Consider the following 72089-nt stretch of genomic DNA (forward strand, 5'->3'; position numbering starts at 1 on the left):
ACAGATAAAATAAATTTTAAAAAATAATTAATTACAATTTAATAAAATGTTATTTTATAGCAAAAATTTATTCAAAAATAAAAATAAAAATAAAAAAAATTATTTTTGAAATAATAGAATGATATATTAAATAATAATAATATTTAATTCTTCAAAATAAATCCTATTAGTTTCCACATATTGTTTTCATTTAATTATAAAATATAAATATATTAAATTATTATAATAGAGTAGTTAAAAAATTTAACTATTCAAAAGTATAAATATAGTTATTTCTTCAAAGTAAAAGATATTATTACAAGTATTCAAAAAATTAAATTATAATTAATACTATTTGTTTCCTAAATATTTTATGTTTAGATTTATGATTTTTTTGTTACGTTTTTAAATAAATAATTACACTTAAATAAATATTTATTTTATAGAAAATATTTATTCAATAATAATAATAATTAATTCCTTAAAATAAAGAATATTAATTTCCACATTTTAATTTAATTATAAAATATCAATATATAAAATTATTATAATGAAGTAGTTAAAAATTATAACTATTCAAAAATATAAAGATAAGTATTTCTTCAAAGTAAAGGATATTAATTATAACTATTAAAAAATATATACTATAACTAATATTATTTGTTTCCTAAATATTTTATGTTTAGATTTATGATTTTTTTTGTTACGTTTTTAAATTGAATTTTACAATGTTATATATTTTATGGTTAAATTTTTTTATTTTTAAAATTCAAAATAGATTCAATGATTATATTTTATTAATAATTATTTCTCTATACATAATTATTTACTACAAATTTAAAAAAGGCGTAAAAAATAATTACACTTTATAGAAAATTATAATTAATAATAATTGTTATTCTTATTGCAGTTACTAAACATTAAATAATTAACAATTATTATATTTCATAATGGTTATATTGTATTATACTAAAAATAATTATTAGAATATTTCGGTTACTATTATAACAATAATTACTCTTATTGTAGTTACAAAACGTTATAGTTTTTAATGACTGTTTTTAATTACTAAAATTATGGTTACACTTTCTAATCAGATTTATTATCCTATTAATAGGTAGATTCAAATATATAAATACATAATTTGTTGTATGAATTTTGTAGAGTTATTGTACACAATTTGATTTGATTGTAGGTCTTCATATTTGGCTTGCCTCCTAACATCTCATATATGATACGTATATACTTTTTAATTTTATATTACTCTTCTTATATGCTATATATTTTTTGATTTTGTATTGTAATTTTTATTTCACTTTTTTATTTTATAACGTATGTTTAAAATAATACTTAACTTATTTTTGTTCATTACGACGATGATTAAATTCAGCAGTCCAAGATTAGGTGTTAGTTGGGGTCTTCTTCAACAATCAAATATTTGATTAATCAATATCACGAAGTCTAAATTACTAATTTGTATCAAGAAGTGTCCGGCTAATATTTTACTTTTGCAGTATTAGGGGTTAACACCTCTAAAGTTATTTGTGTTTAATTTTCTCTTTGAGCAGGTATCTATGAATGTTAATTATATTGATTTTCACTGTAACTTATAATTTGTAAAATTTTACAAAAAGTTATTATTAATATTATTATTATTATTATTATTATTATTATTATTATATTATTGGTTGACGTGTCATTTGGAGCCCTCTTTCACGCCACACCTTTATATGTTTCTCTCTCATAGTTTTTTTCTCTCATTCTTATCACTTTATTTTTAGTTGAGTTTATCTCCCTTCACACATCCATATAAAATGAGATGATGAATTATATTAATTTTTCTTATTAACAACATTATTATTATTATTATTGTTATTATTATTATTATTGTTTTAAAAGAAAATATCAATCAATTTATTTACAATAATTAAATATCACACATCTGAATTAAAGGTCACATTCTTTTTATTTTATATTATTGATTTATTTAATAATCATTCTTATCGTTTTGGTTTCCACAATGACATAAAACTATTTTTAAAATTCCTTTTAACCTTTCTATTTCAATAAAATTAATGATCATATATTTTTATTATTATAACACCTTTTGAAAATATAGCTATACATTAGTTGTTGATTTTGCAACAAATATAAAGAAAATTAAAAAAATACATATCTTAATATGTATTTTACAAAATTAAGATTAAAAAATAAGCCATTTTTTTTGTTTATTTTATTTTGGATTAAATTATTGGAACAATGTTTAGAAACAAATTGAATATTACAAAAATTAAACAATACCATAAAAATAAATTTTATTTGCAAGAAAATTAAATATACGTATGATATTTTTTATGCCGTATGTAAAAAATAAAAGGACTTACAAATAAATGGTTTAAAATATGTTTATGATAGTTTTTTTCCTTTTCTTTTATCATTATTTTCTTTTTTTGGTATGGTAATTTTTGACCATTAATAAATCGAAGGTTGGCCACTATTAGCCGAATTACTTAAAATTTAAGGTCAATTCTAATTATTATTTTATTATTATATGAAGGTTTGATCTTATATGATAAGATTATTATGATTTTTTTAACTATCTAAAAATTATTCCATTTGAATTTATTTGGACTTGACATTGATAATTTTAGGTATTTGTTAGGTTCCTTATACAAGTATACATTAATATACATTTATATGTATTATGAATTTCATGATTAATTAAAAATAATATACACAAATGATAAAATTATTCACGTAAATATGATATATTTTTTAAATTTAAAGAATATAACTAAAATAATAAAATAAAATTATAATATAAATTAATAAAGATATTTATATTATAAAATATTTTTTATATTAAATATAATTTTAAAATACATTCAATTATAAGATTATATGTAATTATATTTGCAAAAAAATATTTTTTTAAATAATATTTAAGGCAATGATTATAATCAAACCCATGCAACGCGCGGGTTTTTATATAATTTACATTTAAACAATTAATCTTGAGGGTGACAATGTATCAATCATTAAAGATCCAAAATTTCCATGAAAACTAAAGAATCTGAATGATTCAATGTCTTTTTAATTTAATGTGTTTTACGTTATTTTAATATATGTAATAATAACGCCTAAATATGATAGATTTGTCCATCACATAAGCTTTATTAATTAATAATAAAAATTAGCATGAATTTTTCTTTATTTTAATTTATTTTCAATCATACATTTATAAAATTTTCTTTATTTAAATTTATCACCAATGGTAAAATAAAATTAATCACAATTATTTTGGACTTCTGTATAAATTAATAAAATAGAAACTCAGATAAAATCTTTTAGGTTTTTAAAATGTAAGTAATTTAAATAATAATAATAATTATTATTATTATTATTCATAACTAAGTTAATATAAATTAAATTTATTATTGTTATAATTATTATTATTGTATTTAATAAATAATAATAATTTATTGTATTCAACAAATAATTATTATTGTATTTAACCTAAATATATCTTATATGATAAAAAGATGAAATGACATTAAATATATCTTAGGTTCAAATTTGTGATCAAATGATATTAAAAATATTTATAGAGAGAATTCTTATATATCAGATTCCAAGCTATTTTATTGATAATATTTTGTGAAAAATGAAATTTTATACATCAAATCTCCACAATAATAACTAATTAATTTTTCATAACTATTTAATATATTAAATATATTTATTATTTAATTATTTTTTTCTTAAATTTTAAATAGTAATTTATTTATTACAATCATATCAAAAATAGCTTTAAGCATATTGTTATCTTGAATTTTAAGAATTATAATTGCAATAATGTTAAGTATTACAATTGTGACAAAGAAAATTTAAATTAATATTTTATTAATAATAATATTAAAATGATAAAGCATACTTATTTAATTTTTTTAAAATTTGTTTGTCCCTAAAACTTTTGTAGCTATAGTATTTTTGTTAATATAAATATTTTATTTTATATGAATTACTTATATAGATAAATATGTTTCCTTTAGTGGAAAAGCTATATAACTAACCATTATTTATTAATTTTAGAAATTTTCAATAAGTGGAAAAAATAATATATTTGAGTTTTGAATCTCCGTATTATAAAAACTCAAACGTTGACATCCCAGATGATGTACACACTCCTGAATTTTTAAACACAATTATTAACACAATTATTTCTTCTGGACTTCCAAATCACAAGTTAAGGTTAAAAGTTAGAGTACCAGTAATGTTATAGAAAAATATTGACCTGTCTTTAGGTTTGTGTAATGTAACAAAGTTAATAATTACAAAAAAATGGGAAAATACGTTGATGAACAAATGTTATTTTGGGAAGCAATATTGGTAAAAAAAATTATATCGCAAGTTTATCATTGACACCTTCTGATAAAAGAATCCCTTTCAAATTCTAACGGCACCAATTTCCTTTAGGTGTTTTATTTGCAATGACTATCAATAAAAGTCAAGGGCAGTCACTCAAACATGTTGGAGTATATCTACCACAACCAATGTTCGCTCATGGACAACTATATATTGTCTTATCAAGGGTTACTTCAAAAAAAATTGAAGATATTGGGAACTAATGATGAATATGAAGATATAGATACAACATCAAATGTAGTTTACAAAGAAATATTTAATAATATTCTTTAGTTACTTAATTTTTATTTCTTCAAATTTATACATTTTAAACTATCATAAAATTTTATTTTTTAATTTATTAACTTTCACATTACATAATTAAAAGTATAATTGCAAATATAGTCTATATGACCTACACAATAATTTTATATGCAAATAACAAATAAATATCAATTATTATAAAGAATTATTTCTAACATACCGGTGCGAAGCACGGGTCGGTAATCTAGTTCAAATAAAAAGCATTTAATTATCTTTTTTCATTGTAAACTTATTAATTTTCATATTAAATTTGTATATTATTAATTATAACCTTACTAATATTATAAAGTAATTATTTCCAATAATTACAAATGAATTCACAAATTATTTTACACATTCGTATATTACGTAAACTATTCTGTCAAAAAAAAAATTACGCAAACTATAGATAGACTTTAAAAATATACAATATATTAAATCTAGAGCACCCGCGCGGAGAGGTCACATTCTAGTATTTATAAAATTTGTATCTCCACTTTATTTCAGTTTGACTTACTCTAGTAGTGGCTATTTCCTTCAAAGTAATGGTTGATTGTATTTAACTAAAATTTTGAGAGGATTAAAGTATAGAAAATTTGACAACTATAAATTATAGTAGTATTGGTCAAGGTGGCCTTCATGAAAGTCCATCGAATTAAAGAGACTGAACTGGTTACTATGATGATAGTGAATCAGTAGAAACATTTGTATGGACTATTTCTTTCCTTTATTTCTATTATTTTAAATATCATAGTATAAAGAACCCCTTCTACCACAAGGTGATGATGATCAGGAAGATTGTAAGAGTCGAATTACAAATTCATCAATAATACCAAAATAAAGAACAAATATCTATTCTCATATCACACTTGCTGCCAAACATTTAGATGTGTGTGTGAGATAAGTCATTTTATGAAAATGTATAGAATGGTTCACACAAAAGACATTTTTATTTAATCAAACAAGTACATATACAATACTAATATTTTAGAAGGATATAAGCTGTGAATGAATTAAAACATTGTGGGTATGCAAAACAAGCATACATGATTTGATATTTTGATTCAAGGTTGTAGGTTACTCCAAAATTCATCCTCAAGATTTTCATCATTACCAATTGGCAGTGACATTGTCTCATCACCATTACCATTCGTCAAATCCGTAAACGGCAGTGGTTGTACTTCACTTTGATTTGGATGAATATTATTGTTACTATCAAACCGGCTATCGACATATCGTTCTGCACCACCTCCCCTGCATTGAGACATTGAAACATGAGCATGGTTGTCTCGTTCTCTCTGTTGTCTCTCCGTTGCTTTTGAAGTTGGTTTTCACCCTTGGAAATCCTTTGTTGCAGAAAACTCTCTTGATTCACCATCCTTCTGCTTTGATCAAACTCAGGCGTTGTCTTGAATTTCGAAAGCACCTTTTCCACTCCCGACGGCGATGGCAAGATCTCTGGTTGTGGATCGTAGGGGCCATATATTATCGCACAAGCTTCTATATCGCAAAGGGTTGTTATTTCATCAACCTTCTTCACTAAACTCTTCTTTCTTTTATTGTATGTTAATTTCCTTGCCTTATCGTTCTCAATGAAAGCAAGTTTCATCTTCTTTCTAGTCATGGTTTTGACAAGAAGATGATGAAAATCAATAGAGAAAACAAAGAAAAGTTGAATGCAGTGATTCTTGTTTTCTGAACAATGTGATGTATATATAAGAGTTCAAATTCGATATACTACTGGGCCTGATTTATAAGAAAAATGCTCTTTTTAGGTTCATTGAATAATGAATGTATCTAGTCTACATAAAAGACTGATTTATAAGCAAAAATGCTCTTTTTAGGTTCATTGAATAATGAATGTATCTAGTCTACATAAAAGACAAGATACATTCATTATTTAATTAATCTAAAAAGAGAATATTTGCTTATAAATAAGACCGGAGGAAATAGGGTTTTAAAAACGAAAAAAAGGTGCATGTGCCTTGATTTTCCAACTGGCATTTTCCCTCGACGGTAAAATGAGTTTATTTTCATTCCATCAATGTAGATATATAAAATGGAAGATTTTATGACTAATATTTTCTTCTTGTTTCTAAAAGGATGTATCTAGATGTATTTAGAATAGTAATCTCTAGATACATGCATGTAAGACTTATAATATGTGGCAAATAATTCATAGTAATTGTGTTTGCAGGGACCCATGCGAAATAAGCGTTATGGTGAATTCTTGTAAAAAAATTTGAAAACAACAAATAATTAGACTATTTTATAATTAATTAAAAATGTTAAAATTAAATAGAATCTTGTAATTGATTGAAGGTATATTACCTAAATTTTGGTGATGGGTAGAGAAGATGTCCCAAGCATTTTTTTTTGTAAGCAAGAAATTCATTGATGAAAGAGAACCCAAGTTCTCAGCCGAACTTAAAGAAAAAGGAGAACGAGCGATAAACAAAACACCCCGAGAAGAAATTATCCTCCAATTACAACTTACGAAAAGTAAAGCAAAGGATCGTTGCTAAAGCTATAAAAGTTACAATTGGTAAGGCTAATTTTTCCTATGACTAACCATTTCCAAGCCAAGATCTTAGCATTCCACACAATGTCGTTGACATTCCACGTATCGTTTCTGAACACGATACCATTCCTGACCAACCAAATATTCCAGCAAATAGCCATCCACAAAACTCCTTCTCTTCTTTTTCTCATTTTCCTATGTTTGCAGTAGCCATACCACATCATGAAACTCTCCTTAATGCTAGTAAACTTTTCCACCTTCCAACCAATCCAATCCGCCATATCCTTCCAAACCAGAGAAGCGAAAACACAATCCAGAAAAAGGTGCTCAATTGTTTCAGCAAAAGAACCACAAAAACAGCAGAGGGGCGAAGAAGATAGTCCTCGAAACTCCAAAGCGACACAAGTCGGGATCCTATTAAAAAAACTCCTCCAAGCAAAAGCCTTCACCTTCATTGGAACAAGCATCTTCCAAATAAGCTTTAAAGCTTTATCATATTTTTCCACAGGGCCCAAAGGAATGTGTTTTGCACTAACGAAACGATAGCACCTAGAGACCGTAAACAAACCACTACTGTCCAGCAACCAAGTTACAACATCTCTAACAGCCGCGGACTCAGCCTCTGTACCAGCCTGATTGCTGCAAGGCGGAAAAGCATCCTGAACATCACTTTCATGAAAAACAAGACCTGCTCCCAGCGGACAGTAGCGAGACAGAATGGATAACAGACTACTGAACGGGATTTCCAAATTTTGTTCCTCGATTACGCGTTGCGGGATGCCAAGATCTGACCATCTCCAATCGTTACTCGTCCAACCTCCCATAGAAGCCACGGAAACTTCCTGTAAAACAGAAAAAGAAAACAGCGTTGGGTACAAATCATTTAATATTCCTTCCTTCGTCCACCACGCGTGTCAAAAAGACGTCTCGTATCCATTCCCCACACTAACATGGCAGTTATGAGCAAAGAACTTGTCAGGAGCGACACTGTCTAAAGCCTGAATGTCTTGCCACCACGTCGAAAAAGTCCTCCTCCTACTATACTGCCCCCTCAATTCATCACTTGAATCGACACATCTTCGTAACGAGCCTTCAAAACTTTGTACCATAAAGCTTCCTTCTCCCTCAACAATCTCCACTTCCACTTGCTCATGAGAGCTATATTAAACTCCTCAATTCTTCTAATTCCAAGGCCTCCACGATCAATTGGAAGACAAACCGAATTCCAACTAAACCAATGTATACACCGTTTATCCGCCGTGCCTCCCCACATAAACTTGCTTTGGAAGTTATTTATCTCCTTTACCACTTTCTTGGGGGCTCTATAAAAAGATAAGGTAAAAATAGCTAGACTTCCCAAAACTGCCTTTAAAAGAGTTATCCTACCACCTAAAGTAAGATACCGGTTCTTCAACCCGAGAAGCCTACTTTTGATCTTCCTCACAATATTGCTCCACGTTGAAATCTTTCTAGGATTGTGTCCTACCGGAATTCCCAAGAAATAGAACGCCTTGTTCTCCCTCTTGCAAGATGAGAAAGATTTAGCTATCTCGAGGAAATTCTCGCTTAAGTTTATACCAATTAGTTTGCTCTTGTGAAAATTGATTCCCAGTCCCGAAATAAGTTGAAAACTTGTAAGGACCGATTTAATGGCCCACAAGTGCTTCCACCCTGCTCGTGCTTCTATTACAACTGTCTAAATCATTCTCGTCAGGCCCTTCTACTTCATCCACCCTTTGATATCATTAACATCATTCTCTATGTCCAAATCAATCCTTCCGAAAACGTTACTATTCCACCATCTAAGCCTCGGCTTCAACAAACACATTTTTTCCTTCAGCATAAAATCGCCTCTCCCTGATACATTTAAATCGTTCCATTCCTTTTCCACGAAGATCTGAAACTCCTTATCCCTAAACCATTCATTGTTAAACTTGAATGGTTTAGGCCCCCATTCCTTTTTGTCCGCCATCAACCAAACCGGAAAGTGATCTGAGACATCAGGATCATCAATCCGATGCCCCACCACACCCCATCTATCAATAACAATGTCTGAAACAAGGAAACGGTCTATTCTACTCTTAGAACGACCGTCTCCACTAAACCAATTGAACTTTTTCCTCTTGCACGGAACGTATACTAAATTCATATCATCGAGGAAGGCAGAAAAGTTACTCCATTATGCAGAATTAGCTGAGACCGATCTCCCAACACTTTCTCCTCTGTTTTTCACTGAATTAAAATCGCCCCCGACCACCCATTCGCCATCGTTGAATATAGCTTTCAATTCCAGTAACCGATTCCATAAAATCCTCTTGTCTTCCCCCGCAGATCCAGAGTAAACATTAATAATGTAATACACATGGTTCTGCCAATAGACTTTTATGCCCAAAAACCCCACTCCCCTAAAACTGCATATAACCCCGACTTCATGTATTTTCCATAAAATCAACAATCCCCCCGATAAACCAATAGAGCCAAACGCTGAGAAATCGATATCTTGATTGAACCAGAAGCTATTGGCCATGGACTGGCTCATGTTCACCATTTTAGTCTCTTGAATTTGAAAAATAGAAGCCATACCTTTGTCTATGATATGCGCTATCCTCCTCCTCTTGGCATAGCTGCCACCCCCACGAATGTTGAACGTTCCGATGATCATTTGATAGAATTGGATAACCCCTTCTGAACTATTCTATTAGAACAATCCTGCACCAGGTCTCTGCTCTTCTAAGAAAATTGAGGATAAACTGGAACAACACCAAGTTTGCTGATCTCCCTCCTGAGCCTGCCTCCTTTCTCAATGAAATTTTCCATAATACGATTGTTACAACGAACTACGTCGGAATCCATTGACTGGTCACCGTGGCTTATATCGAACTCATCCATGTTCATCTCCGATGCCGACATTTATGCCGAGAGTAAAGGGGTGAGTAAGGCGTTCGCGAATACACCTTTGGGCTTCCCAGAGCTGTCCGCAGTCCCCTTCTTTCTATTGGGCCTTCTAGATAAATTTCTCCTACACAACCCACATTTGGGCCCAAGCTTCATAAGTTTGATCTTTTTCTTTTTAAAACATCTATCCCTTGCCACGCTGCCAACAACCTCTGTTTCCTCTCTATTAGCACTTGAAACCAGATCCTAATCATAGCTTCCTACCACCTTTTCCGCTGATTTGGTCCCATCACTAAGTTCAGAAAAGACACCCAACCTCTTTTGAGCCTGACCACCTAAATCCTTAGCCGCCATCACAGCAGTATCGAAAACACCCTTAGCCTTAGCAGTCAAGGGACCGTTGGGTAAAGAAGCCAAAAAATCACCTTCATTGGTCCACGGCGACTGAACCTCTTGGAAGTCATTGAAACGAAGCACACTTTCCCTTACTGATGAAGGATCATCACTGCAACCATCGTAAGATTTAGCCCCTGAGAATTGATCCTAGTTGCCCCACGAGTCTTCCGAACTAGAAGATCTGGGATTACTGGGAACCACGTTGGTATGATTCTTCCAAATACGTAGCGGACCTAACGAATCTTCTCTTATCAGAATAATAAACTCATAACCATCTACCGTTACCACCATTTTATCCTTCAAAATGAAGTCCGCCGAAACTCTGACCATGACCCTGGCTATGTCCATGTATGTTCCCTCAGCTGTGTTTTCGTCAAGGCAGATGAAGACACCCAACGAATTTTCCAAAGAGACAAAAAATTCAGAGCAGTGCTCTGAGAGCACCATGCATGACAAGGAATGCCGTAAAATCTGAACCAAGTCACTCTACTATTATCAACATCAAAAGACTTCCAAGGTCGAATTTCAGAGAACCACTGCTTCCACCAAATGTTATCGTCCCCTACCAAGTCTGCCAAGTATCCGTCTTCCGTTTCTTCTAGCAGACAAAGATTAGCTCCAAGAGGGGTAATCTTAACCGTAAAAACACCTTCCACTTCGAAACTTGTTTGCTTGTTGTAAGATGAACCTGGAATAACCACCTTTCCAACAAACGCCTTTTGCATTCTTACTTTGTTATCCTCCAACGAACTGAAGACAAATGCCGGTTTTTCCGCCTTGTGATCCTCAACCTTTCTATTCCCCACAGCATCTGCAAAATAGAAACCTCTCCTAACAATACCTCCTTGCTGAGCTCCCGGATGAAAGAGTCTAGAGACCTTACGACCGCCTCCCTCAACAGAACCCCCACAACCCTTCTTCCTTTCTCCTTTGGTCCCTCCACTCCTGCTAAATCTGGAAGGATTAGCATGAATTTTTTCCCATCAATGATGATGTTGTCCAACCTTAGCGCCAGCATCCTCAAATCTTCTACTTTGTTGAACCTTGCAAATCCAAATCTCTTGCCTATTTTTTTTCTGAAGGGTGCAATGTTTGCTTCGACAAGGTCTCCATGGCAACAGAATAGCTTGAAGATATCGTCTGCCTTGTTTCTGTCTGGTATTGAAGAGAAATAAATGGAATCAAGATCCCCTGTGCCCTCCTTGCCTCCAAGCCTAATCGGAAAGCTGTCCCATTTGGGGGTGAAATGGGGGAAAACCTTTTTCCCCGCCTTACTCCACTCCATCCAATACTTTTTTTGCACTAGTTGTCCCAAGCATTATTATTTCAAAAATTCAGCACGGGGACTATTTCATTGTGGAGAAGAATTAGAGATTGTTGGGCCTAGGGATGTCAACGGGGCGGGTCGGGGACGGTAATTGATTTCCCCAAACCCAAACCCAAATCCCAAAATAATCCCCATTCCCCGCCCCAAACCCAAACGGGGATGGAGAATTAAAACCCAAACCCGACCCAAACGGGTTCGGGTATCCCCGCCCCGCCAGCATCCATTTAGTGAAATCAATTTTTTTAATAGAAATACTTATTTTTTTCAAAATTAAATTACTTTATAAATAATAAAATGAAACAATTCCAAAAAAAAATCATACATACATTTCAAATATTTTAAATAATAAATTTAAATCAAAATATCAAAACTTTGGCCATGTATTTAATATTCTAAATTATCAAAAATATATAATAATATATAGAATGAAATAAACGGGGCGGGTTCGGGGACGGGTTCTAGTGTCCCCATTACCCGACCCGACCCCATATTTTGTAATCGGGGAAAAACCAAACCCGAACCTAAACCCAGTCAAAACGGGTTTTCCCCGTCAAATTCGGGGCGGGTTCGGTTGGGTACCCGCGGGTACCGGTTTTGTTGCCATCCCTAGTTGGGCCGGTCCAAACTACATATAATGGGCAGGCCTCTTTAGATTTTGTTTGGGAAATTCTTTATGCACCCATATGATTTTTCATGAATCTCTAGTGAAAACTGCAAAATACCCCTATATTTCAAATATGAATATGCCAAGACACATTCTTTCAAAGAAAGGTGACTTCACATATGCAATTCCGAAGTCACCATTTTTTAGAAAAAAGGCGCATTCACATATGCATATCCGAAATATATTGAGTTATTTTAGAAAACGCACCAGCCACCACCAACTCTTTCCATTCACTTCAAACATCAAATACGCCCTACAACAACAAAAATCATTTTTATCAAAAGTTGTATTGAACATTCACACTCAACAAGTTCCATTCAAGCATTCATAAAAGCTCAAAGCTCATTCCAACTTCAACACAAAGCTCAACAAATTTGTAAGTTTTCAATACTCTTGACCAAGCTAAAAGTTAGAATTTAGGATTGTTATAATTTAGTACAATGTGTAGGATGATGTTATTGTAGTTCAATGTTAGTGTTTAAATGTTAAAAATTGGATTTTGGATGAGTTAGGGCAAGAAGTAGATGTATCTAAAAAATGGATGTTCCTAGGCTATTTCGCAAGTACATGTCTGAAATCCCCTCTGACCAATTTTAGATATTCACTGAGTTGTTTTTTTTTTTAATTTTAAAATTGTTTCATAAATGTTATTAACCAGTTCTATTTTTTCACGAAAATCGCTGACAACCAGACTCCGACTGATCGACTAAGACAGATGAGGCCAACCCAGACAGCCTCATCTCGGTACGAGAGAGCTGCACATCAAGGAGTAACTCGGGGATGAGGTCAAGTTTGTGTGGAGGAGGTGCCTACAGGATCCTCATCTGCACCTAGGAGTCGCTTGTCTCGGACGTCTACCTCTCATGAGGTTACTCGGGAGGAGGAGGTACCTGAACAGCGTGAGGTACCTGAGGAGGAGGTCCACCAGGAGCACGACGAGGATGCTCAATACGGTTTAGATGATGCACAAAATGGCGGGGCCATTGGCTACCCAAGAAAGCCTTTTGACACGTCCGTCTTGATATGCTATCATGACCATGTTGCTCGACATATTTGGGATGGCGAGGTTTTTTTCTAACTTTACTTTTTAATTTAAACGGTTCATTCATGATCCAACAACAACTAATATTGTTATTTTTTTTCTATCTGACAGGAACGAATGCCCATAAAATTTGCGAACCATTCCCGGGAAATACGTTAGCATTAGCCACGACATGCAGGGGGCATTTGCCGAAAGATGGCACAAGGAGACGTCTCCTGTTAAGGAGTTGACGATCACACTCCATGATGTGGCTTGTCTGCTCCACATGCCTATCAGAGGGAGGTTGCTTGACCAATCCTGGATACAGAGGGTTGAGACCTTCTATTATGCATCCTGAATATGAAACCTTCGAGCCTCATCCAAAAGTGAGTTGTTTTTTTCTGCAGTGATATGGTGAACAAAAATACAAGTTAAAAAATTGGAAAAATAATAAAAATAGGATAATATTTGTTAATTATGCAGAAAATTTTACAAATGTTATATATCATAATCGTTAAAGTATCTCGCGCTATCCAGAAAAATATAAATAACAAAACGACACATGTAGGAATCGAACATAGGACCTTTATTTTTAACACAATCTTCCTTTGGTGCAACCATTATGATAGGGCGCGTGCTTTCCAATTTATTACAATGGTTACTGGGCCAGGATTGTAAGTATCATAGATACAACCATACGCTACATGATAACATCTGGGCTTGCGTGATTATATATCATTCGCAATCGTTGTTGTTTGCCTTTTTCCGCAGTAGTGTATTCTCGGTGAACGGTTAATGAAACAAACAATCTACATAGCATATAATAAACTAAACTTCATCTACTCTCATCCTGTATAAGAATTTAAAGAACAAAACATTGATAAGTCACTTGAAGCCTCTTTCTCGTGACTTAGTAATATTTTATTCTTGTTTTGAGAACATTTGTCAACAACAACAACATACAACAACACAACAAATACATGCAACAAAATAAAAAAAACATACATTTTATCAATAAAACATTGACAATATACAACATCACAAGATATATTAAATTAGTTGAAGAACACACCTTTTATTGAAAATAATCGTGAAACTATAATAAATTATGAAGTTCATGTAGTTTGTGATGCTATGAAATAGAAATACAAGGTGGATGAAGTATCCACAATAACTTCATACTTCTTGTATTTTCCATAGCAACGCAAACCATATGTACCATAGCCAAAGTATGCGCTTTGTTAGGATGGTGAAGGAAAATCTGAAAAAATGGTTTGTAAGCAACAACAAAACATGTGAAACCGAAGTAAATAATAAAATAAATCATGTCAACAAAAATTTATCTACATTTATCAACAACAACATACAACAATAAAAAAAATCTTAAACTATCTAACAAAAAAATAAAATGAAAATCATGTGAAATATAACAACAACATACACAAAAATGAGAGAATAAGGAAGAAGAAGAATACCTTCATGTTTAAAGAACAATATTGACGGCTATACTGTAGAATAAGAAAGCTAAGGACGACGAAGAGAAAAAATGGGTGCAAGGATTTTGCTGTGAAAGATGCGGCGATACTGTCGACAATCGAGAGTTAAATCACTTATATATGGGTAAGTTATTTCACAACAGTTGTTATTACCAACCGTGGTGATATGTGTGTATGTGTGTGTGTCACAACGGTTGAACAAAACATTTGTAGTGATATCACTTTAATTTTTTAAAAAATACAAAAAATAAAAGGCGCATAACGTTATAGAAATAAAATTACGGTGAGCTCAACAATCGTTATTATATCCTAACAATTTTTAACTGAAAAATAAAAAATTAGCGGATGAGTTTAGAGATGTCACCACGGTGTTTGGTAGAACTGTGGTGAATTGGGCGTTGTTGTTTACACGTTTTGTAGTAGTGCCAAGATGTTCAATTTATTGAGGATAGTGAGAGATGGTTTTTGAGGCACTTTTGAGATGGATTTTTCTCGGTAGCGTCGGTCTACTAAGTGCTCGATGATCTTTGTTATGCCTCTGATCCTCCTTTAGTGAGGGAGATTCCATCTCTTCCTCTTATTTGGAATTGTTGGGCTCCTTCTAAAGTTGTGGGATTCTCTTGGAAGCTCTTATGGACATGTTTCCTTCTAGAAAATATTTGTTCAAAAGAAATTTTATTGTTGATCTGGAGGCTAGGTCTTGTTTTCTCTATGGGCATTGGCTTGAATCAAACTCCTATTTGTTCGTTACTTGTAATATTTTCTCTTGTGTTTGGTATAAAATATTTGAGTAGTTAGGATTTCAACTGCTTCTTCCTAGTGATATTAGGACTCCTTTTGAAGTTTTCATCTCTTAAGGGGTTAATTCTAAGTTTAGGAAAGTTTTTGTTGTGATTTGACATACTGTTGTATGGTCCATTTAATTAGAAGGGGATGAGAAACATTTCTCCGATAAGACAACAAACAAACAAAAAGATGGAAGAGAAGAGTATTTTTTTAGGCTTAAAGTTGGTTCTATGGTCGTAGGTATGTGAACTCATTTTCTTTTGCAGTATAGCTTTAGAATCCAATTCAGTTTCTTGGTTAATAGCGGTTCAAGTAATCTGACATTTTCCAAGTGATCTGACCTTTTTGGAAGAGTACTCTTTCGAGGTTGTGTTTGACCCAATTTTTTTTATTATATATTTGCTATTAATAAAATATGAAAGTACAGTGAAGTGGGAGAGAAAAGATTTCAGTATAATAAATATGATGTTTACCGACACCTTAGCAATGGGTGACCAACGATGAGACTGCGGGTAGGGGTGCTAAAATGGGCCCGGCATGCGGAGAAAGTCTGTTTTGCTCGCACTTTTTTGCGGGGCGGGACAAGGTTTTATGCTCGCTCTCTTTAATGTGCCCGCCCCGGTCCGCCCCGCTCCGTCCCGTTTTTTGTTGACATGTGTTTTTCATACAATTTCATTATTTTTAGGCCTAAAAAATTTAATTCCCGCAAGTCTTCTCCGCCCCGCACTTATTTTTTTTAGGGCAGAATAAGATTTTAGACCTGCACTCTTATATATGCATGTTTCGCACCGCCCTATATTTTTGCGGGCTTTTGCGGAGTGGATCCTAACGGAGCCATCATACCTGTTTTCCACCCCTACCCAAGACTAGGCCGTCGATAGCATTTTTAAGAAATCAAAACAACAAAAAAAATTAAGAAATTTACGAATGATTACACACTTCACAAGTTTTAAATATACTATAAAAATCTACATAGATATTTGTGCATGCCTCTATAGATAGTAAGATTTTTAATACATCCATTCCTTCTCAGCTACATCAATTCAATTATTCAGATTTAGTAAATTTTAAAAAGTAAGTGTCATAAAATCATTTGATTTTCTATATCGTGTATAAATGGAAGACGATAAATTACCAGTTGGAAATTATTAAAGCAGTACCTTATAGAAACCAATCCAATTGGTTATACTTTTAAAATAAATAACAACAGATTATACAGAATAAGATACTTTTTTACATTAAATGTTTTCTTACTTATCAAAAGAAATAGTTTTCTTGCTTCTTTTGTGTTCAATATTTTTCTTTTTTTAGGATGAATTTGTTATAATCTAATATATTAATTAAAAACATTTACTTATATGGCCCCTGACAAAAAACTGCTTTTGGTTGACTTTTAAAAGGGACCTGTAATGTTTTGGCTCATATCTCCCAAATGAAGCATTAGAGAGACAAAATTGTATAGAATTTAGTTTCCTTCATAGTTGGCTTTGGTTGGGAAATTTTTGATGTTCCATGTGAAAGTTATGGCTGGTCAAAGTTTAGTTGGCTTTTAACTCAAAAACCCTAATTTAGAGACTTTGAGTTTTATTGATTTCTGAGCTCTCCTTGATGAATCATGATCAACATTTGATCAAATGATGGATGATACTTCAAAATATTTGTGTTGACCAAGAATCAGGAATTTTGACTGTACTTTGACCACAGTTGACTTTTAGGTCAAACTAGTCAACTATTGACTTTCTGAGCGTCTAACTGAGCAATCTTTGGAATTAAAGCTTGAATTTTTCCATGGGGATGGTTTGAAGTCTAATAAGCCATATGAAATCCATTGGAGACCTTGACTCATCAATTTTCTTAAGATAATGCAAAACCGTAGTTTAGGAGGTCCTTGATTAGGAGATTGTGTCTTGAGTTAACCCTTGAGCCTTGAATCATTGTATGAGTTTGAAGGTGAAATGAGATGGGCAAATTTTGGGTATGACAGTAAGCTTGCTATAGAAAGTAATCCCTTTTTACACAGGTAAACTCGCTAGAACCATAGCAGGTAATCCCTTTTACGCAGGTAAGCTTGTTAGAGCCATAACAGGTGACCCCTTCCTCATCCAGGATATATGAAAGGACTTACTAGAACTATAGTAAATCCTTTCCTTTACACAAACTGCAAAAACTTACTAGAACTATAGTAAGTGAATTTTTTACAAACTGCAAAAGCTTGTTAGCACTATAGCAAGTGGACCATTTCTTTTACACAACGGACTGCGAGTCTTCGCTATGTAAGTCTCAAGCTTTAGCAAGACGATCCTCTTTCACCTTCCAGTACAAGGTAAATTAAGGGGTCTTCCATTATTTAATAACTCTTCGATTCGAAAAGCGTGAGATCTGCGTATTCTCACGCCATTCAATCCAAGATAATTAAATAGGGGCAGCTGTCATACCCCAAAATTTACCTGATACAATTCACGTCTATTAATTTATTGAGGGTATCTAAATTGGGAGTTATGAGGTTTAACATTTGCATTGTTAAACCAAATCTCTTATAAAAAAAACCTTCTAACTGAATATGGGGGTGTATCTATAGGATGTCCTTTGAGCCCAATTGAAAATTTAGGCCCATTAACTTGTTCCTAATTTTTAATTTTTAATTTTTTGATTTAAATTATATATTTCGGTTTTTCCCTATTTAAAACATGTTTTGTTTCTAACATAAATTTCTTTTTATACAAACTATATATAAAATATTATCTTTATTTTATTATTTAGTTTGTATTATCATTAAAAACAAATCTATTATATCAACTATATTAATAATACTATTAATCATTATTATTATCAAAATCAAATCTTATGAATCAAATATACAATAAAAGTCCAAATACAAAATCAATCTAATTTACAAATTGAATCAAATCCTAAAAACCTAAATCAAAACCTAAAATCAAATCAAATCTTATTTCATGAATCAATTTACAACAAATCAAATATATTACAATCAATTACAAAGCAGATCTAATTTAAAAAAATCAAATCAAAGATTGAATCACATCAAACAAAATCAAATCCAATTTTATTAACAAGTCAAATATATTACAATCAAATCTAATTTACAACAAATTGAATCATTCCTAATATGAATTAATCCTAAGGCTATAAATAAGAAACCTAAGTCTACAGAAAAGGGGATACAGAAGAAACCCTAATCTAAAAAACAGAGAAAGAGAGATCGGAGAAGGGTGTTGAAGCGCGAAGCCTTCAACCTTGCGCCGACACCTGCAAGCAAAAAAGAAGAGGATTAATAAGGAGATTGGAGCTTACACGATCCAGAATTCAAGATAAAAGGTAACCCGAGACACTCAGCTTAGGTTTTTATGTCGAATGCATGTGTGTTTTGATGTTGGTTTCTGAAACTTTAGGGTTAGGGTTCTTCAACTTAGGGTTAGATTAACACCCTCCTGGATTAATATTAAACAAAAAAATACACCTCATGCGTTCTAGTTTTTTTGTGTAAGCAAGATATTATATAAAAGAGAACTAAGGGTTCTCAAACCTGATTACACGAAGACGGGAAAGAATCCGGAACAAAAGAAAAATTACACGCCAATTACAAAAGCATTACGAGAGAAAAAGAATCGGATCCTTACTAAACTCGTAAAAGGAATAATTGGAATGTGTAATTTTTCCGCAAAAAAGACCACTTCCAAACAAAAAGCTTAATGCTCCAAACAATGTCGTTAACGTTCCAACCCTCCTCCCGGAAACACGCCTCATTCCTTGTAATCCATATAGTCCAAGTTGTAGCCAACCAAACCACATCTACCTTACTATCTACTAACTTTTGTGTACAAAAGAATCTATGCCAATCCATAAAATTAGACAAGCACTCATCCTCCATATAACCCACTTTACCAACCCAAAAAGCTATTTCTTTCCAAATATTCTTCACCACACCACAACCAAAAAAGGAATGGTTTCTATTCTCTACATCCACTCCACAAAAAATGCACTTTAAATTATCTACGGGAAAAGGAATACCTCTCAAAACCAAAAGATTCTTGGTAGGTAATCTATCAAGAAGGAGTATCCAACCGAATGCTTTAATTTTGAAAGGCACCTCAACTTTCCAAACAAGCCGAAAAGCGTCATCAAATTTGTTAGGTGGTCCATGCGGAATAAAGTCGTTACCGTAGAAAGCATAACAAGAAGTCACACAAAAATCCAAACCGTTATTACTCACCCATGAAACCGAGTCCTTTCCCTCCTTAAAACCACCATAATTACCCAACAATAGACAAAAAGAGAGGAAGCGACTCCTCACCTCGGTATCCTCCAAAACCGACACGGAAACACCAAAATCCCCCCGCCTCCAAACACCCTCCAACCATCCACCCATTGCCGCCACCGACACTCCCTTTAAACTAGAGACCAGATACAAATCCGGAAACAAATCCTTCAAAATAACACCGTCCAACCACCTTGCTTCCCAAAAAAGGAGTATTGAAACCATTATGAACATCAAAAGAACAACACTCCTTAATAGGATCTCTAAACGAGCAAGAACCGATCTTCACTAAATCCCTCCACCAAGAAGAAAAAGAAGAAGAAGAAGGGATTTTGTTACCACCACCACCATATAAGATAAAGGAATATAAATCTTCGTACCTTGCTTTCAAGACATTAAACCAAAGCGATTCGTGACCTTTAAGAATCCTCCACCTCCACTTGCAAAGGAGTGCTAAATTGAAAGCCGAAATATTTTTTATTCCTAAACCCCCTTTGTTGAACGGTAACATCAGCCTTTTCCAACTAATCCAATGTATCTTCCTTTTCTCTTCCACTCCACCCCACAAGAAATTACTTTGGATCAAATTGAAATCTCTCACCACTTTCAACGGCATTTTGTAGAAAGACATGGTAAAGATGGAAAGCGGCGTAAGAATCGCTTTCAAAAGAGTGATTCGCCCTCCCAAATTTAGAAAACGATTCTTCCACCCCATTAACTGCTTCTTCACCTTACTCAAAAAAGGAAGCCAAGTCGAAGCCTTCCTAGGATTGCACCCAATCAAAATACCAAGAAAAGAGAATTTATTATCCTCCACTTTGCATGAGAGAAAATAGGACGCGGCATCCAAAAAAGATCTCCTAACATTGATGCCAATCAACTTACTTTTATGGTAATTGATTCCAAGACCCGATACTATTTCAAACGCCTTTAGAACCGTCTTAATGGCCCAAAGATGTTTCCATGTTCCCTCCCCCACAATCATAGTATCATCCGTGAATTGAAGAAGATCCACACAACAAGCACCCTTAATAGAAAAACTCTCAAAGTCTCCTATGTCGATGTATTTCCTAATAAGGCCCGTCAATCCCCCCGCCACCAAAACAAAAAGGAAAGGAGATAACGGGTCTCCTTGTCTCAAACCTCTAGAGACACCAAACTACTTAGTGGGACTTCCATTAACAAGCACCGACATATTACTATTGAAAACCAACAACTCCATCCACCCCATCCATTTCTTCCTGAAACCCATCCTTTTCATCATGTATCGCAAAAAACTCCAACTAACTTTGTCGTAAGCTTTCTCGAAATCAACTTTAAAAAGCATACACTATCTACCTTCCTTCCTAGCATAATCAACCACCTCATTAGCCACTAACACACCATCCAACAATTGTCTACCAGGAACAAAAGCGTTTTGGCAAGGAGAGATGATTGAATCAAGCACCCCTTTAAGTCTTCCCGCCAGAAGTTTGGCAATCGCCTTCTACATACACCCCACCAAACAAATAGGCCTATAATCATCCAAGGTCAAAGGATTTTGCAACTTCGGAATCAAAGTCAAAAAAGAAGATGTGACCGCCTTTGAAATAACGCCTCCATCAAAGAAATGGTTGAAGAAGTTCACAAAATCCTCCTTGATAAACGCCCAACAATTCTTAATAAAAAGAAACGTGTAACCATCCGGACCCGGACTTTTATCTCCCCCACAATCCCAAATAGCCTCCTTGATTTCACTCTCTTGAAAGGGTTTTTCAAGGAGCAACCCTTCTTCAACACTAATACTTCTGATATCTATCCCTTCCAACAAAGGCCTTTCTTCCTCCGGTTCGACAAATTTGTTGCTAAAATGATTGAAAACCTCCTCTCTAATCTCCTCCATCGATTCCACCATACCCCCCTCCGAGAGGAGAGGACCTAAATGATTAAACCTTCTTTTTTCTTTCATCACCTTATGAAAAAAACTACTATTAGCATCTCCCTCTTTCATCCATCTCACCCTTGATTTTTGAATTAGCATGTTCTCTTTAATTCTCAAATTCCTCCATATTCGACTAGACGCTTCTTTCCTCTTTTCCACCAACTCCCGACACAAATCTTCGGAAACATCTTCCAACCTACTATCCACCATGATTAACTCCCTAACTCCCTCTTCGACTTCCAAATCTATCCTTCCAAAAACTTCTATATTCCACCTTCTAAGCTTCTCCTTTAAAAAGTCTAAGTTTTTCCTTTAAAACAAAATCGCCTCTCCCTTGAACATTCAATGATCTCCATTCTTTCTCCACAAAAGGCAAAAAAGAGTCAAAAGAGAACCATTCATTATTAAATTTGAACGGTTTCGGCCCCCAATTGACATTATCCTTCACTAGCCAAACCGGACAATGATCTAAGATATCCCTATCACCGATGAGTTGTCCAACCACCCCCCACATGTTAACAACTTGATTCGAGACAAGAAATCGGTCAATTCTACTCATCGATCTCCCATCTCCGCTATACCAAGAATTTTTTTTCCTTTGCTCGGGACATCCACCAATTCGCTATTAAAAATGAACTCCACAAATAAGTCTATCTCATTATTATTAATAATAACCGCTCTCCCCTTCCTCTCCCTTCTATCCTTTATGGCATTAAAGTCCCCTCCAAAAATCCATTCGCCGTCGGTAAAAGCATTCTTCAACCTCAACAACTCTTGCCACAACAACTTCTTTTTGATCAATTCACACGAAGAATAAACGTTGACCACATAGTAAATATCATTCTTCCATAAGACATTTATTCCTAAAAAACCGTCCTCTCTAAAACTACTTATAACCTCCATATTGTTGGGATTCCACAAGATAATCAAACCTCCCGACCTCCCCACGGAGTTGGAAAAAGAATATCCAACCTCACCACCATACCACAAGCTTTTGGCCGCCTCCTCCTTAAAGTTAGTGATTTTCGATTCTTGAATCAAAAATAACTCCGCTCCTCCTTTCTTAATCAACTCCTCTATTCTCCTTCTTTTAAGTGCATTCGCACACCCTCTAACATTCAAGGATCCTAAAATCATTGAGAATCCTTTTTAGACTCCCTCTTTGACTCCGATTCCTTAACCCCCCTTTCTCTGAACTACCACACATGCTCTCCAAATCTTTTCTACCCTCCACATTCACAACTCCCAACGCCATAATAGCCGATAATAATTTTCCTCCCGTATTATGATCCAATTGCTCCCAAATCCTCCCATTATTCCTGCAAATATCCGACTCTTCTGTTTGGTCTCCTTAGCACATAGAATTACTACAAGATAGAGAAGAGTCCGGTAGCACCAATCCCTTCACACAAAGCGCGCTACCAATCTGCCCAGAACACACAGCCTTTTGACCAAAACTGAATTTCCGCCCCTTTCCCTTGTTCTTGCTTCCTACTCCTCCCTTACCAACCAACTTTCTAAACTTCACCTTTTTGTTCCCCGTGCAAGAATCACAAGGAACCAGACTACATTTAACCACGGAATTTTCAGACCCGGTACAGGGAGCATCACCGGCTGAGTGCAATAGAACTGGCTGCCCTGCGACATCGGCAGCGACAGAAACAGTGTCCAGCAGCCTGTCAAAAAGGCCTTTAGAAGAGGAAACAGTCCCAGCCACTTCAACAAAGCCTTCAAGATTTCGCTTCAAACCATCACAGTAACCTTCACTAATTATTTTTTCCAAAACATCACCTCTGCCCCTACACTTCCCCTCCCCCAACTGTGACTCTGAATTTTTAACAATTGGAACAGCCCCATAACCACTGTCTGAGAATTGTTCTATGATGTTGTCCGAACTCACGTCAACCGAATTGTTATTCTGCTCCTGCAAATCCTTCAACTAGAATTCATCCGAGTCCGAAGACTCGGGGCCAGTAATTTGAGATTTAGAATTACCTGGATTTAATCCTCAAAGAGTCATAGCTTTCCTCCCTCAAAAACAAAGAAAAAGTCTTCTCATCAATCACGACCTCGACGAAATCCGGAACTGAGAACCCAATATTGACTTTCAACTAGATTCTTGTGAAATCATAACAAGATTTTGAAGCTGTGTTCGCGTCGATGCACACGAATGAACCGATACCCTCAGCCAACGCCACAAAGAAATCGAAAACCTTGATCCACACTGACCTGCTCGAATCTATATCAGATTCCTCCCATTTTCTGATTTCACTGAACCATCCTTTCCACCAAGTTTCACCCTCGCCGATTAAGTCCTCAATAAAACCCTCCTCCGATTCTTGAAGCAAACAACGATTACCCCCCAGCGGAGTTACTTTTATAACAAACAGTCCTTCCAATTCAAACTGAGTTTGAATAGAATACGCCAAACCCGGAATCAGAACATTGCCGACATACACTTTAGCCAATCTCGCCTTGGTTTCTGCCTTAGATTTGAAATTCAGAACACACTTCTCCTCCTTCATCTTGGAATTCTCGGTTACCTGTGCATATGACCTGCCATCTCTTCTGAAACCTCCACTGTTCAGATCAGAAGCTTTGAAATGCCTTCCCTGCTGAAGCTTCACTGTCTCTAAACCTGCCCCTGTGTGAGATTTACCACTGAACCCTGTCGTCTCGCCCCGCTGAAACCTCGGAATGTTGGCATGAATTTTCTTCCCTAAAATGACGATATTATCTAGCCTCACGGCCAATATTCTCACATCCTCCTCTTCGAAGAATCTCGCGAACCCAAACCTTTTCCCAACCGAATTCCTCCTTGGAGCTATAGACACTTCTAACACTTTGCCCACACAACCAACCAACTCGAAAAGAGCCTTAGCATTGTAGGAATCAGGAAATTCAGAGAAATAAACCGAAGAAACCACCAAGGACTGAAGCCGAGTGTTTGCGTTTCTCCCCCCAAACGGGAATGTGTCCCATTTGTGTTTCAAAAACCTAAACGCCCCCTTCCTCCTAACCTCCTCCCAACCACCTTGCCGAAAACCACCGCGCCTGTTGAACAAAAGAAAGAAGAAAGAAAGATACGGAAGAAAAGGAACCAAGGAATTCTCACGAGCCTGACAAGGTCCCTGTTTCGAAAAACAGGAATTTAAACCAAAATCCTGACTGTGAATACTGTAACATCCGTAATTTTCCTTAATTTAATTTAATTCGGATTTAAATTATTTTATTGGAATTATTTGGCATTTCTCTAAAAATTATGGAAAATAATAGAGTTGGGCCGATGTAGTGTTAGTAAAAGGAGGGGTGTTAGTCACAAGGCCTTTTTACTAAATTATATTATTTTTCATAAAAGAAGGAAAAGGATGAAATTAGAGAAAGAACGTGAAAAGAGCAGAAGAGGAGAATAGAGGAAGAACGTGAAAGTGCAGAAGCAGAGAAAGAGGAAGAGATCAAGAATTTGGCTAAGGTAAGGGGGGACTTATCTGATTATCATCTATTATCGGGTTAGGGGTTGATAATACTGAATAGATGTAGAATTCGGGTCGATTGAGTCATATGATAGGTTTAGGTATTGAGTCAAATTGTGTGATGTTTGATCCTTATGTTTGAATCCATGATATCTATGTTGTTATGGTCTCAATTGATGTGTGATTGATGTATTATGAGGTGTTTTTCGTGTTGTTTGAGCATTCTATTTCCCTAGGTTCGTACTGGTATGAATTGGGAGAGTTTGGAATGTGTAGAATGCTGTTTTCTGCAGGTTGGGGTTTCTGAAATCGCCGGTTCGCTCCGCGTGCATAGGGTTGGCGCCGCGAACAGGTGGGCAGAATGCCAGGAAGTTGTGATACGCACAGGTCGCGCCGCGTACCCGTGTTGGCGCCGCGAAGGCGTAACTTTTCCTCGCTTCGCGCCGCGTGCAGATGTTTGCGCCGCGAATAGCTTGGCAGAGAGCCAAGGATTCTTGGAACGCTCAATTCGCGCCGCGAAACTGAGATGGCGCCGCGTGCTGTTGATGTTTTGAGATATTTTTAAAAGTTCAAAGATGCATAACTTTTTAACCGTTGGTCCATTTGATGCGCCGTTTCGAGCTCAACGAACCTTATAGAATAATCTATATGATGATGATTGATTGGTTTTTAGAATGATGAAAATACATGTATGCTATTCTTATTTGAGTATGATGATTGGTGCAAATACGTGTATGTTTTGTATATGATGATGATGGAATTGTGATTGAATGATGTTAATATATATGAACATACTTGAATGATGATGATGATGATGATGATGGTATAAGTATGTTGTATATGTTGCATTCATTCATGTTCATTGATGATACTGTATCCATGAGGGTGTGTTGGATCAGTAAAGGGCATGATTCCCATTGTGTGGAATCTGTGCTGGCAGGGCCGTATCTTGGATGATGTTGGATCGGTCATGGGTTATTCCCATTTGATGATGTTGGTACCATATGCATAGTGTCAGTTCATACATATGCATAATTTATAACATGATTGGATGTATTCCAGTGTTGTAAATGTTGATGATGTGTTGATTGTTGTTTGACTTGTTTTGAATGTCTGTTTATGAAACAATTGGGTGAATGTTGCAACTGTGATGTGTTATTGCTTTATAACTTTATAACATTTGTTAATTATGATGAGACTCACCCTTACATGTTGTCATTTTCAGATTGAGGATAGCGGCTGTTCGACTCGGTGAGGATTAGCTCATGAGTCAGTGTTTTAGTAGCGTCAGGTGTCATGCTCTGATAGTTGTAACACTGGGGACGCGATTGTTTAGAGTTTATGATTTTGACTCTAGTTATGTTTGATGTTTTGAAGGATAAGTTTCAAAGATGTTAAACTTAGTCCGTTTTGATAAATTTCCGCTGTGTTAACATGAAACGTTTTAATTTATGATGATTACCTCAGTGAATGCATGACATAACTGAATGATGTTTATTTATTATGAATTGTGGCACCCTTATTTCATGTACTCTGAATAATTGTTTTAAATTTCCGCGGGGGTTAGTAAGGGGTGTTACAAATACCCTAAGAACCAGATCCACCGTAGAAAACCTAGAAACGAGGCCTTCAGAACCCGAAGGGGCTCGCCGGAGCACCCAAGAAACTCATCGCCAAAGTCCTCCTAAGTTTTAAATCAAAAACAAAACTCCCTGCGTTCTAGTTAAAAGAAAGAATAATTAATTGTTTTAAATTACATGATTAATTTTAAATAGTTGTTATTCGGTTCGATTATGTTTAATAGTCGCGCTGATTAATAATATTTCTTCGGATTAAAAATATTCAAATTGATATTAATAATTGGATATAATTTTATATGCACACTTAAGGTTTAATTCGTTAATTGTTTTAATCGAATCAATTGATTACGATGATTAGCGACAAAAATTAATTTTTGTCAAGCTAATTTATATTAGGGTCGATTTATTAATTTTTTTAATAAAATTAATTGATTATGATGATTAATAATCAATTATTCAAATTTCCTTTAATTTATTTAATTTATTTAAACTGGTTCTATTTACTAAAGGTTTTAATCAATTCAATTGGTTACGATATTTAGTAATTCTTTACTAATTTGTTAATTATGTTGATCAAATCAATTGATCAACGCGATTAATAAAATTTCAAAATATTAAAAAGGGTTGTATGCCATATATTAAACTTTTAACATCTTCACAAACTGCGAATTACACAAAACTGCGACAATTACCAAACTGCATACGGTAATTTAAAATACACTTTAACATACTAATTTCAAATGCATACAACCTCTAAAAAACACCAACATATCCCGAACTACGTAAACTCTGATCCTTCATAAGGAGGTATGTAGGCACTTGGAAACAAGGCGAGTCCCCTTCCCCAAAACTTCAATAGGTTTAAGGTTTGCCCTATTTAACTTTCTGTCACCTTTCTTTATTAGCCATAAACCATTACCTTAGACAAAACCTTAGGAAAGGGTTAAGGGTGCCTAACACCTTCCCTTGACCTGATTATAATAACTTATCTAGATCTCTAAACTTCGTAGGGTTTCCTATTCGCCCTGGCAGAATAGGTGGCGACTCTAAAATCTAAATTTTTTGGGTAGATTGCTGCACGTAGTTGACATACCAGCACACAAATATTTTCTTAATAGGGTTGGTTCCCACCTATGATGCTTAATATTCAACCCACCCAACCAATCATTTTCTTGGAGATTAAATTTTTCTATGAATGAACACCATTTTTGTAAAAAACTAGTTATGAATGTACATAGACTGCTGCTTTCATTACATACTTGATCCGTTTGTATTCACTATATCTGCTAAGCTTTTCGGGATTTTTTTTCATTATATGCCATAAACACCACCTCAATAAGTTGTAGGCAAGACTAACTCAATATCATTTTTCATAGCCTTATATTGATCGGTCACAATACCTGAAGGTGTTTTTTCTAGAATGCAACGAAGCCATGACTTGAAAAGCCACACAAAAGAATCTGTATCTTCACCTAATAGCAATCCGCAACCAAGTAATGTTGATTGACCATGGTGATTCACCATACAAATGCAGCAAAAGGCATGTCATACTTGTTAGTCAAGTATGTTGTGTCAAAAGTTACAACATCGCCAAAATATTCGTAAGCGACTATACTTCTTGCATCAGCCCAAAATACATTCCTCACATGAAAATTATCATCCAAATCTATGTTATAGAAGAAATTTGTATTTTGTTCCCTCAGAAGCACTCTAGTGAAGACAAATTTTCCATCGTATCAACTTACCTAGCTAATATGGTTAATTTGATATTCTCATTTGCCACCAGAAGAATGTTGATTCCTCCCCCTCATCTGGAGAAGTTGAACTCCTTCAAAGATCTTGGTTTTCTCTAAATAACTTTTACAAGATAGAATCCTGTTTAGTGTTAAATTATCTTAAAGAGAGGTGATTTCTAATCTTAGTAAAAAATTGTGTCTCTTGTGTGGGTCTTTAGTTGAGAGACTATATCATCTTTTAATCACCTGTGAAAGAGTCGTGTTTGTTTGGTATATAGTTTTTAAGTGGTTGGGATGACAAATTGTTATCCCCATGGACCCAGGTGTCTTTTATGAGTCCTTTCTTTATTTAGGTAGGACTTATTAAATATAGGGGTGCATATCTTTATTTATGGTTTTGCACGTTGTGTCGTGGTATATTTGGAAAGCCCATAATCACTACGCCAAATTTAAGTTTTAGCAGCACACCTACTAAAGCGCTTCTAGTAAAAAGCGCTGTTATAGGTTGCACTAAAAACAAAATAAAGAAACACGCTAAAAAAGCGCTCTTAAAGGGGGGGGGGTAATGAAAGCGCTTTTCAAAAGCGCTCTTATATGGGGGGGGGGCTATGAAAGCGCTTTCTAAAAGCGCTCTTAAAGGGGGGGGGGGGTATGACAGCGCTTTTCAAAAGCGCTCTTATAGGGGTCTTATAGTGGGGGATATGAAAGCGCTTTTGAAAGCGCTCTTAAAGGGGGGGTTACAAAAGCGCTTTCTAAGAGAAAGCGCTGGCATAGGTGGCCCTTCTAAAGCGCTTTTCAGAAGCGCCCTCGTAGGTGTTTTAAAATAAAACAAATTAAACTTGCCCCAATTAATTTCAGAAGCGCTTCTCAGTATCTTTCTCTTCTTCTCCTCGCGAACAAACACCCAGAATCCCTAAATCTCAGATTCTTCCCTAAATCAATTTCAGTTCCTCCGTCCTCCGTCTCCGCCGCCGTTTCCGCCTCCGTCTCCGCCTCCGTTCGCCGTTTCCGCCTCCGTCCGTTCTCCGTTCTCCCTCCGTTCTCCGTTCTCCCTGCATCCCTTTAGGTAATTTCTAAGTTTTTGAATATGCTGTATGTGGGTTGCTATATGTTCTTATTCATACTGCTATATGTTTTTGAATATGCTTATGAGAATTTGTTTGGAATTTTATATGGAACATTTAGAATCTTTAGAACTGACATTTAGAACAACACTGACATTTGGAACAACACTGAGTTTTGGTGGAAAGATTGAGGAAATTCTGAAATTCTGGGGAGTTTCATAGTTATGGTGAATTGATGAAATTGGATGATCATGTTTTGTGTTGTTGTTTGGATAATCATGGTAGAATTATGATTTAGTAAATCTTACATGTATGATTATGAGTTTTGAATCTTCCTTATTAGTTTTATGAGAGTTTAGGTGGTTTGAGTTGTGACATAAAACTAAGATTCAATGATGAATTGGAGTAAAATTAGAAGATGGAAATATGGTGTTTTGATAGTTAAAACATGTGTATAACTTGTTCCATGAATGGTGATAGATCAAAATTAGGAAATAATTAGGGGTCATTCTTATGCCATAATATTGGCGTAGCTTTTTGTTTGTTGGTTGTTGTGGTTTGTTGAATTGGAGTAAAATTAGAAGATGGAAATATGGTTGTTGTATCATTAAAAAAACCACTTTTAATGATACAAAGAAATTTATAAAAAAAACAAAAGCTATAACAAACGGTTGCTATAGTAATAGAAATTAAGAGTTGCATTTTAAACTTTTTGCTTCTTAAGAGAAATAACACCCTCTTATTTTCCAAAAATACTTGAATTCATCCTTTTAAAATGTTAAAACTTGACACTTTTTGTTTTCTTTAAAAATGAATAATTTTATTGCATGCACTTTAGTTCATTTTAATAAAAAATATATATACATGTGTTTCTCTATTTTTTTTTTGGTTACATGTGTTTCTCTATTTTTATTTATAATATAAGGAACATGTGTTTCTCTATTTTTTGGTTCAAATTTGCTTTCATAAAAAATGTTTGAATTTTAATATAAAAAGAAATTTCACTTTTTAAATTTATAGTTTGTTATTTTCTTCTTTTTAAATTTTAATATCAATTTAGTGTCTCTCAACCAATTTTTTGGTTTGTGGACTTATATTACCTTGAAATAAGGTAATGTCTTCTTTAAGAAATCAGGTATTCTGATTAGGTATTCTATTATGATGATAGCTATTTATTATCTTGACAGAATTCCTTAGTACCTGATAGAGAAACCAAGAAGCATTTGTTTAGCTTAATTAAGTCATGGATAAGACATGGATGAGATCAAACCGATTGTCGAAAGAGTACGAGAAAGGGGTATGGAAATTCGTTGAGTTTGCGGTTGCGCACTCCGAAGACCCGCTTCGAATGCCGTGTCCTTGCTTGGGTTGCTGTTATGGGGATAAGGTTGACGGGAAACAGTTGGGATCCCATTTACTACGGTTTGGAATTGATAGAAGTTATACATGTTGGACAATGCATGGTGAGAAAAGTAACGGGAATGCTGGGTCGAGTTGTAATAGGAAGTATGCTTCAAACGACGATTGCACAGACACATACGATTGCGATCGAGTCGAAGAGATTGCAGAAGCGCTTGAAGAAGATCTTGCGGATTGTCCCAAAATGTTTGAGAGGTTGGTAAGCGATGCAGAGAAACCGTTGTATGATGGTTGTTCAAAATTCACAAGATTGTCTGCGGTGTTAAAGTTGTACAACTTAAAGGCGGACAATGGATGGTCGGATAAAAGTTTCACAGAGTTATTAGCCCTTATGAAAGATATGCTACCAGAGGATAATGTTCTTCCCAATCGAACGTATGAAGCCAAAAAGATGTTGTCCTCTATTGGCATGAGCTATGATAAGATACATGCATGTCCAAACGATTGCGTTTTGTTTCGAAACGAGTATGCAGCGTTGAATGAGTGTCCTAAATGTGGTGCCCCTCGATATAAGAAAAAGTTGTCTCCTGCTAAAGTCTTATGGTATTTTCCTATAATTCCGAGATTTAGACGCATGTATCGTAGTGAGACCGATTCAAGACACTTGACTTGGCATGCAGATGAAAGAATTATTGATGGAAAGTTGCGGATACTTTGTATTGAGGTTTATGAAAGAAATCCTTCAGGCAAATCAATTAGAGATTCCGCTCACGGTATGAATTTATAACTTAAGATAATTTCATATAATTTATTACATTTAACTAAATGTATCATTCATATTTTGTTTTTGTTTTGTAGTACCTTGACGAATTCCGTACCGCTGGATACCCGAAACTTAAGTTGGAAGAAATAAAAGAGGATTTGTGTCATTTTTATATTAAGCGCTTTTTCATGTAGGATTTGTGTCGAATTGAAGTACTATAATATTATTGATGTTGTAATGATGTATATATATAATTTTGGATATTATAATGGTATTATATTAGTATATATATATATATTGTCTTACTGATGGCTGAAATAATATCGTCGAAAATAAATTACAGGTCGAAAATATTACAGGCTGAAAACATATTACAGGTCGAAAATATTACAGGTCGACTGGGAGGATTAAATTACAGGCTGCACATTAAAATACCTCATTTAGCTACTAAAGCGCTTTTTAAAAAGCGCTCTTAAAGGCCCACATACTAAAGCGCTTCTTTTTAAAAGAGCTGCCAAACATTAATAAAAAAGCAAAAAAAAAAAAAAAAGCAACATACTAAAGCGCTTTTGTAAAAGCGCTCTTATAGGGGGGGCTATCAGAGCGCTTTTTCTGGAAAAAGTGCTCTTAAAGCCCACCCTATAAGAGCGCTTTTACAAAAGCGCTTTAGTATGTTGCGTTTTTTTTTTTATTTTTTACTCTCACAGGGGGGCCTATCACAGCGCTTTTCTGGAAAAAGCGCACTTAAAGGGGGCCTACCAGAGCGCTTTTTCCTGAAAAGCGCTCTTAAAGGGGGGCCTACAAGAGCGCTTTTTCCAGAAAAGCGCTCTTATAGGGGGGGCCTACCAGAGCGCTTTTAAAAGCGCTTTCGTAGCCTATGCCAGCGCTGGCTTTGGCAGCGCTTTAAAGCGCTGTTAAAGGCCAAAAAAAGCGCTTTTAAAAGCCTTGCGCGTTGTAGTGAATGATGTCATAGTTAAAAGAGTCATTTTTTTTTTTAGTGAAAGATAGGTAGGAGAAAAGTTTCTTTTTGGCATGTAAATGATTTTTGGGTAGGTTTGGGGTGAACTCTTACATCTTCACGAATTGTCTTAGGAATATTATTATCTACTTGCACCTATAAAAAATCGAGTGTTCGTCTTATTTTAAAGTTTAGTGTAATTTTTTTTGTTCTCTTTTAAAGAGACCTGATCTGTCGATGGTAGATTTGGTAGGTTTGAGATCTAACTTGTGAGTAGTGAGGCGATTTTTTTTAATAGATGTGGTCTATTTTCGGATGGTACCTTTCACATTAGTGTGGATTTACTATTTGTTTAATTTATTGTTAAATATTGTATCTCTATGTTTTATCTCACGTTCTGCTGTATCTCTATTTTGTGACTATTCGTTTAATTTACTGTTAAATATTGTATCTCTTTGTGTAATATTTCTCTTTTACTTTGGTGTTTTTCTTTCTTTTTAATATATTCTATTTGCCATTAAAAATAAAATTTTTAAAACAAAATATAAATACCTGTCTTTAATTTTTTATTCAAAATATTCAATAAAAGTATGTCAAGCTATTCTAAAAACCAACTTCTATAATGATATTTGAATAATATTGACAGAATTAAGTAATTTATTAAATGTCATAAACCCTTGTATTTATGTCTTTATTTTATTTCTGGTAAATATCTTTATTATATTATATTACAATTTTTTTTTTAAGTTTTATCAGATAATCATGCACTTGTAAATTTTAACTAATGTACTATAAATTTTTTAACTTATGTAGCCTATTAAAATAAATTGTTATACTAATGTACTATAAAAATCTAAAAAATAAAAATAAATAAATTCCTATTAGATTATCTGTACGTGCATCTAAAGAGAGTAAAAGCACTTGATTTGGTAAGCTTAACATATATTAAATGTCTTATATTTAATTACTTATATTAAATTACTTATATTTGGTAAACTTAACAAATTAAATGTCATAAAAGCAAAAAAGAATTTTTGAATAGGATGTGATAAAAGCACTTGATTTTTTAAATCATGCATAAATGGAATAATGATAAAGTATTTTGGAGCACAAAAATGCCAGTTGTAAATTATTCACAGTACCATCTAGAAACAATACCAAATGATCTATATGTACAAAATAAATTACAACAGATTCATCAGAACAATCTAATATAACTTCTTTTTTTTTCTTTTCATTGTCCTCTTCGTCACAACTATGGGTAGAACAAAGGTGAAACTCGCTTTCATTGAGAATGATGCTGCAAGGAAATCAACATATAAGAAAAGGAAGAATGGTTTATTGAAGAAAGTTGATGAACTAAGCACTCTTTGTGGAATTGAAGCTTGTGCCATAATTTTTAGTCCGTATGATCCTCAACCTGAGATTTGGCCATCCCCATTAGGAGTCCAAAAGGTTCTCTCCAAATTCATGACAGTGCCTGAATTTGAGAAAAGCAAAAAAATGGTGAATCCCGAGATTTTCTTGAAACAAAGGGTTATGAAGGTTAAAGAGAAACTAAACAAGCAAAGGAGAGAGAATTGGGAGAAGGAGATGACTATGCTCATGTTTCAATGTCTCAATGCAGCGAAAATTGTGGACAACAATATCGCAGAGACTGATTTGAAAAATCTATCTTGGATGATTGACAAGAATTTGAAACATATCTGTAGAAGGTTGGAGGGAGAGGATAGTTGCATTATTAATAGTCAAGATCAGCTTGAAATGGCATTGGCAGCACTACCACCACCAACAACATCCCAGAATGAAACACTTGAAATGAATAATGCTGACACTATCACAATGAATGATCATGGGGAGGAAGCAATATTGTTTGGTAATGATGCTCAAATTCAAAATGAATTTTGGAGTAATCTTTTACCTTAGAATGAATTTATCTGTGTTTTGCATGTATTGAGATGAATATGTCCCATATTTTGATTGTAAGATGAGTTGTTTTATTGTTGTTTTATCTTTGGGGTATGTGAAGACACTATCGCAGGTTTTTATGGTGTAATATCTTCACATCTTTTCTCGGAAAATTCTTTTGCACACAACTAATCATAAAATTTTAATTAATTAAAATATAAATTTAACATTTTCTCTATTTTTCATAATCACAACCACCAAATAAATCTAATTAACAAAGAAATTAAAATTTAAATAAATTAATATTATGTAATATTTTTGACAATTATTTCTACAACTAACATATATAAGTTATTAATAGTTAACATTTATCAATATAATAAAGATGATTTATCTCAAAAACTAAGCCACGCTAAAAGATATTTAAACATAATATTTTTTTTCATTTTCACAATATAGTTAAAAACCATTTCCAACATTATGTAATATATCATACTATATTTTTTGTTATCTAATGGGACATATAAAATATAAAATGAAACTAAAACTAACAAAATAAAAAGGAGAGGAAGATAGATCTTTTACTGATACTCAATTTATTCAAAATGTGATATAAATTACATCATAGCTAGATCCATTTATATAGGATACAAAACTTATAAGTTAAGAAAGTAAATGGCGGTGATGTGCGGTGTAAAATTGCTAGCTGTATTCTAAATTCATTTCTTACTAATTAAGAATATGCCACCTCCTTAATTAGTTGTCCAGCACTAATCTTTCTTAATCATGAAGAATATTGTCCTATATTTCCACAACCTTCTTGATTTAATTATTCAAAATTGCCTCCCTTAAATCAAGCTTTAATCATTCCAAGCATTTTCTTCAACTTGTAAAATAACTCAATCTTCAAAGGTTTCGTAAATATATCAGCAATTTGTTCTTCAGTGGGACAGTACTCGATCACCACTTCTTTCTCAGCTATCAACTCTCTTATCTTATGGAACTGAATATCAATATGCTTGGAACGTCCATGAAAAACTGGATTCTTACTCAGTACAATTGCAGACTTATTGTCGCAATATATCTTTGTAGGACTATTCTGTTTCTGATGTATCACTTCTAAAATTCTTCTTATCCATACTGTTTGAGTAGCACAACTGGTTGCTGCAATATATTCAGCTTCAGCAGTAGAAAGTGCAGCAACTGGTTGTTTCTTTGAAGACCATGAAATTGCACCCAAATGAAATGCGTACCCCGACGTGCTTTTTCTTGTTTCTATATCTCCAGCCCAATCACTATCTGTGTATCCAACAAGCTCCACTTCATTATTACTAGCATAAAAAATTCCATCAGTCAGTGTACCTTTGATATATCGCAGAATCCTCTTAGCTCCTTGCAAATGGCTAGCTAACACATGGTTCTTCCATGAATCTGCTTAGCAATCCAACTCCATATACTATATCTGGTCTTGTCGCAGTCAGATATCTTAGGCTTCCGATCAAACTTTTATATTGGGTTGAGTCTACCCTCTTTCCATCATTTTCTGTTGTCAACTTCAACTTTTCTTCAACAGGTGTGTAGACTGGCTTTGAATGCTCCATCTTGAACTTCTTCAGAATATCACTTGCATACTTCTTTTGAGAAATGAAAATTCCTTCATCTTGTTGGACAACCTCAATGCCAAGGAAATAAGACATTAGGCCCAAATCTGTCATTTCAAAATGTCGAATCATAGCCTCCTTGAATTTTGTAATCATCTCTGAATTATTTCCATTGAAAATCAGGTCATCAACATATATGCACACAATAAGGACACCAGGATCAATGTATTTGATATATAGCGTGTGCTCGTGAGGACATCTCTAAAAACCATTCTTCACAAAATAAGAATCAATCCTGTTATACCAAGCTCTTGGCGCCTGCTTCAAGCCACATAATGCTTTCTTCAATCTATAGACTTTTTCTTCCTTTCCTTTTACTACATATCCGGCAGGCTGCTCAACATACACTTCTTCTTCCAGATTTCCATTAAGAAATGCAGACTTAACATCCATTTGATGTATTTTCCAACTATTTTGAGCTGATATCGAATAAGCATTCTAATTGTATCTAACCTTGCAACAGGAGCAAATACCTCAAAGTAATCAATATCTGGTTTTTGTTTGTATCCTTTTGCCACCAACCTTGCTTTATACGGATCAATCTCACCATTGGGTTTGTACTTTGTCTTGTACACCCACTTCACTCCTATAGCTTTCTTGTCTGCTGGTAACTCTGTCAGCTCCCATGTTTGATTCTTCTCAATTGCATTGATTTCTTCATTCATGGCTTTTCTTCAATTTTCATCATCAGCTGCTTCTTCAAAAGTAAATGGCTCACAATCTGCAAATAAAGCAAAGTTGATAATCTCCTCATCAGATGGGTCATTATCATTACCCAAAACACAATCTTGCAATCTGGCTGGTAATCTACGTAGCCTTTGTTGTCTGTTGGATGTTTTTGGCTCATCAGGCATTGTTTGTTGTCTGTTGGATGTCTCTGGCTCATCAGGTGTTAGATTATATTCATTCATCTCTTCGTAATCATTTGAAGTTACTATTGGATCTTTTTGTGACTTTGAGGACCAATCCCACAGTCCTCCTTCATCAAAAGTCACATCTCGACTAATAATCACCTTCTTTATCTCTGGATTGTAAAGCTTATAGGCCTTTGAGTTTGAACTATAACCAACAAAAATACATCTTTCTCCTTTGTCATCTAACTTCTTTCTCAATTGATCTGGTACATGAGCATATGAAATACATCCAAAAACTCTAAGGTGTCGAATTGAAGGTCTTCTTCCACTCCACGCTTCTTCGGGAGTCTTTTGTTGAACACTTTTTGGTGGACACCTGTTTAAAATATAAACTGCAGTAGCAACAGCTTCTGCCCAAAATTCCTTAGGCATTTGTTTATCCTTCAACATGCATCTCACCATATCCATGATCGTTCTATTCTTTCTTTCAGCAACTCCATTCTGTTGAGGTGTGTACCTTGTTGTTAATTGATGCTCAATTCCATGTTGTTCAAAGAAACTTGTACCAGCGAGGTATTCTTGGCCTCTGTCTGTTCTCAATGCTTTGATTCTACAACCACTTTGTTTTTCTACAAATGCCTTGAATGTCTTGAAGGCATCACATGCTTCTGATTTTTGTTTCAAGAAATACATCCAAGTCTTTCCACTAAAATCATTAATAAAAGTAATAAAGTACTTACACCCACCTGGTGTTGGTATTTCCACTGAACACAAATCTGAATGAATTATCTCTAACAGCTTCTTCGCTCGCCAAGACATTCCAGTTGGAAAAAAATCTCTATGCTTTTATTCCAATTTGATAAGTCTCACATACTCCATTTGGAATATTCACAACAGGCAATCCAGAAACACATTCTTTTCTCGATAGGTAATTCAAGCCAGAAAAATGAAAGTGACCAAATCTCATGTGCCATAACCAATCATCATTTGGAATGATAGAACTCAAACAAGGAAATTTTTCATGTTGAATTTTCAAAGGAAATAAGCGGTTTGGTGTCATTCTTACCTTTGTGATGAATCTTCCATTTCTATCGATCAACGTGCAAAAACCATTGTGAATCTGCATGTTGTAACCTTTCTCCGACAGTTGTCCCATACTCAGGAGATTGTGATGAAGGCCAGGAGCATAGAAAACATCACCAATAAAGTTTTGAGTTCCATCTTTCAACCTGATAGCAATTCGGCCTTTTCCCAAAATTGGAATATTTGAATTGTTTCCAAACTTCACGGTAGATTTTACCGTTTCGTTTAGAGAAGAAAATAATTCCTTGTTCCCACACATATGATTACTACAGCCAGTATCCAGATACCAAATATCCTCTTCCTCAGAAAATGTATTACTGGCCAAAAATAAATTTTGTGGATTTTCAAAGTACTCACCTGTATTTTGATACGAACTTTCTGCCACATTTGCCTGATGTTTGTATCTGCAATCACCTGCTTTGTGTCCAAACTTTCCACAGTGATAACAACTATAATTCGTCCTTTCTTGGTTGTAGTTACCTCTTCCTCGACCATGAATTTTGAATCCAAAATTGTTTCCTTGACCACGATTGTTGTACCCAAAATTATTTCCACCTCTTCCTTGATTGGATGGATTGAAATTATTGTCTCTCCAATGGTTAAAGTTGCCACGTCCTCTTCCTCCATAATTTCCTCGGCCTCGGCCTCTGCCTCTATAATTTCCTCTTCCTCTATTGAAAGTATTTTGACCTCTTTCTTCTACAATATAACTTGACTCATAGGTGTTGTTGAAATTTACCTGACTCTTTAGAGCTTCTTATTTTACCACTTTTTCAGTCTTTTCTAATATTCTGTTGACATGACTTTCAATGCTTCCCTGTAATTGTGCTATAGACAGAGTATCTGTATCGCGCATGGGACTCAATTAATGTAGTCACCACATGGTCAAACTTCATCGGCATCGTACGTAGAATTTTTTCTACCACTTTGCTATCTGGAATATCTTCTCCATATACTCGCATCTTGTTGACGAGATTTATAACACGAGAAAAATATTGTTCTACTGTTTCTGAATTTGACATTTCGTACCTTTCATATTCTCTATGCAGCGATTGTAATTTGGACTTCTGAGCTTTCTCTACTTCTTTATGTGACAACTTCAATATGTCCCACGCTTCTTTAGCAGTTTTGGTATATGCTATTTTGCCAAATATTGAGTAATCAATTCCTTGATGAATTTATGATAGTTCCAATTGGTCCCTTCTACGAGCAACTTCATCAGCTCCTTGCTGTAAACCAGAATCCACAAAGCTCCAAACATTGTGAGCTTTTAGATGTGTTGTCATCAACAATTCCCAGTAACTAAAATCCAACTCTGCAGTTAATTTCGGACCGGACCAGACAAAATTATAATTTGCCATATATCTAAAAAAATACTCACAATAATTTTGGACACAATGAGAACTCTTTTGTTCCTCACACACTCAAAAATATTTTTGACACTCACACTAGCAGAACCTAACCTACTCTGATACCAATTTGTTATCTAATGGGACATATAAAATGAAACTAAAACTAACAAAATAAAAAGGAGAGGAAGAGAGATATTTTATTGATACTCAATTTATTCAAAATGTGATATAAATTACACCATAGCTAGATCCATTTATATAGGCTACAAAACTTATAAGCTAAGAAAGTAAATGGCGGTTATGTGCGGTGTAAAATTGCTAGCTGTATTCTAAATTCATTTCTTACTAACTAAGAATATGCCACCTCCTTAATTAGTCGTCCAGCATTAATCTTTCATAATCATGAAGAATAGACCTCGTCAACGGAGTTTGATTATGAGCTTTCTTTCAGAATGGGAAGACTTTCTTTAAGGTTGATGAGGTCCAAAGAGAGTGGAGTCGACGGTGTCTCCCGAGGAGGTTGTATTTTCAAAAATCTCGAGTTAAATGGCTTAAAAAAAAAGGCAAACATACAAGATTATTTTAATCAAGTTTGAAAATGTGGGGTAAAACATAATCACATTGTTGTTCTAAAAATTAAATATCTTTTGACAAAAGAGGTTTTAAAAATGAGATCAGAGGTGATACATTACTTTTCTTGTCGATTTGCATAAACATTTTCAAAGACACTAGGTATAGATCCGAGGTTAAACGAGTTGGAGATTTAGATTTTAAGACCCGTGTTGTGAAAAGGATGCTTTTATGAACAAAAAGATAAATTGTTTATCTGTGATCAAGAAACACACAAGGGGAGAAAAGATAATAAACAATAAGAACAACAAGAATTGGTTATAACTTCTATTCCTTCCTTTCTCTTTCAATCAAGATGACAAATTACAAGAATAACCAATAACCCTCTCACCCTAAATTAGGATTTGCAGTATACAATGATGAGAGACTAGTATGCTATTTATAATAAACCTAACATACTAAACTAATGGGCTTTTTCACAGATACCCATTACAAGCCAACTTAGGGCACAAGCTAACTTAAATAATATGACATAACAAACAGACCCAATTCGAAATACTAACAACCACATCATTTCTACACCTACATACTAGAACACACTTCGACTACAATATGTAAGTCTTCGACCCACATGTGTGGGTGATGCGCGCGGTTCTTCGGGCATTTGAACTTGTGTCGGGCCTTGGTATCAATTATCACAAAAGTAAATTGATCGGTATTAACACTAACCCTCATTTCTTAGAGGCGTCTTCCCATTTTCTTTCTTGTAGGTTGGAAGAGAGCAATTTCCATTTCTTAGGAATTCCAATCGGGTTCAATCCGAGGAAGGAAGCTACTTGGAATCCTCTTTTACAAAAGACATGAAATCGCTTGGAAGGATGGACGAATCGTTTCTTGAATTTGGGAGGTCGTATCACTCTTCTCAAATCCGTCCTTAGTTCGTTGTGCATTTTCACTATGTCCTTCTATAAGATGCCAAAGAAAGTGGTGAAAAAATTTACTAGTGTGCAAAGTAAATTTTTGTGGGGAGGGGTGGAAGATAGAAGGTGCATTCATTGGAAAAAATGGAGCGATGTTACTTTACCCTTATCTAAAGGAGGGTTAGGTATCAAGAATTTGGCAATGTTTAATTTGGCTCTTCTCAATAAATGGAGGTGTCGGATTCTTCAAAGCCAAAATTCTTTGTGGTATAATGTGTTAAAATCGCGTTATGGTGACTTATCTTCCAAAGATTTTGTCATAGATTGTAAGGTAAAAGTTTCTATGTCTTGCTCCGTTTGGTGGAAGGATATCCTTAAGATTAATTCTTCTTCTACTCCTTCTCTTTCTTTATGTGATCCTATTGTTGGGAGTAGTAGATTTATTATTCGCAATGGACTTAATACCCCTTTTTGGTATGCTATTTAGTTGGAAGACAAACCTTTATTCGTGGAATTTCCGAAATTATTTCCTGTTTCCCGTTTAAAGAATGTGTCGGTGGCGGCTACGGGGGGATGGGTGGAAGAGGTGTGGAGGTGGGGTGACTTCGGATTACCCAGTGGTGTAGTGGAGGACCCGGAGTTATCCGCTCAATTATTATCTTTGAAGGAGCGTTTGGAGGCCTTTAAAGGGTGGGCTTTAGGAAAAGATACCGTGGTTTGGTACGGAAATTTGGAGAGGGAATTTTCGGTAGCCTCTTGTTACGATTTTTATGAGAAGTCTAGCTTTCCGTATGGCCCTCCCATTAATTATATGGAAGCGTTTGGATTTTTGTGGAAGACGAAGGTTCCGTCCAAAATAAAGGCTTTTGGTTGGAGACTATTTCATAATAGGCTTCCTATGAAAGATCTTTTGGCGACACGAGATATGTCTTTTCCTTTGGAAGATTTAAAGTGTATTTTTTGTGGTCATTATGAGGAATCAAGGGATCACTTCTTTTTTGGTTGTTTGGTGGTTAGAAATATTTGGAGAGAAATAGCGTTTTGGGTGGGTAAAGGGGCTTTTTTAGAAGAAAGGTGTTTATCAAATTTTATGGATTGGCATCGATTCTTTGATAGTCAAAAGGTGTTGGATAGAAAATTGGATATAGTTTGGTTAGCTTCAACTTGGTGTCTGGTTGGTTAGAAACGGCGTGTGCTTTCGCAAGGAGGCATGGAATGTGAATAACATCGTTTGGAATATCAAGACTTTAGTTTGGAGGTGGTCTTTTTGTGAAAAATTACACACCCCAATTACTCTTATTACGAGTTTTGTATGGATCCGTTGTATTTTCTCTCGTAATGTAATTGGTTGATAATTTTTTCTTTTTGAGGGGCGCCCTATCGCCTTTGTAAATGGGTTGGAGAACCCTTAGTTCTCCTATTAATGATATCTTGCTTTCTAAAAAAAAATAAAACTTACCTCTTTATACAAGAGAGAGGTAAAATGTTCCAGAAATGATAATTACAAATCATAAAATAAAAATAATTTACACCCGCATATCAAGCGGTTCACAAGTTATTCACAAGTTATGTAATCATTTACGCATTCCTATATTACGCAAACTATAGATACATTTTAAAAACATACAATATATTAAGAGAAATGCTATTCTTACACCATATTCATACATCAATATTTACACCAAACACTGTTCACCGTATTTATACGTTGAACAGTATTTTTTAAAATAAAATAATAATATTTATAAAAAATATTTTTTATTTTTAAAATTACGGACATAACTGTTCATGTACGGACGTGCATTAACCAACTTCATTACTGCATTAACCAAATTTTTACACTACATTAACCAAGTTTGATGATTGCTAAAAAATATTTTTAGTACCTGGATGTTGCATTAGCCAACTTCATTACTGCATTATCCAAGTTTTTACACTGCATTAACCAAGTTTGGTGAAAGCTAAAAATTATTTTTAATACCTGAATGTTGCATTAACCAACTTCATTACTGCATTAACTAAGTTTTTACATTGCATTAACCAAATTTGAATAATGTTATTCTTACACCCATGAACAGTACTTTACAGTAGTCACCAAATTTGGTTAATGCAGTGTAAAAACCTGGTCAATGCAGTAATGAAGTTAGTTAATGCAACATCCAGGTATTAAAAATAATTTGTAGCAGTCATCAAACTTGATTAATGCAGTAATGAAATTGGTTAATGCACGTCCGTACATGAACAGTGTTGTCCGTAATTTTAAAAATAAAAAATTTTTTTATAAATATTATTATTTTATTTTAAAAAACACTGTTCACCGTATAAATATGGTGAACAGTGTTTGGTGTAAGTATTGGTGTATGAATATGGTGTAAGAATAGCATTACTCATATATTAAACCTACGGCACCTGTGCGCGGGGTCACATTCTAGTATTTTTAAAAGAGAAAATTTGTATCTCCACTTTATTTCAGTTTGACATACTCTAGTAGTGGCTATTTCCTTCAAAGTCAGGGACGGACCTAACTTGGAGATTACGTAGGCCTATGCCCCCACTTTAACTAAAATAAACATTTTTAATGTACTATAAAGTGCCTTGAACATTATAATAAATATTAGTTTTATTTAGTCTTTGCTTTAAATTCTATTGCAAAATAGTCGATTTCACAATTATAAAGTTACACTGACGAATTAAATGGTTTTTATCTTACTTTTATCAAAATGTATTGGTAGACTATGATAAATGAATGATATACAATCTATCAATATATTTATAGGGTCATGCTAACATGTGCTCTAATGATACTTAGAAAAAGTTAAATATATTTAAATGTTATAAAATCATATTTAAAATTTCAATACATGCACGTATTTTAATAAAATATTTTTATAAATAGCTTATTAACTTGTGTTTTTGGGGGCACATGTTAGCTTTTTTTTCGTATTTATACTTGATGAGACAAAACAATAAACATGTATAGGTCTAATTAACAAATTAATAAGAAATTATTAATATTTTTTAAATATTAAATATTATAAAAAATAAATATGATATTTATTTATAAAATGATATATTATATTTGTGTTACAAATGTATAAATTTTGCCCCCACAATAAAAATTTTCTGGGTCCGTCCCTGTTCAAAGTAATGCTTGATTGTATTTAACTAAAATTTTGAGAAGATTTAAGTAAAGAAAATTTGACAATTATAAATTATGTTAGTTTTGGTCAAGGTGGCCTTCATGAAAGTCCATCGAATTAAAGAGACTGAACTGGTTCCTATGATGATAGTGAATCAGTAGAAACATTTGTATGGACTATTTCTTTCCTTTATTTCTATTATTTTAAATATCATAGTATAAAGAATCCCTTCTACCACGGAATTGGATCCTCTCCAATTTTTTCTCTCATGCTCTCTCTCATGTGCAATTATGGATGGTTGAATTAATCTAACACTTGACAACAAAAAGAAAAGAAAGCATCTTTAATGAAGAAAAGAAAGAAAAATATATATTAGTTTTAATTTTCTTTTTAACTAAATATTTAAGAGACAAATATGAATATATATATATATATATATATATATATATATATATATATATATATATATATATATATATATATATATATATATATATATATATATATGAGAAGTTTTCGCATGTTTGTTTTTATTTTCTTTAACTTTTGTGATATTTTATTTCTACGACAATCAACTTATGGCTAAATCAAAAACATGATTGTGGCTAAATCAAAAACATTTCAAAATTTATTAAAGAAGATTAAAATAATCATTCCTACTGTATATGTTTTTATAATATATTATGATAAATATATTCTAACTATTTTCATTTTTAATTAGAAAATATATAAATTAGTTAATTAATTATAATTTATGGCAAACAAAACTAATGTATAATTTGTATGTTTCAACGATTTCACTTATTTTCAAATAAAAAATCTTTAAAAATTTAAAGTTTGAAAAAATAGTAGTTGATATATTCTAAAAAAAAAATTTAGTTGACAATATGAAAAGCAATACATTAATTTTTTTCTTAGCCACAAATACGTATTTCATATATAATTTTTATAATATTTTAAATTATACTTATTTATAAATATAAGATAGAAAAAAAAGTTAAAAAATAACTAATTAAGTTGGTGATAGATAATTGTCATATATAAATTGTATACTTGACATCTATTTTTAGCAAATCATTTAAAAAAAATAACGTTTAAACAATGAAATATAGCACATTATAATTCATTTATTATAATTATATTTTAAAACTGAAAATATTATAAAATATTAAATTTAAATATTTTTACTTACATAATTTTTCCTAGTATGTATATATAAATAAATATTATTTTGATTATTCTCATTTTTATTAAATATAAAAATTAATTTAATTGATTGATTAAATATGTATAAAAATAATTTAATTATTTTTAAATAAAAATGTATAAAAATATTTATTTGATAATGAATAGTAAAATAATTAATATATGAAAATTAATGCATTATTTGTTTTTCATAATCCAATATTAATAGAGAGAAATTTAATGTCTTGTTTTTCATATTGTCAACTGAAATTTTTTTTATAATATTTCAACTGCTATTTTTTTAAACTTTAAATTTTAAAGCTTTTTTATTTGAAAATGAGTGAAACATACAAATTAAACATTAATTTTTTTGACATAAATTATAATTAATTAGCTAATTTATATATTTTCTAATTAAAAATGAGAAAGTTATAATATATTTATTATAACGTATTATAAAAACATATACGGAACGACTAAATAAATAATTAAAATAATTGTATTTAATAAAATATTAAAAAATATTAAAAAATAGATTTTATGAAACTTTTAATCTTTTTACAATAGGAATGATTATTTTAATCTTCTTTAATAAATTTTGAAACGTTTTTGCTTTAGCCACAATCACGTTTTTCATTTAGCCACATTATATAAGTTGAATTATATAAGTTGATTGTTGTAGAAATAAAATACCACAAAAATCAAAGAAAATAAAAACAAATATAAAAGTTCACACTTTTAAATGTATTCATTTTTGTCTCTTAATATTTGGTTAAAAAGGAAAATTAAAACTAATATATATTTCTCTTTCTTTATTAAATATGCTTTCTTTTCTTTTTGTTTTGTTGTCAACTATTGGATTAATCCAACCATTCATAATTGCACATGAGAGATGGTATGAGAGAGAAAATTGGAGAGATCCAATTCCTTCTACCACAAGGTGATGATGATCAGAAAGATTGTAAGAGTCGAATTACAAATTCATCAATAATACCAAAATAAAGAACAAATATCTATTCTCATATCACACTTGCTGCCAAACATTTAGATGTGTGTGTGTGTGAGATAAGTCATTTTATGAAAATGTATAGAATGATATGTATGTGTGTGTGTGTGTGAGATGTGTGTGTGTGTGCCAAACATTTTTATTTAATCAAACAAGTACATATACAGTACTAATAATTTAAGAAGTACATATACATGATTTGATTCTACTATTGTAGGTTCCTCCAAAATTCATTCTCAAGATTTTCATCATCATTACCAAATGGCAGTGACACTGTCTCATCACCATTACCATTCATCAAATCCGTAAACGGCAGTGGTTGTATTTCGCTTTGATTTGGATGAATATTATTGTTACTATCACTAGATTCCAACCTTCTACCAATCTTTTTCAAATTCTGATCGATCAACCAAGCAAGATCATTCAAACCACCCATCGACACATCGTTCGGCACGACCTTCCCAGCATGGAGACATTGAAACATGAGCATAGTTGTCTCGTTCTCTCTGTTGTCTCTCCGTTGCTTTTGAAGTTGGTTTTCACCCTTGGAAATCCTTTGTTTTAGAAAACTCTCTTGATTCACCATCCTTCTGCTTTGATCAAACTCAGGCGCTGTCTTGAATTTCGAAAGCACCTTTTCCACTCTCGACGGCGATGGCCAGATCTCAGGTCGTGGATCGTACGGGCCATAAATTATGGCGCAAGCGTAGATACCACAAAGTGTTGTTATTTCATCAACCTTCTTCAATAAACTCTTCTTCCTTTTATTGTATGTTAATTTCCTAGCCTTATCGTTCTCAATGAAAGCAAGTTTCAACTTTCTCCTAGTCATGGTTTTGACAAGAAAATAAGATGAAAATCGATAAAGAAAAAGAAGAATGATGGTTGTGATTTTTGTTTTCTGAATAATGTGTTGTATATATAAGAGTTCATGTTCGACATATGTACGTGGTTAGATGCGTGTGTCTTGATTTTCCAACTGGCATTTTCTTTCAACGGTAAAATGAGTTTATTTTCATTCCATCCACATAGATGCATAAAATAGAAGATTTTATGAATTTAATATATTTTCGTTTTTAAAAGGATGTATCTAGAATCGTAATCTCTATATTCATGTACTTCGATTTATAATATGATTGGAATAATTCATAGTATTTATCAGCATTACTATTTCTCAAATTCAGCACGTGGACTATTTCATAGTGGGGAAGGATTACTGTTTGTTGGGCCGCTCCAAGCTACACATAAAGGGTGGGCCTCTTTGAATTTTGCTTTGCTTAAATATTAGAGAATTTTTTTATTGTCCCACTTACCTTCTTGTCACCCGCGGCGAATTTCTCATAATGCCCATATACTTTAGAAATACATTTCCGAAATCATCTTTTTTTAGGTAAAAAAATATTTCAAAAATATATTTTCGAAATCACCACTTCGGAGATGTATTTCCGAAAAAATGTGCGTTTTGCTGTTTAAACAAAACAGCCCCCCATTTTCATTTTTACCCTAAAACTCAAAATTTTCACAAAATCCTTCCATTTCTCCATCCTACTATAGGAATTTGCTTTTCAATGTTGCTCTACAACCTTCAAAGGCCACTCAAACTTCAAGTTTCAAAGCTTCCAATTTGTAAGTTTTAAATCTTTCAACTATAGGATTGAAATGCATTTTTGGATTGTTAGAAATTAGTAAAATGTTATAGGGTTTAGTTATTATAGTTCAATGTGTGTGTTTAGTTAGTAAAAATTTGATTTTGAAGCATTTAGGGAGGAAATGGGTTGCTGCAAAAATGGTGTTCGCAGGGGGGTTTCAGAAGTGCATTTCCGAAAACACCTCTCTGCCCAGTTTCGGAAATGCACTTCCGAAATATACCCAGAGTTGTTTTTTTTTATTTTCTTGAGTGTTTCGCATTCTAATGGCTTTCAATTTTTTTTAGAAAAATGGCAAACAACCCAGCACGTATCAGACAGGGGAGAGACACACAAACAGCGTCGGCTAGACGCGAGCGGGCGGCGCAGCTGGCATCGACGCGGGGACAGGGTAGAGTACGAGCATCCGTCCAGACAGATGGGTCTGGTTCCTTGTCTGGATCGAGGAGTCGGCTGGCTTGGGTATCTTCTTCCCGTCAGGAGGAGGTACGGAGGAGGTGAGATACCAGGAGGCGGAGGAGGAGATACCTGATGTTGATCCTCCACACGGGGAGGAGAAGGAGGAGGATGACTACCCGAGAGGGCCTAGGGACACTTCTGTGCTGATTTCCTACCATGAGCACATCGCTCGACATGTATGGGAGGGAGAGGTATTTTTATAATTTATCCGACTTTATTATTTAACCGCTTTTTATTTAGCTTTTTATTTCACATTTTCTTCACAGTCTAATTAACAATCTTTTTTATTTTTGTTTTTGTTGTAACAGGAAAAACCGACGCTAAAAATGGTGAAACAGGCGCGGAAGATTTTTGTTCTCTTTAAACCAGAGGCGCAATGGTTTAATGATGTGGTGCAGGCTTCCGGTCTAGATGGGTTATGCATGACCGGGTATACCGCCATCAGCCACGGCATGTAGGGGGCTTTCGTGGAGCGGTGGCATCGGGAGACGTCTTCCTTCCACTTACCTGTTGGGGAGTTGACGATCACCTTTCACGATGTGCATTGTCTTCTCCACTTGTCTATCAGAGGGAGACTGCTGCACCATTCCCAGATCCAGAGGGTCGAGGCGATCGAGTGGATGGTAGACTATTTGGGTATGGACCCATACATGGCTGAGTTTGAGTGCAGGACGACGAGTGGGGCCCATATCCGGTTCTCCAGCTTGAAAGAGTTGTATGAGAACCACCTGGTGGCGGCGGCCAAGTCCGAGGAGGCGGGTAACAGTCTATTTACAGAGTATCACCGTGTCTGCGCTCTCCGATGCTAGTTCATGCTCCTGGTAGGAACTGCACTCTTTGTGGACAAGAGTGCAATCTACGTCGACGTGACCTACCTATGCTACTTCATGGACCTCACTACCATTCACCAGTGGAACTGGGGGTCAGCTATTCTGGTATACATTTACCGGAAGCTGAATGAAGCCTCCAACTAGAGGACCAGGCAGTTGACCGGATCTGCCACACTCCTGATGGTACGTTTCATTTTAATTGTTTCACATTTATTTATGGTTCGTATTTATTTTTAATACATTATCATGTTTGTGTTTCAGAGCTGGATCATCTCCTACTTCCCCCGCATCCACGGCTTCGCCATTGATCCTGCGTACGATGATGCCATGCCCAGAGCCGCCCGATACGTTCTCCAAAGGGGGAACAATGCAGTGGGACCATATCGCGGGTACCTCAACCACACAACTCACGATGACATTCGTTGGAGGCCATTCAGTGACTACACTGCTGTTGTCCCCTTTGACCGCATCGCGTTATACTCTGGCTGGTTGGCATGCGGGGTCAACACCATGGTGAGGTATCTCCCTGAGCGGTGCATGCGGCAGTTTGGACATGTGAAGATGATACCGAGGTCACCGTTTGAGGCTGCTCTCGACACAGTTACCTGAGTGGAGCTCACTGCCATATTTGAGGACTGGGAGTATCATTTGGTCCAAGAGGAGTATCGTCGCATGCAGGCCACCCAGGAGTAGCGTTGTGTAGAGGGGTACGTGACATGGTTCTATCGGGTGTCACATCCTCTGAAGACACCCGACCCTCCCGGAGCTCTTAGGCCAGCATACGAGGAGATCCTGAAGAACCAGCAGACCGAGGATGACCATGCCATTGATCTCCTGCCGATATGCCAGCGGATATAGATGCTTGGGCGGGACGCGTTGGAGCGAGGTAACATTGATCAGAGCGGTCCAGCGGCAGCCGCCGTGGTGGAGAGGATGGACGATGATGCGGGCGGTGCGACGACATATAAGAGGCAGAGGAGGTCCCAGGGCGTTAGGGTTAGGCATACTCAGTAGGGGGTTCCGATTTATTTTTATTGGATTTTATTGTATTCTGGTTGTATTTCTTGACATTCACGTACATTTTCACACACTATTAGTATTTTATTCGGCTTGTATACATAATTCGGCTTGTATATATAATATTAGTATTTTATGTTGATATTTCGTTTATTTTATTCGGTGTTTTCGTTTAATTAAAAATACAAGAATAAACCTAGTTTAGAAAAACATAAAAAAAAAAACACAATTTCTTCATATTTCGGAAGTGCACTTCCGAAAACCCCCAAAAATGTGAAAAAGTTGTTTTCAGAATTGCATCTACGAAAACACCCCCCATTTGGGGTTTTTGGAAGTGCACTTCTGAACTCTGAAAAAATCTAGAAAAAAAACACTTCGGAGATACATTTCCGAAGCAGCAACTTGGGAATTTCGCTAGGGGTGACCCCCATAGGGGGGTCAATAAAGAAAATCTCAAATATTATGATTTGAGAATTTTTATTTATATTTCTTATTTCATTCTATGCTTTTATAGTTTATCACGCGAAATTCTAAAAATGCTCCTTAAAACTAAAATTGTATTTCGTTTCGCACTATAATAGACCTGAACGTTTACTAGTTGAGAACTAACCGAAAATATACCTATGATATGGAACCGTAAGTATATTTCTGGTTCGTGGAGCAACTTAAACGTGCGCTGCCTCTTCCTCTCCCATTACAGTTTCAAACTCTAACAAAACCAAAACACTCTCCAAACTCCCTCAATTCCATTTTCATCAAATCAACCACATTTGCAACCGAGGTTGTTCGAAAGTATCAAGCACCAATAGCTCAAGCATTCAACTACAATCAATCAACAAGAAACAACCAAAATAAATCAATTAAGTTGTTTTTAACATTTTTAGAGTTTATATAAAATATACTCCAATGTGTGTTTTAGGTTAGAAATTGGAAATTTGTGGTTTGTTTTCAACATTAGGAATCATTAGTAAAGTGTTGGAAATGTATTTTTCATGACCAATGTCTATTTTGTTGTGCTCATTTATCTGGGTGGGAAGGCATTAACGTAACTCTGAAATCGCAGAAGAAATCAAAAATGCATTTTCGGTTTTCATCAAGAACAAAATTGCAAGTGCATTTCTAGTTTTGTCTGTATCTGTTTTTCAACTTTGCATAGATCCTTCTGTTAACATTTTTTCGTTGCTTCTACAGGAGCAATGATTGGCAGAACATCCCAATTGATACATGGCAAGTTGCACAACATGCTGTTGTGCGGAGAGAAAGAAGTCAGGAAACCCAACCTCTTCCTGCCTCAAGACAGGCCGTACCGGATACACGACCTATAGCATTTTAGGCGCGATAGACCTCTGATTCTCAAGCGACACCATAGCCCTAGTCACAGCCTCCATCACAGTCTCCATCACAACCCCAAACAACACATGAGGCGGCTCCTCGATCATCGCAGACACCTAAGCATGCTCATGAGGTTGCGCCTGAGTGTGCACCTGCATAGGTTGCGCCTGCGGTGCCTCATGCTTTTGGAGGTGGACCGTCTGATTTATCCTATCTTTCTTTTTACGCTGACCAGGTTGCTAGACATATCTTGGACGAACAAGTATAAATTTTTCTATTTGATTTATATTACATTTTGATTATGAATTATATTATTAATTTGGATTGTTGGTTCGTTGATTAATTTCGTCTACATATTTATGCAGGATTGTGATACGCTCAAGGTCATTAACCATAAAGGGAAGATCAATAGACTCGTACCACCTTTTGAGCCATGGTTTTAATGAGCTTTTACTTCTATCAAGGTTGAAAGATTTGTCCCATTGTGGATATAGCATGGTCAACTGGGGTATGATTAAGGCTTTCGTTGAGAGGTGGCTCCATGAGACATCGTCGTTTCACCTACCACATGGTGAGATGACGGTCACACTCAACGATGTCTCGTGTCTACTGCATCTTCTGATCAGAGGGAGGTTCTTGGATCATGATAGGATCGGTAAAAAGGAGGCATTGGATCTTTTGGTTGAGATGTTGGGAGTTACCCTGAGAGTTCCCTATGAGGGATTTGATGTTATAGGTGTTCTGGATGCCATCATGGCAGAGGCTCAGGAGGCTCTGTTTTACAGGAGGCAACGAAAGGACGCCTTGAGGGTGACAAGCCGACTCATCATCCTCCATACCCAGTAGTATTTGTTAATGTTTTTGTATTTTGGTTATAGTTTTTTTGTTATAGTATTTGTTTATGTCTTTCTTCCAATTGTCTTGGATGTATGAATTGTATAGTTATTTGTATTTAGTGCGAAACAACCGTAAATATATTAAAGGTAAAAATGATATATTTCTTTGCCTAAAATGTTTCTGCTACTGGTAACATTAAAACCAGAAATCTATTACCGGATTAAAACCGCAAATATACTTCCAATTTTCAATGAATTTTAACAAAAAAAGGTGTGTACCATAAATATACTTTTCATTTTAGAGGGGCATTTTAGGAATTGCAAAGGGTTTTTTTTTGCATGGGTGGAATAAGAAAATCCCTAAAGATTTTAACCTGCCACCAAACCTTGATTTGGAACTCCCACATATTTCCATAATATCTACGTAATCTTTGTCAAAATTTTATCAAAAAAAGTGAAAAAAATTCGGTAGAACATATAAAATATTAGTAGAAATTAAAATATTTGATAGTGTATATGAGAAATTCAAGGGATCGGATATGTTAACAATTTGGTATGTTATGGAACATAAGGAATTTTTAAAAGTACCTATACTTACAAGATTTTTTGATTAAAGATAAAAAATTCAGTAGTTTAACAAGTATCAGTTTTTTCAAAACAGTCGCCAATCACTACCCAAAAAAAACCTCTAGTTATCAAGTGAATATCACCTCGCAAATGTAAAAAAAACACCATGTAACTAAACTATTGCGAGGAAGACCAAACATCCTGCAAAAATGTTAGTCGCAACTTGTTGAAGGGTGAAATTCACGTTGCAACGTTGCTAAATGAAAATCACGCCGCAACGTTACTAGGTATAATTCACTTCAGAACTCCTTTCCCAAAAATTAGAGAAATGCAAAGCAGCTGGTGTCTGAAGGGCATGCATGATGTAACGTGACATTTATTTTCAAGGTGAAAATCACCTCACAAAATTTGTATTTGCAGGGTGAAAAATACCTTGCAAAATTTAAATTAGCTAAATGATTTACACAACGCAAAATGTAATTGATATAATACAAAATTTATATTTATATAATTACAAATATTAATTTTAATATTTATAATAATCTAAATAAAATAAATAATAAATTTCAGAAATTAATTGAAAAAATTTAAATTTATAAAAAATTAAAATATTTAAATTCATAACTAGTTAAATAAATCCATAATTAATTAAATTCAAAATATGAAAATTATAATGGATATTCATTCTCATTCTCGTCTACCGCTCTCTAGCCACCAAAAGCTTGTTGATGAAGCATATATTCTTGCATTTTTTTTGTTGTGTAGCTTTTATTTGCTCTTGTGAAACTCTCGATGCTTCTTCTAACTGAATTTGTCTTTTTCTCATTTCTTCCATTTCAGCATTTTTTTGCAGCTTTACATGTCGCGGCTCTATGTGCTACTTCACTTTGAACTAACTATCTAACTGTTTTAGCAATTTTAGGGGTTAATATTGGAGGACGTGAAGACCTTCCCCCGTCTGCAATTCTCCTAAATAAAGACCTATTATCCCCTTTTCTATAGTTAGAGGCTAAAGGTTTACTGCCATAATTTTTTCAATTTTTATTCTTTCCACTAGATGATTCTATATAAAGATGAAAATCAATAGCTGGATCTAAAGGATGTTGGCCCCATGGACCACCTAACTCAGGATGTTGAGCTAAAAATGTTCCCTTCCGTCTACAGTACTCCTCCTACACATGCGTAAAATTTTAAATTAAATAATGGAGTTTAGACAATTTATTTAATTAACAGGATTGTAAATGCAATAAAGGTTATCATCGAGCAAGGATTAGTTCAACAAAGAAGTTCCCCCATAGATGCACTCAAGAGGTATCTAGTCATAAAGGGGTTCATCTTAGAACATAGCAAAGCTTACAAGGACATTCTACGATAACTTGAGGGGCAAGGGTCAGTCCAACTGGGGCAATATCCTGAACAAGCGCATAATCGATGTGTCGCATATGAAAACACCTGTTTTATAGCTTCCCTCATCTCCCCATCTCCGTCTGTTACAACTTCTTCTGGGTATTTATCGTCCATGCATTCTAAAAAAACACTCCAACAACCACTTATACATATATGTCGTTTCATCTGACACCAATGTAGCACCAAAAATAACTGTTTGAGAGTGTTGGTTACACCTTGAAAATATAACTAATGGGTAGTTGTATTTGTTCTTCTTGTAAGTCGTGTCGAATGCAACCACATCACTGAAACAAAAAAAGTCAGATCTACTTCTCCCATCATCCCAAAAAGAGACTTCATTTTCCCATCACTGGTGACGGCATATTTAGCATATATCATGGGATCAGCAGATGAATTCACATGTAGATAATTTAAAGCACCGACAACGTCACCATCTTTAATAGTAACACACATTTTTTAATCAAAATAATTGTACAAATCCTTCTTTGTAAATCCAACACAATCGTTTCCACCCTTTTGAGCAACCATGTACCCCATTAGTTGACAAGTTCTAATTCCATGTGACTGAAGACTATCAATCTGAACTCTATCTACTTTAGAAATGTCACGATAAATGGGGTGTAAGTTTATAAACATAGTTGGGGTTAATTCATGGTTGTGAGCCTCTTCAAAAAAAAGACACTACATATTTATCATTGTCGGCTTTGTAATGCACACGAAGCCTAGCGGGACATTTAGTGCGGGTCGTAGGTCTGTTTTCTCTTTTCCTATCAACCCTTCTAAAGTGTTTCATCTCTCTTAGACCGTGTCTATTGCATACAAACTGCCTCATTACTGTTATTTTACCACCCTCAGTCCCTCTTGTCCTAACATCACTTTTCCTATAGGAAAATCCTTTGCATTTACCATACTTAAAATAAAATTCATTAGCTTCATCAATTGTACCGAGTTCCATAACACGAATTTCATCAGCAGTAAGGGCATTAATATTCACCTTTCTATCACCTACAACTGCATCTATTTCGACAAAATCTTTGTTGTGACTATTACCATGGCAATCACCATCATTTGAACTTTGGAACGCACTACACACTGAATTGCTGTCATCCTGAGCGTAGTCTGATTCAACATTAGATTCATCATTGTTGGAATCAAAATGGTCGTAGTTTTCCATAGTAAGCCTAAATTAAAACATTTGTTAATACACCAAAACCCAACATAAATCAGAGTACCTAATTTCCTATTCAAACCAAGCATAGTCCTTAGTTGTTAAAATTTAAATCAAATTTAATACCTAATCTGAATTATCACAATTTTAAACACAACAAAACTCAACATCAACCTCAATTCCTTATTTCTTAATTAAATCAAGGGACCTGATTCAAAGGTAACTACCAAATTTAAAATCATCAAATATTAAATCTGTTGGAAATAAATGTCACTAGAAAGGGGAGGTTTGAATAGTGACCTCTTAAAAATTTAGTTTATGTGTGTGAGTAAGATCTAATGAAATATAAGACTGGTAATAAAGAACACACAAAGGTTTATACCGGTTCATTAAAAGGGTTAGTCCAGTCCTCACACACAATGAGATTTTCTTATATCTTACACATTTATCCTTTAAAGAGGGATAAAAATGTTATGCTTTACACAACCTCAAAAGGCTTTTACACACACTAAAGTATCACTTTAGAACTTTCTTTCTCTCTTTTTACAATCAAGATTTTATATCTCTTGAGGATATACAAAAGTATTTAATGGATGATTTGAAGATGATTCACTATTTGGCAGTGATAAGATTTCTTCTTTTTCTTATGAATAAGATAAGCTTTTTGACTTTGATTCAAAATGAGATTAAGCTTGAATGTCAAAGTAGTTTTGTTCTTTGCAAGAGGTGCTAGTTATATAGGAGCTTGAAGGAACATGTCTGTTTGTACTTGCAAGACAATAAAAAATCTTTCTTAGCTGGATGTGTACTTTAAGGAGACCAGAAGACAGTCCTTTGAGTAGATGAGCAATTTGTCTTAGCTGGATGTGTACTTTGAGGATTAAGAAGATAGTCCTTTGAGTAGATGATCATTATCTTTTAAATAGATGCACGTTGGTTTATTTTGATTGGATGGAATATGCTGTTATTTGAACCAAATGCTTCTGCCAATGTTTTGATAAGATCATGTTAAAGCTAAAACAAAATATATAAGATCTAACAATACGAGGACCTGCAAGAACACTTGTTAGAGGAGATAGGATGATAACATGTTGTCCTCAAAATTCAGAAGTGTTTCAACAAAATCCATGTAAATAAAACAAATTAAGGCATAAACCCTAATTCCCAATTTGAATTCAAATTTAACACTTCCATTTATACTTTATTTGAAATTAGTTAATCTTAATCATTAATTTCAAACAAATATAACATTTTTTTTCAAATTTAGCTTAGCAACCGCATGGTCAATACGAACACAATCAAATTTTTGATCGTGTTATGTTTGGTGTGCGATTTAATGGGACAGCCTCAAAGGAACAGGGACGAACACGATGAATGTTGTGCTGATGTTCGTCTGCAGTGTTGATAAAGAATACAAGTTAAGAGAGAAACAAGAAAAATTGAGGATGAGATATTTTTAATATTTATTGATAACAATACCTCGAAGGAATTTAAACATTTACAGGTTGATTAGGACACAAGTTACAAAATCAAATAATTGAAAAAACTAAATTTTCATACTTGTAACTAGTTACAAAATACATGAAATCGGTTACAGTTGAAACAAAAACAATTTCATAATCGTGGTAACCAGTTATAGTAACCGGTTACTACGAATACGTAATCGGTTACTGCAAATACGTAACCGGTTACACCAACTCCAGTATCACTTTTTCTAAACTTATTTGACTTTTTCCCATACTTGTAACAGGTTACACCCCGTGATAATCGGCTACAACACTTGAATTTACTACAATATGAATTGCTCATGGCAACACTTTTTTAGGCAACATGTGAAAATTGATGCCTAAAAAACGATCAGCCAAGGTTTTTTGTTTTTTGCTGAGACAATTCTTGCAACACCTTACAAATATTCCCTAAAATACTTTTGGAAATGATTTTTAAGTGTTTCTACAATTTATCTTTGACAATAACTGAAAAATGTCCCCTTGAATACTTTTGGAAACAGTTCTATATTGTTGCATTATTCTTAACAAGAGATTACATTTTTTCAGAAGTTGCATAAAAATTTCAACGACCAAAAACTTAGGCAGCATCTTTCCCTCCAGACATCATAAAATTAATGCAAAAGAACAAACAAATCGACTTTTAGGAAAAACCGATAAAACATATCAATTAAAAAAAGCCTCATATAGTAACATATTCTGGGAATTCATATAAAATAACCTACAAGTCGATTTTTGGACATAACTGATGTAATAGATTAGTTAATAATTAAAAAAAAAACCGGATATTTGAAAATGTTGATGCAAAAGATATTACCCCTCAGTTGGACAATATAACATAGAGCAACACAAATAAAATATAAAAAATAGGGAAAGACGCCATGTGACCCTTAACCAATTAAAAATAAAAATAAAAATAAAACATAAAATGCATTAATTGTGATTCGAAACAAGTTTCCATAGCAGTTATATTCCCGCTATTTTTTGTAATAACCGAGGGTATGGGTTATATATATTTTTTAAAAATGATGGTGCTGCCAGGACATATATCTCAATTATTGGTGAGTCGAGGTGAACGCTTTGTCATGAAACATAAATATTGTAGTTGTGCAAAGAAATAGGTTGTCACTTCCAAGTAGCTAGTTTGACTAATATTATATCTTCTATTATATCGAGATGATGAGTTTTAGGCTTAACTTTGAATATAGGAATTCCTAGATAAAATGGTGTCAGTTCAACTTGAATCCAAGTATATCTACAATGTGCCTAACCTAGATCCAGAAGTACCTCCACCATAAAACTTAGTTTAGTTGGAATGATGTGTTGACTTGAATTATGACCATATTCTTGAAGACGATGGTTAATAACTTGAGCATTTTTCTAGGTAGCGTTGCAAAATATCATAAGGTCATCTACAAGTATAGTGTGGCTAGGAAGAGTTATTCTACCAACTGATATGCATATCAAATTACCTTGATCCACCAAAATAGATCATTTTCCACACATGAAATGTTGGGTTATAAACTAATTCGCAAAGTATTTTAAAACCACCTACAAATATAATAAGAGTGTTTTTAATATGCTAATTTGCATGAATTCTTAAAACCACTTGCAAATTAACCTCTTGAATTTACTGATATTTCAATTGTTTTTTTTTTTGTAATATGCAATAATTTAATAAAAGGGTACTCCAACCTATTACAAATAACACAACCCAATCTTCCTAAATCAAAGAAGGGGTAAAATGTTCCAATTAGATTAAGGGTAATTTGGGATAAGTTATTTATGGATTAAATAAATGTTAGCCATAAATAAATTATTATAGTAGTAAGTGGTAACTTTTTTTGCAAATGTATTGACAACTTCAAACAAAAGACTCTTTTTTTATTCAATCAAACCAGTACATAAACAAAATTAATTTTGGAATCATATAAACTGTGACTAAAACACTGGGTATGCAAAACAAACATACATGATTTCACTCAAGGTTGTAGGTTATCCAAAATTCACTCTCAAGATTTTAATCATTATTACCATTCGTCAAATCCAGAAACGATTCCCTTTGAATGTTGTCACAGTTATTCATCTGAATTTCCCCATTATTAATATCATCTGCTTCCAACCTTCTAGCAATGTTCTTCAAGCTATGGTCAATAAATGAAGCAAGAGAATTCAAATCAACCCCTGACATATTGTGGTCCCCAACTTTTCCAGCATTGAAACATTGAAACATGACCATCATCATCTCTTTCTCCATATTCTCTCTCATTTGCTTCTTTAGTTTTTCTTTAGCCTTGGAAACTCTTTGTTTGAGGAAAATCTCTTGATTCATCGTTTTCTTGCTTTTCTCAAATTTGGGCACTATCATGAATTTTAAGAGCACCTATTCCTGTATGCTGCTTTCCTTGCAACATCATTCACAATAAAAGCCAATTTCACTTTTCTTCTACCCATTTTTGTGACTATAGATGGGAAACGAAAGTTGTAAGACAAAAAAAAGAAGGTAAAGTCGATTGTTTTGAATGATGTGATGCTAATTATTTGTATATAACCATGTACCTAGGAAAAACCATATGATATACTTGGATCCATAAAATAAGTAACTAGCAACAAACACTAAGAAAAGGAAATTATTTTATTTATTATGAAGGCATTATATTTTGGATCCTCAAGAGATGTGCCTGTTGTTTCTCGATAATTTGAATTGGCATTATGTTTGGTAAAACTAGTAGAGTAGCAATTTGTTAGATAGGATTTGTAACTTGTAAGAGAAAGTAGGTGAAAGTTCTATTTGACAATGGAGAATGTTGAGTTGAAATGTTTCAACATCTAGACAACATGTCGAAGAAGATGTCCTATGCAAGCCATTCGACATCGCGCCTGAACTTAATTGTTAATTGGATCAGACTCAACAAATAATATAATGCAACATACACTAGTGCAAAAAACACATTTTAAATCATACATTTTAAATCATACGTTTTCCACTTGATTTAAAAACTTGAAAAAGGTAGGACACGGTCTGCCTAATAAAGCAAATAATATTTAAATCTGTTAATCTGATTTAAAAAGATTTTTTATAATTAAAATAACTAGGTGAGATACAAAAGTGCCTAATGCATCTAATATTATTCCCTCACTTCTCCGCGAAAACACAAATTTTCCCTCTTTTTTTTCACAAAAGCACCCTCACACGTTTGCTCTCTCAACCCTTTCATTTCTTACTTGGTGACTGAAAGAAACCCTAAACACGGTTCCTCTTTCTTCTCTCTCGTCGGTGGAAGAAACCGTAATCACGTTTCCTTTTCACTTTCTCTCTCTGCGCGAAACAAACCATCAATTGCCTTCTCACTTTCCTTCTCTGCGACGACAAATACGTTGCTGCAGTTTCCGTCGACATTCAGATTTCCTGATTCTCCACCTCTGCTTCTGTACAGATTTTCCAAGGTCAGTTCAGATTTAGGTATTTTTCAAGGTTAATTTAGGTTTAGTTTGAAGTTTGTTTGAATTCCCATGTTTCTGTTTCATAAATTGAGAATTTTCTTGGAAATCAATGAAGTTTAACCTTGTACAAGCTAACTTTATGTTCATTTATCCATTTATAGTGTCTTGAATTGGCTTTTAAGTTTAATTTTGAATTGGTTTTCTACTGATTTTTGTCGAGAAAGATAAGTGGGGTCTTAGGAAATTGAATTGGTTTTCTCTTTCTGCTGGATTTTGTTTTCTCTTTCTACTGGATTTTGTTAGGAGATAAGTGGGGTGTTAGTTGGAATTGAAATTGGAATTGTTAGTGTTGTTAAATTTTGTTGTTACTGCTTTTGTATTTATATTCTTCATTTGGATAAAAACCAGAGGCAGAAAATTAACATAAAATGAACCGTGCTCATGAATTTACTTCTGAAACAAGTACTTGCGTCAATTAGAAATTTGACATTGTCAGAATGATAAAAATGGCCTTAGCATAATAATATAGAGGAAATGAATGTGACAAAAAAATGATGGAAGAGTGATGGGTTAAAAGAGAGATTTTAATTCCAAAAAAAAAAAGTGATGCAGAAAAACTATTCAAATTATGAGAATATACCAACATAGATATTTGAAAGTTAATTTTCCTATGGAAGTAATAGTTAGTAAAATGAAAGTTAGTGTTGTTAATTTTCCTACTGGATTTTGCTTTGGAAACAAACACATGTTTTATTTAGTCCATAAAAGTTCTAACCAGAAAGGCAATAGGGATATGTTTGCAGTTTGGTTTTAGCAAAGTCTATGGCCTTCAGTTTTGAGTTTCTTAAAAAATCCTTAAGACAGTTGCAATTTGAGGATCAGAAGTCAGAACATTAGTTTGAGTTGGAAGATAGTGATACCAATTAGTTTGAGTCAGAATGTTGCTTTCTAAAACTTTCTGTTAAGGCATATTGGTTCAATTGTTGACCTGTTTGGTATAATATTTAAATGGTTCTCCAAAATGAGAGTCTATTCATTTAATCTCTTTTTAATTACATTTTGTCATAGTTCCATAACTATGGCTTTTGAACTTAACCCATCTATAGTTAGCACAACACAACCGATAGTATCTCCCTTGTTCTTACAGTTGACTAAAGACTTTCCCACTTTTCATCTTGAATTTGCTTCAACCTGTTTCTCACTAAACAATTTTTTATATCCAAATTCATAAGTTATACCTTTCTACCCCTAAGACATTGTTAAATATCAAAAGAAAAAATCCAAAGCACTTCCATAGAAAATGGGTTGCTTATCAAAGGTCTGTCCCTCTATAATGTATAAAAGGCCTGAGAATGGGAGAACATTTTCAATTTTTCTGTTTCATCATGACAAAACAAACACTTTAATAATAAGTTTCATGTAAAATAAAGTGTTGTTTATTTGGACGAAGTGAGAATAAAGAGTTGTTTTCTGCATCGCATGCTTCATGACATACTCAATTTTCTTAGAAACTTAAAAACTCTAACTTAATTAATTATATGCATGATATTTTTTATTATACTCACCGCAACTATAGGTTTCATGTAAAACTGTGCTAGGATAAGAGGACTGAAATTTCTCTTTAGAGTAAGAGTAATAAAGTTCAAGATCACAGATGACTATATTTTATACAAACTCGGATCAATAATAGTATGTGCCAAGAGTTGGTGTGCAACGCGTGCCGGCATCATTTCATATTATTTAGAAAAGTGATTTATTTTATTTATTAAAGCAATATGCAAATAGCATCATTACGGATTTGGATCTCATTGGTAATCATGCTGTCTGGCTTTGAACCTTCATCTTTTGTTTATTTGTAGTATTATTTTGACAAATAAATATAGTTCAATCTTAATCTTATACTATACGGCGGAAAGCGATGTAAATTATAAGACAGGATGTGGGATGGGGGATTAGGAATCTTTTCTACCTTAAAATGTGGATGGATTAGCATCATTACAGAGTGGTGTTCAACATTTTTCTGTTTTGAGAAAGTATATATGACTTTTGCATGTCTTGTGCTGCGAAGGTTTGTCCAAAATATTTTATGTTATTCCTATAGTTAATGTCATGAACCATCAAAATATAAGTTTTAAATTGGTTCTTTTTGTCACATGAATATTATTTTTCTTATATGGTGTGGTGTCTATATGTTTACTCTACCAGTTTGAGTCTATTACAAGAAAATAACTTGTCTGACATGTTGTAGACACATAGATCATTGTAATGCATTTATTAATTTTGTTAGTTATAAGAACATCATACAGTAAGTTCTAATCATTTATAAGCTAATCTAGACTTGTAGCCATTTAGAAGAATATTGTAGAGAAACTATATATATATATATATATATATATATATATATATATATATATATATATATATATATATATATATATATATATATATATATAATAAAAATTCTTCTATAATTACATTAGACTAAGTAAGTACCTTAACTTACTATTTGTGTATGTGTTTTTTCAGAAGTAACTATGGATCGTAGTTGGATGAATTCTAACCGTTTAAGTGAAGAGTATAAGAAAGGAGTGAGCGAGTTTATACAATTTGCTTTTGAAAAACTTCCTGATAATAACGGAAAGTTTTATTGTCCTTGTGTTAAATGTTTGAATATTCCCTCGTTACATTTTGAATTGATAAAAAGTCATCTTATTTGTTATGGGATTAACCAAAATTATACCAAATGGATATGGCATGGCGAGTCGGTAAACATGTCAAGTGCGTCAAATACAAATGAAGTCAATGTAGATATGAACAATCGACTAGATGATATGATCCGCGATATAGGCCCAGAGTCTTTCCAACGAGCACATATGTATGATAATTTGTGCAAAGACAGAGAAGAGACTTTGTATCCGGGGTGCACTAACTTTACACGGTTGTCTGCTGTGCTGAGATTGTTCAACTTGAAGGCGAGAAATGGATGGACAGATAAAAGCTTCACTGAATTGCTCGAGCTTTTGAAAGAAATGCTCCCAGAAGGTAACACATTACCCAATCGTAACTATGAGGCAAAGAAGATATTGTGTCCAATGGGAATGGAGTATAAGAAAATACATGCATGCCCTAATGATTGTATATTGTATCGAAATGAGTTTGAAGAGTTGAATAGGTGCCCCAGGTGTGGACTATCACGCTACAAAGAGAAGGATAATGATTTCAATTGTGATGAAAGCATACAACGTCCTCCTGCGAAGGTGTTATGGTATCTTCCAATAATTCCAAGGCTGAAACGATTGTTCAATAATGTAAATGATGCAAAGAATATAAGATGGCATGCAGATGAGAGGAAATGTGACGGATACATTCGTCATCCAGCTGATTCTTTACAATGGAAGAAAGTTGATGCTTTGTATCCAGAATTCGGGAATGAGCCAAGAAACCTTAGGCTTGGACTTGCTACAGATGGCATGAATCCATATGGGAATATTATGGAAATATTATGGAAATATTATGCAATCTTATGTGGCGCTCAAGTTAAGGATAAACGTATTTATTTTTCATCTATGATTTCAAGATATGTGATTAGTTATTAAATAAGGAGAATATTTAAGATTCTAATATTTGAAGCACTGTTTTCATGGATACGATTGTGGAGAATATTTTGGAGTGCTTTTCGCAGCTAGTCCAATCTTTGTGGAGAATATCTTGGAGTGTTTCTAGAAGCTAAAATTGCAGAGACATTTTAGGAAACAAATGATTGAAGTCCTAACTTTAAGGAGAATGTTTTGGAGCGTTTCTAGCATGGATTCTAGCATACCTCAAACGCATTTTCAAAACTCAAATACAAATGAAACAAATCGATCAATCCCCTTCTATGTCCATCTGCATTTTTTCTAAGTTTTTTGGCATTTTGTGATTTTTCTTCCCATTTGAAATAGATCAAAAACTCACTAATCGAGTCCCAAATAGGCCCAAAACACACGGCATATTTTAGTACTAGAATCAAAAAAACTTTTTTCACACTCAACACATAAAGATTTCACATATACAACATCAAATCCATCATCAATCAACATGCTTTTCCAAAAATGTTCACATATTCATTTCAATATTCCAAATCTGAATTTAATCTTATAATCACATGTATCCACAATCAAACATTCATATTCAAACAACACAAGTGAGACAAGTTTTTCCCAAATAATCTCAAGGTTCATGATCATCATCATAAATGAAAGAAAAATGAAAAGAAACAGAAAAGAGGATAAATCATCCTCTCCATCCTTCACTCTTAAACACCCATATCATAAAAAAATTCCCCGTTACCTCGATTTCTAATAAAACTTCAAGCTATGACGCCTTACTATATATATGCTTACTCTAATTCTCTTTTCTATTTAAATAATCCTATTTTATTTTCATTAAATCTAATAAATTCTCATCAACTCTTGACAACTCTCTCCTTATTCCACTAGTTTTATAAAAATCATATTTTCCTCCCAAAATCTAAATTTCTCCATATTCTCTATTAATTTAATTGAATAAAATCCTAAATAATTCTAATAAAACTCAAAAATCTCAAAAATTATAATTAAATTAAATTAAACCAAGCACTCTAAATTTAATTAAAAATATTAAATTAAAAAACCAGGATGTTAAATTCCACGCCCCGACGTGGCTAAAGAAGGAAAAGGCAAGCTGCAAAAATAAGAGGTGGGAAAACTTCTCAGTTATAACCATATACTTTAAGACACTTTGGTTATTTCTACTGCTCCTAGGTCACATTGTGGTGTCGTTTTTTTTACCTCCCCGTTTCACTTGGGAGGACGGCACGCTAGACCCTTCACGCGGAATTTGGAAGGAGAATGTGTCCGTGGCGGGATGAATTTTGTTTCAGTTCTTCCTACGATATCACACGAACTTTTTAATTATCCTACGAGTAGGAGAGGGGAAAAGGATATCAAATAAACCCTAGGAGTTTGCTAAGTGTGGGGATTCACCTAGACTAGAAATTATGGAGTCCGGGAGGTCGGCTATACATAGGGAAGAGTTAAAGCACCCTACATATCCGTAGTACTCTACGGGAACCTTGTTTGTGTCTATGTGTTTGTGTTTGTTGCTTATTATTGGGAAAGTTTCTCCTTTGTGTTAGGAGAAGGAATTTAATTGATTTAAAAGAAAGACAAACTGACTATTTTTGGTTTTTTATTAGCTCGAGAGATTCCTTGTGAACCTCATGCCTACATATCCCTAATGGAAGTCAGAGCTTTTTGTAGTTTGGAGAACTAATTAGGGAAATAAATTATTTTTGGGTGCCTTGCTAGAAGCTCAAGGTTGAAGCTTGAATTAAATCTCTGTTTGCAGTAAAGAGACATGAAATCATCTTTATAGAGAGGTATTTCTACTATTCCACCGCAAACATTTTTTAAGTGACAGAAAAGCTAAATTGTTTCATTAAGAGAGGGAGCCTACTTGGTTGATCAAGTATGACAGCCACATGCCTCTTGAATGAAAGATTCTCGACCAAATTAGGGAAAATTGTACAAGTATGGGATGTAGCCAGAGCATGCCTTTCACGAGTCCTAAATGGGAGAATGTTTGAAATGATTGTTTGTTTGAAATGATTGTTTGTTTGTGGTGAGATAGGAGAAATATCTTCCTATAAAGATAAGCTATGTCTATCTACTGTTTGAAAGATTTGATTTTTAGCTGGCTTGAATGAGGCCCAAGCTTGAGGCTTTTTGATTGTTTTTATTGACTCTAGGAGATGACTCCACTAGAAATTAATTTTTTGAATGATTTGTGTTATGTACAAAGCCTAGAATTGAGGCTGACTCTAGTTGGAGAGTATTTTATTTTGTTTTATGATTGAAAGGTTTTTTAGTGTTCTGTACAAAGCCCAGAATTATGGCTGACTCTACCTAGGGAGACTCTATTTTATGCCTTGTATGAAGCCCAAGGTTGTGGCTGACTCTAGCTGAGGAAATCATTATTTTCTGCCTTGTATGAAGCCCAAGGTTGTGGCTGACTGTGGAGGAAACTGAGTATGGATGACTCTATGGGGAAAAGATCCTAGAGGTTAGGAATCTTTGACACAGAAAATATGGTTTATCTGCCTTGTACAAAGCCCAAGGTTGTGGCTACTTGATGGTGAAGGAATCACTGGGGAGACTCTATTATCTGCCTTGTACGAAGCCCAAGGTTGTGGTTGACTCTGGATAAGGGAATTCTTATGAACAGGGTTTTGACTTTTAAAAGGAGTATGTGCCTTGTACAAAGCCCAAGGTTGAGGCTGAGTTTTTAAAGAAAGATCTACCAGTGTGGGATCTTTGACTCAGAGGGGATTTTGACTCTGTTGAGGATTATCCTAAGGGTTGACCCTACTGAGGATGGTGCTTCTGTTAAACAGGAATTGATGAATGAAAAACCCAGGTTTGAAGATTGACTCTACTGGTATTTTATTTGAGTGGTTGACCTAAAGTAGACTCTATCGGGGAATTGGTTTTTATTGATTGAGACTGACCTAGGTGGGACTCAACTGGTGAGATTATCTTTTAAAAGTTGAATTTTTGGAGGCTAACCCTTTCCAGGGGTTTTACTCTACAAGAGAGTTTTATCTTTTGAAAGTTTAATTTTGGAAGCTAACCCTTTCCAGGGAATTTGGATTTAAGGAGTGATTTTGGAGGCTGACCCTTTCCATGGGTTTTTATGGCAGAAAGATTATCTAGTTGAGACTTCTTGTTTAAAGCCCAAGATTAAGGCTGACACTGACTAAGGATTGACAGATATGGAACCTAGACTCTGCTAAGGAAAATAATGAAGATAAGGGTGACAGAGACTGCCCACGTCTCTCATTCCAAAAGGTGTGCTCAATACTGAGATTGAGGCATTCTTAGCTTATTTAAAGTCTGGTTTAAAGAGTGGAAGAAACTCACCAGGATATGCTAAGCGGTGACTAAAGGCATGTTCCTATGTATATAAGAAACCTGATGGGTCCTTGTATACAAGCTCAAGAGGAAGCTGGGAATGCTTTTACGTAGCCTGTGGGTCCTTGTACAAAGCCCAAGAGGAGGCTAGTCGAAGGTCATCGAGGGTCCTTGTTATAGCACAAGAGAAAGCTATGTGGTTTTGAACTTATTTTGGCTCTAAAGAAAATGGGTAAGAGATTTCATCGGGAATAATTCCTCTTGGGTGGATGTATCCTATTTTGGGTTCTAAGACTTTTTAAAGATGTTTCACCGGGAAGACGTTCTCAATCCTAGGCCATAGTCCTATAATATATATATATATATATATATATAGTTTTAACCGTCCTAAGGTTTCACTCAGACGTAGTTCTAATATATAAACAGGTTATATTTGACAGTAATTTAAATGAAGACTGTAAATTGAAAGCTTGTAAAGCCTAACCTGGATGGAGTGGAGGCCTTTGAAGATGTATGTACAAAGCCTCACCAGCAATTGATGTTTTATTGACAGCAGTTGAATATTTATGATAAACAGTTAAAGGTTTTTGAAAACAGAAGAAGTGAAGATGGACAAAGGTCACATAGGTATCTGAAGAGTTTCACCGGGAATAATGCCCTTCAAATACCAGAAGAATATGTTGAAAACAGAAAGAAGATTTTGTAAATACAGTTTTGAAAAACAAACTATAAAAAGAAAAAAAAAGTGTGTTGGGACTTACACTCTATTAGAGGCCCAAAGAAATGATTTACTGTTTATAAGAAACAGTTGATTGAAAATGACGTACTGTTGTTGTAAACAGTATTATTGTCTGTATTTGAAAGATAAAAAGGGGTTGGGACTTACACTCTATTAGAGGCCCAAAGAAATGATTTAGTGTTTATAAGAAACATTTGGAGAGATTTGAAATGATACAAGGTTTTGTTGTCTGAAAACCTTGGTCGTCTGTTTAATTAAAGTTTGAAAATAGTTTTGAAAATTGACAAAAGTCAACTTAATTAGGGTAAATAAAAATTTTATACCTAATTAAGACCTACATGATTTAGGGTTTTATCACAAAAAATATTTACAAGAGATTAGGTTTTGAAAATCAAGAGAAAACTATATTTAAAGTATTTTAAAATACTTAAAAAGATGTTATGTTAAACCTAATAAAAATATATCAGATAAATAATATGTTATGTCAAAAATCTCCAAATATGTTGGCATCACTACTTTGTCTCCCGTCTCTTTCGAACCTGCTTTTTACTCTACTATAGATTTTCATCAATGGTGGACAGATTATTATTCTATGCAAATCTTCGATGCTGGAAGCCGTACTCGGGAACTAACTGAAGCTTTTGCCGATGTGCAGGCGAATTTCCATAAAGGTACTTCGACTCATATTAAAGAAATCCAAGCATTTCAAAAATTCTTTGAAACTATCTACAGGCCTGATGATCTTAGTCGGACCGTTCGTGAGGCTGCGGTCACTTTACGTGAAAAGTTTTCTGCTAAACTGGATAGGTTGAAATTGCCCACGTCCGTTTGACCCGAACTACGTTATGAAGTGGCTTTTGAACTTAATCCCCCAAAATTTCCTCCACTATCTAGTGCTGATTTTGGTGTGGCTTTAAGCCCTCCTTTTCCAGACTGGTTCGTGTGTGGGAATCTCATAAAAATCCTTCAGGAACAATCTAAAAAACACGTTGAACGAGTGGTCCCGACTAAGCATACCTTGGATACTTTCAAAGGACATCTTCATATAGGCCTTGAGCACGTTCGCGTCTTGACTCCAATACCTGAAGGTTGGGGTTTAGACAATCCTTCGACTAACTTCTCCTTCTTCACGGAAATACTGATTTACATTTTGTTCACAGCCGTTATTCGAAAGAGAAATATCAAGGAGGCCCCTGCACAGAAGGGTTCTGGAGCTTCGTAGAGCACCAAGACAAATGGGAGTGATTCTTTCACCACTGGCAAGAAACCCACGGTACATACATACTTTACATTTTGACTTGTGTTATTTTATGAATATTACTCACTTGGTTTTAATATGTATTTTCAGAGCTCGAAACCTCCAGCATCTTCGAAGCGAAAAGTTCCTCAAACAGCTGCTTCAGATGACGAAGATAAATCTCCTCCTCGTACTAGACAAGCACTGAAGAAAAGACAGAAAGCTGCCACCCCTTCACCCAAAGGAAAGGGATCTGGGACTTTGAAGCTTACTTCATCGAGTGACAAGGTATCTTCTGAGGAATCACCCTTAAAAGCTGCTAGTACTATCCCCATTGTAGAGAGCCACAACTCAAGTCCAGACAACGTTCCAACCAAGGTATTTGGATTTCATAACATAATCATCTTTATAAATTTTAATTTTAATGATTAGGTTCAACATCTTACCTTATAAATGCAGGATGATGTGGGTACGGCTACTTCTGACCTCAAGACATTCAGCCTCAACATTGATCTTGACAATCTTCAAGGTAAGCGTACGCCTTTTCTAATGACAAATGAACTTCTTGCAACCTTTCCATTTTGATTAATTCTAATTGTTCAACACAGGTGTTTCTCGACAAAAATCTCTTGCGCTTTCTCCGGTTGTCGAAGACGCTCAGCCCCTTGCAACCATCATTCCAACTGTGGTTGCTGAAGAAAGCCATGCAAATGATGACTCTCCACCTATTCATCAAGATGACAACATGGGGGAAAATCCCCAATGTTCAGATAGTGATAATGCAGCTGGACAACCAACTGACAGCGACGATACTATATCTGAACAAGATGCTGCGGAGGAAACTTCCAACTTGCCTACGCCCGGTCCTCATGAAACTTCGACCTTCGGGACTATAGTTACTCCTGTGACTACTTCGAAGTAGGTCCCCGCAATGCTTACTCCTTCAGAACTGGAGCAACTCAAGAAAACTGATCCCGTAAGCTTCCTCAAGACCATGATGAGTATTGATAACGTTTCGCCCATTGGGCTTGAAACTTCTCCTAATGTCTAGGAAAAGTCTGGTGACAAGGATGATATTCCTAATCTCCTTCGTCAAATAAGGAAAAAGTTCTTTGAAACCAACCTCGTTGAAGTTCTGAGCAAGGATTCCACCAAATGCCATAGCTTAAACAATCTTTTAAAGAAAGTGGATTTACTTCTGGTCTTAGAGGAGGTTTCGGAAGTGATTGTTTTACTGGGTTCTCTGATTGATCAACTTCAATCTAATATTCTTCGAAAACGAAATGTTGACGAGCAACTCACAGCAAAGGTAAATTCTCATAGTTCCTCATGGAAAGCTGCTAATGATGCAACAGAAAAGGCTGACGCCCTTAAGCTTGAACATTCGAAGAACCAGAAGGATTATGAAGCTTGCAAAGCAAATATCAAATCCAGGAAACAAGAAATTGTACTCCTCGAAGAGAAGATAAAGAATGCCCAGTCTCGTCAGGCAGCAATCCAACAAACCAATCAGCAAGAATTGACTGAAGTGGCGCAGTCAGGGATTCGACACTTCGAAACGGCACAGAAGCTAGTGCCAAAAATCAAAGAATTGAAAAGACAACAGGCATTAATCAAACGTCGTATGTCTTTATGGGAAACTCAATATTCGAAGATGAAAAATAATCTTCCTAGGGACTTTAATTAGTTACTTTGAACCTTGTATTGCCCTTTTGTGTTCCGTACTTAGTTTATTTTTTAATCAGACTTTCTCAGGAATATATATGCAATTTTGTCTTTCAATCTTCTATACATCTAATTCTGCAGTTGTCATGAGTAGCGTTTTAGCAATTCCTAAAAATTTCCAAAATTATTTTTATTATCATAATGATTTTAATAAAGTACCCACATGACATGATTACTCTTCGCAGCCTCTTAAGCTTAGACTCGACGTTTCCACTTCCCTTAGCCGTAATCATCATTAAATGATGACATCACCTTTTTCAAAACGTCTATTTGAGACGTGCGTGTATCAGTTTTCAACATGATTACACTTCAACTTCCAAGGTGGGAAACGACGGAGGCCATAACTTCTCTTGGGGATACAAAACGCAGTCCAATCAACACTAAAAAATGAAACGTTCTTTTATGGCCAACGTATTCTATATAAAGCATAGCATTCTACTCCTTTCTTCATACTTTCCCCAAACTCTTATCAAAGTTTGCTCTCTTCTCCTTACATTCTTTCAAATACAGAATTTGACAAAATCTTTTGCATTCTCTTTCTCAAATGGCGCAACCCTTGACTTATGCTACCATTGATCCTGCATCAAAAAGGAATTCAAACTTTCTGAGGAAGAGTTTGATGAGAACCACATCAGTATCAGCGCACT

At 34.3% G+C, this 72089-nt stretch overlaps 5 protein-coding genes across 5 annotated transcripts; 1 reads left to right on the forward strand and 4 right to left on the reverse strand.

Annotated features, from left to right (window-relative positions):
• Positions 1-19429: 19429 nt before the first annotated feature.
• On the reverse strand, positions 19430-20179 carry LOC131636394 (uncharacterized). The gene has a single exon (XM_058906998.1). It carries the CDS (start codon positions 20177-20179, stop codon positions 19430-19432), a length of 750 nt encoding a protein of 249 aa, XP_058762981.1.
• Positions 20180-20204: 25 nt separating this feature from the next.
• LOC131636395 (uncharacterized) lies at positions 20205-21053 on the reverse strand. The gene has a single exon (XM_058906999.1). The coding sequence runs from the start codon at positions 21051-21053 to the stop codon at positions 20205-20207; it is 849 nt and encodes a 282-aa protein (XP_058762982.1).
• A 345-nt stretch (positions 21054-21398) lies between these two features.
• On the reverse strand, positions 21399-22199 carry LOC131636396 (uncharacterized). The gene is made up of 2 exons (XM_058907000.1): positions 21648-22199; positions 21399-21554 (listed from the first exon to the last, which is right to left on the reverse strand). The coding sequence occupies exons 1-2, from the start codon at positions 22197-22199 to the stop codon at positions 21399-21401; spliced, it is 708 nt and encodes a 235-aa protein (XP_058762983.1).
• An 11941-nt stretch (positions 22200-34140) lies between these two features.
• Positions 34141-34885, forward strand: LOC131636399 (agamous-like MADS-box protein AGL80). Its single transcript, XM_058907003.1, has one exon. The coding sequence runs from the start codon at positions 34180-34182 to the stop codon at positions 34846-34848; it is 669 nt and encodes a 222-aa protein (XP_058762986.1). The 5' UTR covers positions 34141-34179; the 3' UTR covers positions 34849-34885.
• Positions 34886-46809: 11924 nt separating this feature from the next.
• On the reverse strand, positions 46810-47472 carry LOC131636398 (agamous-like MADS-box protein AGL80). Its single transcript, XM_058907001.1, has one exon. It carries the CDS (start codon positions 47431-47433, stop codon positions 46810-46812), a length of 624 nt encoding a protein of 207 aa, XP_058762984.1. The 5' UTR covers positions 47434-47472.
• Between the last annotated feature and the right edge of the window lie 24617 nt (positions 47473-72089).

Source organism: Vicia villosa, unplaced genomic scaffold, assembly GCF_029867415.1.
Source record: "Vicia villosa cultivar HV-30 ecotype Madison, WI unplaced genomic scaffold, Vvil1.0 ctg.001710F_1_1, whole genome shotgun sequence".
Classification (NCBI taxonomy): Eukaryota; Viridiplantae; Streptophyta; class Magnoliopsida; order Fabales; family Fabaceae; genus Vicia; species Vicia villosa.

Excerpts from the sequence above, each read along its gene's own strand:
- LOC131636394 (XM_058906998.1), bottom strand. The coding sequence starts at position 20,179 with ATGGGTGGATGGTTGGAGGGTGTTTGGAGGCGGGGGGATTTTGGTGTT.
- LOC131636395 (XM_058906999.1), bottom strand. The coding sequence starts at position 21,053 with ATGATTGTGGGGGAGGGAACATGGAAACATCTTTGGGCCATTAAGACG.
- LOC131636396 (XM_058907000.1), bottom strand. The coding sequence starts at position 22,199 with ATGGTGGATAGTAGGTTGGAAGATGTTTCCGAAGATTTGTGTCGGGAG. Across the intron at positions 21,555-21,647 it reads GAGGCGTTATTTCAAAGGCG|AAGGCGATTGCCAAACTTCT; the intron begins GTCACATCTTCT and ends GGGTGTATGTAG.
- LOC131636399 (XM_058907003.1), top strand. The coding sequence starts at position 34,180 with ATGGGTAGAACAAAGGTGAAACTCGCTTTCATTGAGAATGATGCTGCA.
- LOC131636398 (XM_058907001.1), bottom strand. The coding sequence starts at position 47,433 with ATGACTAGGAGAAAGTTGAAACTTGCTTTCATTGAGAACGATAAGGCT.